The following is a 72,089-nucleotide window of genomic DNA, read 5'->3' on the forward strand; positions in this document are numbered from 1 at the left end:
TCTAATTAAAAATTGATTATTTAACATCTAATTAAGAATTGATTATTTAATTAAAAATTGATTATTTAACATCTAATTAAAAATTGATTATTTAATTAAAAATTGATTATTTAATTAAAAATTGATTATTTAATTAAAAATTGATTATTTAACATCTAATTAAAAATTTATTATTTAATTAAAAAAATGATTATTTAACATCTAATTAAAAATTGATTATTTAACATCTAATTAAGAATTGATTATTTAACATCTAATTAAAAATTTATTATTTAACATCTAATTAAAAACAAAAGAAAACAAGATATCAACGGTACATAGTCTGTCAGTTTACATTCAATCGGAATCGAAACAGGCGCATCAAAAGAAGCCCATCAAAAGATTTTACTCCTGGCTTTCAGGTGGCGTGGAGTTGTTTATATATTGAATATTGCAAATTTTTTTTCAATTAATCATAACTTTGAAAATACTGAACGGAATTGAACTATTTTGGACGGATAATCCATTTAGGGATTTAACTTTCACAATATTGTATTCAAAATTCCTCAAATGACGATTAGACAAGAACAAGAGTGTGATAAATTTTAATAATTTTCTAAAATAGAAGACAAAAACAATCATTGTAGTTTAATCTTTATTACAGAAAGAAAATTGGTCTTAAAGATGATTTTAGCGCCATTGGTATCTTTTGCAATATCGTGAAAGTTGCAATCTGATTAAAATGCAGATCTATATTTCGTTTTGGTTTTTTATACTTTCGATGGCCTCCACTACCTGACGATCTGACCGGTTGTAATGGAACATGGCGTCAGGAGGTCATACGAGCTTATAACGTCAGACATTTGATTAACTAATCAGCGATGGTGTTTCTATTGGGGTACCCTAATGTTCCATGGACCGTATGCCAAGAACTCGTCGTAACCGACCGATTCATTGGCTAATTCCTCACATCAACCAGAACTTGGGTTATATAACAACTCGTCTAGATCCTAGTGTAGTAAAGACTACTAAAACGAAATTTAGAACTATAAAAAAACGAAACGAAATAGGATCTGTGTTTTATTCAGGTTGTGAAAGTTGATTCTCTAAGAGGAATATCGTTCCGAAATGGATCAATTCCGTTAGCATTTACATAGATATGATAGATTGAAAATCCCATCTATCTATGTTGCTTGCTACATAGGATCTGTGTTTTATTCAGGTTGTGAAAGTTGATTCTCTAAGAGGAATATCGTTCCGAAATGGATCAATTCCGTTAGCATTTACATAGATATGATAGATTGAAAATCCCATCTATCTATGTTGCTTGCTACATAGAAAATTTGTCGCCATTTTTATTTGCCATCAACAACATCGATGTCTCTGTTTTAATCCGATTGAATCCAAGCTATGAGATTATCAAGCGTTGTTATTTTGTTTTCTTAGTCAAATGTTAAAAATCAATATAAGTGCATATTAAAGTGGATTACGCCATGGAAAATTTGATGACGCATAGACGCTTTTAGTCACGGCCAGTTGCAAACGTACTTTTGGCAATCTACTCATTTTTGTTGGCAATGTTTTACTTTATGTAAGTGTTCAACTGACCTTTTAGCTATTCTTGGAGCGATCCAGACTATGGATCTATTAACTTAGGAAGTGATTATAAAACACATGGATCTATTAACTTAGGAAGTGATTATAAAACACATTAACATCCAGAAAGAAATCTGGGGTATCTATTTGGGTAAAAGAGCTAAGGATGGGCGTCGCCTGGGGGACATGGTGAACGCTGATTCAGAATTAGGAACAAGATTCAGTGATGGCACAAAATCCAATATAAATATATAGTTGGCGGAGGGAGTAAGGGCTCCTAAATTGTGTGCTTTATGGAACATTCGGATTGCAGCATTTCTGAATCGCTGTTTGACACTGCTTGAGAGTGTTGAAAACTATTTTCCAGTTGAAAGGGAGCTTAAAACTTCGGAGAGAGGTGGTTGAGAGACCCATAATCCAAGGCACGTTATTCCGTCTTGTAACCTGCTTCACCCTTTTGGGTTGTATCTACTCTGCTTAATTTAAAAATGATAGAAAAACGAGAGAGAGTGTGTTCTACCCAGTTTTAGTAATAACTCCACGAAAAAGAGTCGTTTCCATAGTTTAAGTTTATTTTGAGCACAAGTTGCATCACAGCAAGAAAACAAAGAATTAGATTTCTTCACAAGAATAACAATTATTTAGGTAGACTGCTTCATAACAATAATAACCAATAGTTAGACTACTTCACAGCAATAATAGCAAATAGTTAGACTGCTTCATAACAATAATAACAAAAAGAGAGAGGGTTTAACGTCCACTAGACACAAACTAGATCATTTCGGGACTACGTAACAATAATAACAAATAGACTACTTCACAGCCAAGATAATTAGTTAGTTAGACGGCTTCGTGAATAATTAATGATATATAATGATATCTTTAATGATATATAATAATGGACTATATAAACCTAGTATAACTTATATAAACTTATTAATTATTCGTGGCTATATGCATGTATTATGATTTATACTAAGTAAAGGTTACAGGCTTGTGTTACAATAAAGTCAATATTATTATAATGTATGCATCCGTTCGCTTATTAAATTACAATAAAATCAATATTATAATGGGTGTGGCATTTCGCTTATTAAACTAGCATTATGCAAGAGCAAAATCTGCTTATTACAAGTCTTTCTTTAGGCCTGAAATGTTATCTAAATTATCAATTAGACATTAATTAACTTATCCAGACCATAATAAACTCTCGATGCAAAGGTTAGCCTTCGATGTTGGCTGGATTAGATTCCTATATGCCGCTAACGGCTATTGATAATTAGATCAATAAAAGCGGATAATCGAGACTATGCTGTTTATATTAATGATTTTAGTAATGATGACCGAGACTATGCAAAAGTTTCATCCGCTTCTTTCTCGGCTCATAGTGGATCAATTTGACTGAAATTTTCAGCAAATTACTTTTACACTATCTAGTTTTTAACTATAATAGCGAGAACTGCCATCTCTTTATCTTATCTCCCATAATGTATCTTTAAATTACAATAAACTCAATAATAATGGGTGTGGTCATTTGCTCATTAAATTACAATAAACTCAATAATAATGGGTGTGGTCATTCGCTCATTAAATTACAATAAACTCAAGTCTAGCTCGAGACCATTACACAACTTAAAATACCGATGCTATTCCGCGAATGAATTTCAATGTAAATACCACGCGAATTCAATATTTCATCCAATCTTATTAAAATACAGATCTATATTTCGTTTCGTTCTTTTATACTTTCGATGGCCTACACTGAAGACAAGTAAAACGAAATTTTGAACTATAAAAACGAAACGAAATAGGATCCGTGTTTTAAAGCGGAAATTGCAAATTTTCTAAGAAAGTCAAAACGTAATTATTTCTATGTCTTTTGCTCAATAGGTTGTCAACTCACAATTATACGATCATAGGTGTCATTCTCACACTTAAGATTCATTTACATAGTAAAAAAAAATAACACAATTACCTCCCTTGTTTTCTATTCTCCACCATGGAGTAGCGATATTCAAACGTTTGACAATGAAGAGGAAAATTATATTTTTGCCAATTTCTCAGCTGGAAATAGTGAATTATGGGATTAATAGGATTATTCTTTCACAAGGTAGGACTGTTTATGGATACCATCTATTTTCAGGCTTTATTTTCATAAATTTTAAAAATATAACTTAAAAATTTGCAATTTCCGCTTTAACCAGATTGTATTTCATCTAGAGTATAAAATTAATTCGAATAGCACGAGATGACGTCAGATGTGTATTTCAAACTAATTTACAAACGAACGCTCTAATCAAAACCATATGTCATAAACTGTGTATTTATATCACCCAATAATACATTCTACAGTAGATATCGCGTGTGTGATAAATTTCATAACCCACTGCGATATCTCCTTAAAAGGAACTACTTTTTCTTTATTTTCAAAGAACAGTTCATCTTTTTATTAAAAGTATAACTGCTTTGTTATCAAAAATGAACTATTTTTTTTTAATTGACCTTGATGGAAACACTGGGTCAATATAAAGGACTTTGCAATGGTTGACTTTCTGTCAAAAAAAATGATGTATCACTACGTCGTAATGTAATCAGGTTCAGTAAAAGTGAAATCTTTAGCAAAGAATTATATCTATCTATTTGTGCATGTAAGAAAGGATTGGATGATAAATAAAATCCCCTACTCGTATTTTTTGATATCAACAAATATCAACACTCGTCGATAAAGTAAAAACTAAAACTCGCAATCAATCAAATCACGACAACAGAGCAGTCAGCTCACATGCATTCATTGCAATCATGTCTGCAACCAGATCTGTGAACTACCCAACCTTAGAAAATGTTGGGTTTTTTTTTTACTTTATCGACTTGTGTTGATATTTTTTGATATCAAAAAAAGACTCGTAGGAGATTTTCTATGTACACGGCAAGTGAGTGTGCGATTTAATCCAATGGAGTAAGGGGGACAATTGTAGTACGTATTCCAAGCGATTGCGGGAAACCGTGGGATTTAAGCAAGTTCCAATTGCGACAATAATAAACTGGACCTGGACCCGCTGAGTCGTGTTCCCGACGATGCTTGAGGCCGAAAGACGGCGATGGTGCTTTTTTATATTTATATAGACTCACGTCTACCGGAGGATAATAGCAATTGGAGAAGACGGGTTTATTATCACTTTTCACAGATTCGCGTTTTTTAATCGGCCTCCTATTTTTACTTTTCTTAATATCACGTTTTTCAGTTGATATCCGATCTTCTTCAATTGTTATCCGATCATCTACAGTTGATATCTCATCTTCAGACATTTTACTTTTCTCATTTTCAACTGTTATCCCACGTATTTCAGACATTTCATCTACAAATATATTAATATTTTCTGATTATTTTACATAGCGGGCACAGTGTTTCAGTGGGTAAGAGAGAGAGAAATGGAGTTTGACGTCCACTCAACACAAACTAGGTCATTTCGGGACTAACATATGGTTTAATTTTATTTCAATAATATTCGGTTGCGCGTAGGGGTCTTTAGCAGTGGGAGGAAACCGGAGGATCCGGAGAAAATCCGCGAGGTTGGATAGGCGACCCTACTCCTTGTCACGTACAACCGGGGATTCGAAACCACGCCAGTTGACTCAATGACAGGCCTTATGATACAGCGCACACGTGCTTACCATTCGGCCATCCACCCCTTCCTCCCTCCCCCGCCCAGTGGGTAAGATGCTGGCTCACTAACCAGAAGGTACCGGGTTCGATCCCGGGATTTTTCAGCATTGTTTTCCCTTGTAAGCGGTTCAGTACAGTGGGTCTAGCAAGGAACACTGTCTAGTAGTTTGGATGGGATAAAAAAACTGTTGGTGAATAATAGTAGGATGTTACATCCCATTTGATTTTTGTCTTTAACATGAAGTGTAGGGTTTATTTATTGTTCATCTGCATTTGGAACGTCCTATCTAAAAACAAGGAGAGCAAGAGGGTGAAAGAAGGGAAGAGAGAGAGGGGGGGCGGCAGAGAGGGGAAGGGGGGGGGTAACGTCCACTCAACAAAAACTAACTCATGTCAGGACTAACAAAGGACAATTCTATTTCAATATTTCGGTTGCGGGTAAGAGTAACAGCATCGGGAGAGTTTGTCAGGTACAAGTGGGGAATCGATACCACCCACACCATTTGACTCAAGAGCAGACCTTAGAATCTAAAGTGCACAGGGCCTATTTTAAGGTTTTATTGACGAAGCACGGTTTCCGGAGATGGAAGTTTTTTGATTGGGTTTCCCCCCTTTGGGTTCCAACAAAATTTCCAAAACGTGACTCGCGATTTTCCACACAGAACTTGGTAGCTCAATTTAGCTTCTTCCATCACCGTTATTAGCTCTAATGTGTTGGAATAAACCTTCTGAAATCGTGACCAATTAGTTGTGACAAAACAAAGGCTCACCAGAAGTACCACGCTTACACTTCTATAACAAAACAAGCGGTTGGCATACACGATACGCCGAGATTCTGTAAGATATGGATAGGGAACAGGGAAAATCGATAGGGCTCAACCTCTCATTGTCCCAATGTCTCACATCGAATATGAAACTGTAGCCTATATCGCGTGCACAAGGTTTTTGGCAAAGTTTGGTAACTCGATGGGGTTTGTCGCCTCATGACCCCAAATACTTCACATCAAATGTGAAAAAATAAAACACGGTTAAAACGCAAGCCCCTGTCGCTGCCACAAGGTTTTCGAGGGGGCTTAACTCAGGAACAGAAGGTCGCGGAATGCTGATTATCGACATGATTCTTGCTCCCGTGTTCTCAATTCATCACAATATAAAGCTCACAAATTTTGTTACACTCAGTGTGTGTATGTAAGGAAATAATCCAAGCAGATGCACCAAAATCGAATTCAACCAAGATCTTTTGATCCTCAACATCTAAAACGGTCAAAATTGAGGCCTAAATTAAAATTTGCATATTTGACATTTGTATTTATAGCTGCGTATCGGTATCATTGACAGTCCAAAGAAACGCCCAAAAGCAGACGAACCTTTACTGTAACATGCAGCTGACTACTTGCGTCAACAACAGCTTTATTTTTCGACATTTACATACAATCCACGAAATTGAATCGAAACCAAACGCATTGATTGATGATCACAATGATTGTTAATGACACACTTGCTAAATTTCCTCATGCAATCTTTTCAGATTCACAAGGATACATAACATACCATGAATTCATCTTTTCAAAGCATGAATTTTAGATTCTCCAAGCACGGATTTTTCATTTCGAGGCACGTCCGTGTCTGTAGGCACGTTAAAATAGGCCCTGAAAGTGCATACGTTAGACCATAGGGCCACCTACCACCTACCACTGTGTACAAACCTATTAGAATACTTCTGATAATTTGAAATTCCTCGGATTTAATAATTACTGTGGCTATATGGAAACAGGTTTGAATTAGTTTTTGGTATACAATTCGTATTCCTGAACATATAGAGAATCTCCTAGTCGATAATGTAAAACAGACGAGTGTCTAACGCGCATAAATAAATGAATATAACTCTTTGGTATAGATTAAATTTTACTGAACCTGACTACATTTAGGCGTAGTGTTACATCATATTTTGACAGCAAGTCACCCGTTGCAAAGTCCTATATATTGACCTGGTGTTTCTTTGATTGAATAAACAAACTAATCAATGTCACCGCCTTATGAGGAGTAGGGGGGGGGGGGCCGAATGGTTAGCACGCGCGCGCTGTATCACGAGGCCTGTCATTGAGTCAACTGGCGTGGTTTCGAATCCCCGGTTGTACGTGACAAGGAGTAGGGTTGCCTGTCCAACTTTGTGGGTTTTCTCCGGGTCCTCCAGTTTCCTCCCACTGCTAAAGACCCCTACGCGCAAGCGAATTATTGAAATAAAATTAAACCATATGTTAGTCCCGAAATGACCTAGTCTGTGTCGAGTGGACGTTAAACCCCATTCCTCTCTCTCTCGTATGAGGAGTAGTGTTTATGGCAATCGAGAACTTTTCTCCAACAATATTATTGGATCCAAAGAGTAGTTCCTTTTTAATTGACCAATCAAATTCATGTAAACGATATCTCTTACGGATTATGATCCACTGTAGAATGTGTTATTGGGTGATAAATATCATGACTCTTAAACTGTTCTTTATGAGACCCGGCGTGGTTCCCCTTGTCAGTGATGAAGGACGGAGGGTCTAGCAAGGACAGCTGTCTAGTCGTTCGGATGGGACGAAAACCGAGGTCCCGTGTACACATTGGCATGGAGGTAAGAGATCCCTTAGCAGTTGGAACTCGATGGAAGAGTAGGCCGTAGCGGGACTGTCCGGGCTCAGTTTCCCTCATTGCACACTGGATGGGTCGATAAACCGGAGTCCCATGTACACATTGGCGTGTACGTTAAAGATAACTTGGAAGTTGGAATTCGGTATAAGAGTAGGTCGTAGCGCCACTGTCCACGCAAAATTCCCCTCATAGCCCACTGTATGGCGTATGCCCGTCTTCATTAGACCAGTCAGAGCAGAACAGTAGGACGTTAAACCCCATTTCATTTCTCAACTGGCGTGGTTTCGAATCCCCAGTTGTACGTGACAAGGAGTAGGGTCGCCTGTCCATCCTCGTGGGTTTTCTACGGGTCCTCCGGTTTTCTACCACTGCTAAAGACCCCTACGCGCAAGCGAATTATTGAAATAAAATTAAATCATATGTTAGTCCCGAAATGACCTAGTTTGTGTCGAGTGGGCGGTAAACCCCATCTCTCTCTCTCTCTCTCTCTCTCTCTCTCTCTCCCCATTTCATTCCTTTTTTTTTATGGGACGTTGTAGACACACACAGTTCATTTCGTTTAAGCCGTCTTGAAAAAAATTACTACTTACGTGATATATTTATCAATATAGCCTGATATATTTATTACACGACTGGTGTGTCGCTATTACGTCTTTTCTTTGGACTGCTTCACTATTAAAAGATCAGATATCACATGTCAAACGACTATCTGTCTAGGTTGTTTTGTTTACCTTAGCAACGGGTATAACAGAAACAAAGCCAGCAGTTAATGCACACGAGAGAGAGAGAGAGAGAGGGGGGAGGCGGGCGGAGGAAGGAGAGGGGGTGTTTAACGTTCAATTTACACAAACTTGTATTTATATTCGGTCCATTGGCCCAATTAACATTTGTCATATGGATATTTATATCGTCATTCCTTTAAGTTTTCAACTGGCGTGGTTTCGAATCCCCGGTTGTACGTGACAAGGAGTAGGGTTGCCTGTCCAACCTCGTGGGTTTTCTCCGAGTCCTCCGGTTTCCTCCCACTGCTAAAGACCCCTACGCGCAAGCGAATTATTGAAATAAATATAAACCATATGTTAGTCCCGAAATGACCTAGTCTGTGTCGAGTGGACGTTAAACCCCATTTCTCTCTCTCTCTCTCTTCTTTAAGTTTTACTTTAAAGCGACAGAGTCTTCAAAATACTATTTATTTCATTAGTCTTCCCTGCTGTATTGGCGATAAACAGATAGATCTTTGCAGGGAGACAAGATGGCTAAGTGGGTGACACACTGGCTCGCTATCCTGGAGGCCGCGGGTTCGCTCACGAGTTTTTCTCCTTCATCCCTTCTAGTGTTTTAGACAATAACCATGTTAAAATATTGTGATTTATTTACTTATAGTTATATCGTTTATTTTCAGTCTGTGATATAATTGTCTTTTAATGTTTGATTTTTAATTTTATATTGTTTGACACATTTGAATGTATGTATCTGAAAAAAAAAACACTGGCTTGCTAGTCTGGAGGCCGCGGGTTCGCTCTGGGTGTTGGCCGAGAAAGTTCATCGAGATTTTCTGACGTGATTTCCCCTTGTCAGCTGTCTAGTCGTTCGGATGGGACGTAAAATCGAGATCCCGTGTACACATTGGAGTGTACGTAAAAGATCCTTTGGCAGTTGGAATTCGATATGAGTAGGCCGTAGTGCCGCTGTCCGGGCAAAATTTCCCTCATAGCACACTGTATGGCGTATGCCCGACTTAATTATCCCAGTTGGGGCAGAACAGTAGGACGTTAAACCCCATTTCATTTCGCAAAACTTGACCTTAAATATACATTATGGGAGATTAGATAAAAAGCTGTCAGTTGTCACTATAATAGACTAGATAATGTAATGTTAATTTGCTGAAAATTTCAGTCAAATTGATCCACTGCGAACCGAGAATTTAGCGATTGAATTTTCGGCCTAGTCGCTATCATCCTTACTAAAGTCGGTACGATAAAAACATAGTCTCCATTATCCATTTCATGATTAAATCATGAAAGTTGGGCAGCAAACCGGATCATAATCCAATAAACATCACAGACAAGCCATGCCACCAAGAGTTGATTATGGTCTGAATAAGTTAATTAATGTCTAATTAATAATTTAGATAACATTTCAAACCTAAAGAAAGACCTGAAATAGGCAGATTTAGCTCATGCATAATGTATATAATGTTTAACTGTTATTATCTCCCTTGCCATGTGTTTATCGGAATTTGTGGTGACTGTGTTTTATGTATCTGTGGTACATATGAAACGAAATGGGGTTTAACGTCCTCCCATTTTTACGCCCATCAGGATAATGAAGGGGAAAGCACGTCGGAAAATCCTGACGAACTTTCTCGGCCAATCAGTGGTGGCGCCGGGGGGGGGGGGGCAAGGTTGTAGAGCATTTCCGACAGTCTATTTTTCAAAATTTTCATGGCGAGGTCCCCAATGGACTCGCTACTTTGGCGCTCGCAAGGGGAATTCATTGAGGTTCGCAAGTCCGTTCGTTTGACATTTTGTTCTCTAGTCGGATAAACTAGTGATCAGGCGACGGACGGTATCTTGTTAGACCTATTTATCTCGACGATCGGTGCCTGACAGAATACTGTAAGACAGCATTTCCGGCAGTCTATTTTTCAAAATTTTCTGGGGGAGGACTCCCTACTTTGACGCTATTGAGTGGGCTTCGTCGTGATTCGCAAGTCAGTTCTTTTGACACTTTACCTCATGGATCAGCGCCTGAAATACTGCCAGGCTGCATTTCCGGCAACCTGTTTTTCAAAATTTTCTGGGGGAGGCCCCTACTCCTAGTTGAAGCGCGTGCCTTTGCTCCCTTAACCTTGGACTTTGCCCCAGCTTTGCTCCTCCAATCACCGACGGCTGGCGCCGCCACTGCGGCCAATGCAAAGACCGAACACGCGACCTCCGGGCTAGCGAGCCAACGTCTTACCCACTTAGCCACCGTGGCTCCTATATATTCAAAATACCTTCTGGGATTGACTGACAAATCCTCCAATAATAGCCCCCACCCACTTCCTCCGTATAACTATTGCAAATTGCAATATTGTGAGAGCTAAATTTTTAAAAGGAATGTCAGTACAATAGTATTTACAAATATATTATGCATTGAGAATTTCTCAACATTCGGCATCCGGGGATCACGTGGCTAAGTGGGTAAGACGCTGGCTCGCTAGCCTGGAGGTCGGGTGTTCGATCCCTGCATTGGCCGAGAAAGTTCATCCAGATTTTCCGGCGTGGTTCTCCCTTGTCAGTGATGCAGGACGGAGGGGCTGACAAGGAAAGCTGTCTAGTCGTTCGGATGGGACGAAAAACCGAAGTCCCGTGTACAGCTTGGCGTGCACGTAAAAGATCCCTTGGCAGTTCGAGTTCGATATAGGCCGTAGTGCCGCTGTCCGGGCAAAATTTCCCTCATAGCACACTGTATGGTGTATGCCCGTCTTCATTAGCCCAGTTCGGAGCTAGGACGATAAACCCGATTTCATTTTATTTCATTTACACTCGGCATCCTGTACATATTATATAAATAAACCAGCGACTTTTGAGACTTGGATTCTGCTTTCATGTGTCAAAATGGCACAATAACTATCAATAACATCTGCCATTATGTATTACGTGTAGAGGTTTGCGTAACCATAACGAGAAAGGGAGAGAAATGGGGTTTAACGTCCACTCGACAAACTAGGTTATTTCGGGACTAACATATTGTTCAATTTTATTTCAATAATTCGCTTGCGCGAAGGGGTCTTTGGCGGTGGGAGGAAACCGGAGGACCCTGAGAAAACTCACGAGGTTGGACAGACGACCCTACTCTTTGTCACGTACAACCGGGGAATCGAAACCACGCCAGTTGACTCAATGACAGACCGTATGATACAGCGCACACGTGCTAACCATTCGGCCATCCAACCCCCGAACTAGTTAGTACAGATTAAAGCTGAGGCGCCATAGGGCGCCAGACTCAGACCCGATTTTCTTTTTGAAAATCTCAAAGAATAAACCTGAAAGAAAAAACAGAATCCGGGGAGAGAATTTGATATGAACACCCTGAGACAGGGCCCACAAGTCCACTGGAGGGGGGGGGGGGTCCAATGTAAGGGGCCCCAAGGAAAGGGGCACGTTTGTTTTATGGGGGTCTATTTATGTTGGAGCACTTACTATTATCTATGCGGTAGCATTCTTTCTCCACTCTAGTGCTAATTACGTTCCACCGGGGAGTCGCGGTGACTCGGTTAGTAAGACATCGGCTCCCTAACCTGGATGTCCCGTGTTCGATGTCGTTGTTGACCGAAAAAGACCATCGGAATTTTGTGTTGCGGGACGTATCAGCCAAGCACTTGAACCGTATGAATTAAGTTCACGGAAACTACTTGAAATCCTAACGACGCCGCTTTCTCGTTAACAAGGGGGTACTATACATATGAAATATATGAGATCCGGCTTATTCGAATATCAAGTTAGTATAAATAACAAGGAGAAACTATACATATGAAATATATGAGATACGGCTTATTCGAATATCAAGTTAGTATAAATAACAAGGAGAAACTATACATATGAAATATATGAGATACGGCTTATTCGAATATCAAGTTAGTATAAATAACAAGGAGAAACTATACATATGAAATATATGAGATACGGCTTATTCGAATATCAAGTTAGTATAAATAACAAGGAGAAACTATACATATGAAATATATGAGATGCGGCTTATTCGAATATCAAGTTAGTATAAATAACAAGGAGAAACTATACATATGAAATATATGAGATACGGCTTATTCGAATATCAAGTTAGTATAAATAACAAGGAGAAACTATATATATGAAATATATGAGATACGGCTTATTCGAATATCAAGTTAGTATAAATAACAAGGAGGAACTATACGTATGACAGACTGTATGGCGTATGCCCGTCTTCATTTTCCCAGTCGAAGCAGAACCAGTTCATTTTTCCAATGCGTTCCACTATCAGATTTTACAGGTAATATTTTCAAAATGGTTATTAAAATCTAACCATTTGCTGTAAGTGATTTTTTTCTAACAAATTTCTCCAACTACTTTGCAATTGAAGAGCCCCGCGGAAGAACGATCTAAGTCACTTTTTCAACGAACCCCAGCTAATGGCGCCATCTGGTAGCAAATTGTATAAGCTTTCTGTGGAACAATCAATTTCAGGTAAAAACGATCGGATTCACATCGAACCAAGGCTCTTCTGAAATGGCCTCCCGGACAAATACGTCCATCGTACCCTTTATTTGACCTTAATTTGGCTAAGCAGTTGAAGTCAGTTGTTGTACTGGTAATTATGATTCGTATTAAACATCATTTTGAAGTTGTAATTAAACCCACTCGTTTTTCTGTTCGCATCAAGCATTCTCGTCCAAAAGTCCGTTTTGCCTTTTATGCGAAAAGACAAAAATGTGACATAGATCGTTCTTCCGCTGGACTCTTCAATGGAATAAACTTTTCACTTAGTCAATTTTGTTTCCGTAGAGTGGATGATTAACCATCGCAGAAACACTTGCCAGTTAGAATCCTCTATCATTATTGAAACTACTTTTTTGGAGCACAAAATGTTTATAAATCCGTGTCAGTAATGGGTTCAGGAAAGCCGTGATAATGAAATGTATGGTTTGAATAAGCTTCCTATATTCTTTTTAAAATGTGAGTTTCATCTCTGCTTGGCCACACGGAAATGTCAGATGTTTTAGTAGTATCAAGATGTACATTCATATATTCACAAATGAATTAAACAAAACAGACTTTTCAATATCAGCTGAAAAGATTTATAACAAGGAAAATATTACATAAAGGAAATAAGCTATACCCGTCTTTAGAATCTCAATCTGATTAAAACACAGATCCTATTTCGTTTCTTTTTTTATAGTTCAAAATTTCGTTTTAATTGTCTTTACTACTCTCGGATCTGGAAGAATTGTTATCATTGATGTATTCTGGATGGCGTGAGGGTTTAGATAATGAAACGGTATGTTACAGCGAGCTTTTGGCGTGTGGCGCACGGAACTGTGGGTAATCCACTAGAAACACCAATGCTGATTGGTTAATCAAATGTCTGACGACCTCTGACGCGACCTATCGCTACAACCGGTCAGATCTTCATGTTGTGTAGGCCATCGAAAGTATAAAAAAAAACGAAACAAAATATAGATCTTTATTTTATTCAGATTGTCATTATCTCGGTTGACGCAGACACGCAGATGGTTTTCTTGTCTGGTTTCTCCTTGTATGTGACAAGGAGTAGGGTCGCCTGTCAAACCTCGTGGGTTTTCTCCGGGTTCTCCGGTTTCCTCCAACTGCTAAAGACCCCTACGCGCAAGCGAATTATTGAAATTAAATTGAACCACATGTTAGTTAGAAATGACCTAGTTTGTGTCGAGTGGAAGTTTAACCCATCTCTCTCTCTCTCTCTCTCTCTCTCTCTCTCTCTCTCCTTGTAGTGGTACAGGACCCGTTGTCAGTTGGAATTCATGAACAGTACGCGGAAAAGCTGCTCGACATTATGTATATCCCTCTTTCTTATCTCGATTTTGGCGCAATATAGGCCCGGTTGGAGCTGACGTGCCATAAAACCATATTTCATTTCATTTCTTATCTCGATTGGCGCAGACACGCGGAGTAGGTATAAACAATACAAAAGGAATAAACAATACAAAAGGAATAAACAATACAAAAGGAATAAACAATACAAAAGTTCTCAATATGGTGTATTCCCACGAAGGCGCAGTTACAGAACGTGACCAAAATTGATCCTTCCCACGAAGGCGCAGATATCTACTTGTCGGCTTTCGTTTGAAGAGAGGCATGTTGCTATTAGGACCCAATTAACGGTGTTAAAGATTTTATGAATTTATGTTCACTCTGAACCAACAACACTCTGGAAGGATAGCATGCAAGAATCAAGAAGCTAGTTGGAAAATCCCATCCGAATGTTTTTGAAATGATCACATTTCTACAACAAGAACAAAATATTAACCACCAAGGAAGAGATATAAATATGCTCAAATCCAAACCCAGCTCCAGGAATTAAAAGGAAGACATGAGGAAGAGGAATTGACTTTACTCGAGTATTTAGACAGGGTGTCTTTTTTGGCGAAATTAAATTAATTGTTGTTATAGTGTAGTTATGTTTTCATTTCTTATGCCAAAAATGATGCTATAATTTTGGTTAATTAGTTACTTTGGGGATTATGAATGTTTAAATTCTTATCATAACAATCTATAACACCATTGTTACGATTTTAATCCCTAAGAGCTGGATTCCCACGAAGTCGTCGAAAACGACCTCGTTTAATCCGTTACGGTCAATAACTGTGCCTTCGTGAGAATAAACCCTCAATATCAGCTGATTCCGGACGATATCAACCATAAAGGAAACATACAAACATTCTTACCAAATATGGGTACATGCTCTTGGGCCTTCGGGCAATGGTCGTACGGTCATTTAAATTTTAAAATTATTACAAATTGCAGAGACATATAGTATGATTATGTTAAACATGAACACAATTGGATCTACAGGCAATAAAAATGTTATGGCGCATGGTGATCAAATCTGTAACAAGCTGCGACAGTAATAAACAATGTAGATCAATGAAGCTATATTTTCGAATCTCAATATTCCAATTGTCTAAAGTATATCTATCTATCTATATAGATGAAATTAAAGATGTAGGGGGTGGGTGTGTGTGGGTGTGTGTGCGTGCGTGTGTGTGTGTATGTTCGTCCATCACGCCTCCTCGCCACGATCCACCTCCCACATTAGGCCGTGTAATTTGGGCCACGGGCGAATTTGGCCCCCGGACGAAGCTGGGTATCCAGCTAGTACACAATATAACTAGGGAGCCACGGTGGCTCACTGAGTAAGACGTTGGCTCACTAACCCTGGAGTCTCGGGTTCGCTCCCGGCGTTGGCCGTTTCTACCTTGATAGTGTTGCACATAGGCGTACGAGCTGGGGGTGCTGGCCGCCTCCCCCCCCCGCATTTTGGGCACCAAATTCTGGGAAAATTTGGGCACACAATTGTACTTTGTAAAAGTTGTATAAAAAAAATATTGTGTTCTTGAATGTGTCCAATTTAACAACGAATTTGTTATTATTATGTAACATACTAAGAACCTAACTACATTTTTTGGGCACCAACCACCACCGCCCCGCCCCCAGTCAAAAATTTCCCCGTACGCCTATGGTGTTGCAGGACAGTGTCTAAAAACCGACGTCCAATATACACATTGGTGTTGACGATACGTTACATCCAATTCCGGTTTCGTTTGTTGAAGACATAAAGTGTTCGCCGTTGTGGCACCCTCGCAAAACTTAGGCTATCAACATACATATATTAAAACGTATTAAATAGCCCTGGCCCCGAGTTCACAAAGCATTCTCAGACTTAAGTTTAGAATTTACTCAAAATTGTTCGTCTTGTTTTTAACTAAAATATAGCCCTTTCTGTATCAAATACAACAAGAAACTGTATGTGCAAAGTTTTGTGTTTCTGGATCAACGATATTTCTCATAAACAGTGATTAAAAGTTGATTAAAAGTTGATTAAATTCGTAACTTAAACATACATTATGCAAGTGCTTAATCTGCCTATTTGCAGGTCTTTAGTTCTGAAATGTTATATAAACTATTAAATATACATAATGCAAGAGGCAAATATGTCTATTGCAGGTCTTTCTTTAGGCCTGAAATGTTATCTAAATTATTAATTAGACATTAATTAACCTATCCAGACCATAATCAACACTAGATGGCATGGGTAGCCTGCGATCTTTAGTGGATTATGAGCCGATTTACTGCATAACTTTCCTTCACGATTTAACGATTAAATGGATAATAGATACTATGCTGTTTATCGTACTGACTTTAGTAATGATGATCGAGGATAGGCGGAAATTTCAATCGCTTAGTTCTCTGTTCATAGTGGATCAATTTGAATGAAATTTTCAGCAAATTGCCTTTACATTAAAGTAGCTAAGTCTGTAACTCAATATCATCAAAAATCTTCGACATTGAAAACACAAATTATTTGTCAATTCAAATCAACATTGTTCTTGTGATTTTACAGGGAAAATATGGGTTTCTGATATCCAATATTCAAGACAAAATAAACATTTTACCATTGGTACACGAATCGTGTACCATAATGCCTTTCAGCGCCATTTGGAACAAGGGACTCAAAAAACGCGGCTAGACATATTTCACAAGTCATGTCAAATGGTGACGCTATATTCTTATCTGGAGACTATGCGTAATACATATCATCGGTGTAGACTGGAATAACCAGACGCTAAAGATTGCCATTCTATTGACACTTCTGGCGTATTTCACCGAACATAACTGATTAGAAATTACAGTAAAAACAGAAACGGTTGAATTTAAATCAGTTCATATACATTTACATTATATTATTATATGCGTTGAGACCCATTTGTGTCAATTTCTAGGTCCCAAATATTAGCGATTTAGCTCCTTTAACAAAACAAGACCATAATCAACTCTCCGTGGCATTTAAAAATTTAATTTAAAAATGGAAAAGCGAGGCTAAGTCTCGAATATACCTGTGCCCTGGTTACCATACTGCACACATCTTGTCAAAACTACAAACAGTGATAACTATTGGCTCAGAATGAAGTAATTTGAATGAAATTTTCAATATTTTCATTTTACATTATCTATTTTTGAGCTATTATAGCAAGAATTGTCAGCTCTGTATCTAAATTTTACATAATGTATCTTTAAGTCTGAGAATGCTTTGCGAACTCGGAGCTTGGTTTTGTCCTGATTTGAGAGAGAGAGAGAGAGAGAGAGAGAGAGAGAGAGAGATGGGGTTAAACGTCCACTCGACACAAACTAGGTCATTTCGGAACTAACACATGGTTCAATTTTATTTACATAAATCGCTTGCGCGTAGGGGTCTTTTGCAGTGGGAGGAAACCGGAGGACCCAGAGAAAACCCACGAGGTTGGACAGGCGACCCTACTCCTTGCCACGTACAACCGGGGATTTGTCCTGATTTGACGAGGATACCTGGTGTCAGTGCCGTATAACCGAGATCTCTAGGAATTTAGACGTAATGACCCGTTGCTAATCTCACTTGTAATTTGAAGTTCAGTACAAAACAATTCCGAGGCATTACAGTTTATAATTGTTCGATCAAGGTTAATAATAAAAAATTTAAAAAAAATAAAGTCGGATTTAAGAAGTCAATTGTTCGATCAAAGTTATAAAGTTTATAATATTAAACAAAATGAAAGTAGGATTTAAGAAGTCAATTGTTCGATCAAGGTTATAAAGTTTATTAATACATGTATGTTAAAAAAATGAAAGTATGATTTAAGAAGTCAATTGTTCGATCACGGCTATAAAGTTTATTAATATTAAACAAAATGAAAGTAGGGTTTAAGACGTCAATTTAAAAACACGCCTTAGCGTATTATAGTTGAGCATCAGGTATATATGTAATCGTATACTTGTTGTCATGACAACATAATTAATGCGGTGTACAAAGCAAATTGAAATATTCAATAGCTATCTTATTACGTATTTTAAACATAATTTACATGTACTTTTGTCCTCTATGTACAAACACTTCAATTCAAGTTCTAATACCTAACTTCATTCTACGCAAAGAGAACTTTTTCCGCCATATTCAAAATTTAGTATATTATTTTGTAACTCGGTTCTGTTCCATTTCACATCTGTCATACCCATAAAGGCTAAATAAACCTTTCCCATTTTTGTAAAGGGAAGCAGAACACATACCTCTCAAATTTCTATAAGTATACTTAGTGTTTCGAAACAGAGAGAGAGAAATCGGGTTTAATGTCCACTCGACACAAACTAAGTCATTTCAGGACAAACATACACTGTAAAACTTTTTCCGTAAAATTTACGGACAAATGGCTGGCAGCTAGGTTGCCAACCAATGTACGTAAAAATTACGACACACCGTAAATATATTTTTACGAACATGTCGTAAAAATTACGTCCAAAGATTGGCAACCTAGCTGCCAGCCATTTGTTCGTAAATTTTACGGAAAATGTTTTACAGCTGTAAAAAACTTATGGTATGATAAGCATCAAAAAGACATTTACTTAAGATTTAAAACAGAATTTAATTATTCAAAACAATATAAGATACAATTAATTCCTCAAAAATGCTTTTACATGATAGTTTAAGATATAATAAAAGACCTGAAAATACTGGAAATTGGAGATTACTGTCAGTAAGTAAAGCTAACAACTGCCTTAAAAAAAAAAAAACTATCAACCACAAATTCATATTTTTAACACATTTGATCAAGAGCAGATTTGATATTACAATATGGAGAATGTTTAGAGATCTAACATATTCTTTGGCTGTCAAGCAGTTTGGTAGTATATTTCAACAAAAACAAAGCTCCTTTCATAATTCTTCATTAATAATAATGAACATTTGTACATGGAATAGTGACGACTTTAAAAAAAAAAAAGAGAATTTGTTGCCCTATTAACAAGGGAAATAACTCTCCAAAATATTTATCAAGTTCTCACAAGACAAGCAAACAAAAATTCCCAGCAATTAAAAAATGTATGTGAAAATTTCCATGGATGTATCAAATAATGGGTAGCAACAAAATATAAATTTAACAATAATGAAATTATCCATTCAAATTCTTGTACATGTAACATTTACATTATAATATTCAAATGAATTTTTTTTATAGTAGAACAACAACATTCTGAATCTATTCTACAAATATATAATCAGTGTGTTACAATAGAATTATCCTCAAATCTTTTTCTAAAATCTTAACCACGGTGTTGTAATATTTACCTCAAATCTATTATTTAAAACATCAACAACATGAAAGTAAATTATAACAGTAAAACATGATCTAATGAAATCATTCAATTTTTTGGAATTAATGAATTTGCATTCTAAATGTTTAAATGAACAATTTAAAATCTAACAATTATTGAACCCCAAAAGTATCATGACTTTAAAACAAGAACAGCATCAATGCAGAATTCCTATTATTCCACCTTAAATGTACAGCTTGTTTCAATGATTAGCTTAATCTCTGTTTGAAAATGTATATCATTAAATTTTGCACAATAACTCTGCCTAAGAATGTACATTCCTTAGTGAGAATGGCATAAATTGATTCAGTCTCGTAGATAAAAATTTAGATGGAACTCGACTACTGACAAAGTTAATGAACCAGTCCCAAAATGAAATGTGTAGATGAGAGTTACACAATTTTAATGTTTATGCAACACGGCCGCATATTTAGAGACAAAATGAACTGAGGATAATTTTACAAATGTACCAAATTGTTGATGGACAAATTAAATGACCAAAAGATTTTTCCATTAAAGTAAACGGACATCTTATCAAAAGTACAATAAGAAGATCAAGTTTAATTAAGAAGATTCATTAAAAAGATTTCTTGCAGTGCGTTTAAAGTCTCATTTACAAAGTATCACTCATAAAAGGGTTGTGGCTCGGTCCCTTATCACCTATTTTATACACACTATGTGCTGGTGTATAAAAACTAACCATAAACTCAATAGGCCTATCCCTAAAGTTTGCATGCATGAACATTATTGCATCATAGGTTGCAACGATACATATCACAGTATTTCTTCTTGGACGTGTTTCCAGCTCCCTAGCCACTGCTTTTCCATCTGACGTTTTTGATTCAAAATGTTCCTATATCCGTGATTTGTGGTTCGCCGGAGGGGAATGTACTTTCAGCGGGACACATGTTTCATTGCCGAAAGCCATCTTTTCTCCTTCTTGTCACATGAACTACAGGGGAGTATTCTGCATCGCATGAAAATGGACAGTTAAAATATCTGTACCACATTAACCAAACCGTGGTCCAGAATTTAAAGCACCTTGAACCAAAATGTGGCATCTATACCGTCGTATACCTTCTCACAGTACCGGTATATTGTTGCTATTGTTGTAACTGTACTTCATCCATTTAAAGTTTGACAGTTTAGTGATTAGTTATATCACTTTTTGGCACACTCGAGTCTTCCTCTTTTTCATGATTTCTGTGCGTTATCTGGGTTAATTTCAAAAATGCACCTGCAAAACAAATATTCTCAATCAGGTTGTTTCTTATGACATCCATTTCAAAAGAACACATTTTAATTAAGGAAAAGGGAGCTAAATGTGCGAGAAAATGAAGTTTCATGTCCACAAACAGGAGACTAAAGAGAGAGAGAGAGAAATGGGGTTTAACGTCCACTCGACACAAACTAGGTCATTTCAGGACTAACATATGGTTTTAATTTTATTTCAATAATACGCTTGCGCGTAGGGGTCTTTAGCAGTGGGAGGAAACCGGAGGACCAGGAGAAAAACCCACGAGGTTGGACAGGCGACCCTACTCCTTGCCACGTACAACCGGGGATTCGAAACCACGCCAGTTGACTCAATGACAGACTTTATGGTACAGCGCGCACGTGCTAACCATTCAGCCATCCAACCCCCCAGGAGACTAAACATATCACAAATACTATCAGTGTATACTGGAATAACCAGGCTGCCATTCAATTTGGACATATTTCGCCGAGCATAACTGATTACAAATTACACTAAAAACAGAAACGACTGAATGTAAATCAGTTTATAGACATTCATAATAGATTATTATCGTTGCGACCCATTGTGTTCATTTCTCGGGGCCAAAGAATACAGATTTAGCTCCTTTAAGTTAGGTTGAACTTTTCTGATCATGATTCATATTGGTAGTAGCTGTAACTAACGTAACACCAATTGCTTTCCGGGTTAAAACCCATGCTTTCTTCTATCGTTACCGCATCTTGGGTTTCTGATCAGATTTTTGGACTAACCAGTGGCGACTCTGCACCTATGACAGGTAAATCTAAAAGCAGACTAAAATAGGATTCACCTGTTGCTAATAAGACCTACCCCAAGGTTCAAGCTGGGAGAGAGAAATGGGATTTAACATCCACACACAACACGAACTAGGTCATTTTTGGACTAATAAACAGAATTTTATTTCAATAATCGCTTTAACCGTAGGTCTTTTATAAACAGTGGGAGGAAAACGAACGACCCAGAAAAAATGAACACGGTTAGTCAGGCAATCTTACTCCTTTCAACGCCACTTGACTCAAAGACATAGGCTTCATTCTGACCTAACTAAGGCCCATGTTAGACCATGGATTTTATATAAGCTCCATGGTTAGACCATTCGTCCAACCACCCCTCAAATTTCAAGGTCCAAGCAGAGGGCAGGAAGTGTTGGTTTTCATTAACAATGCGCTCAACTCCCAAAATTATTATCTTCAGTAAGTTCAATCTTATAATTTTTCTTTACCGGTAGGGCCTACCTTTGAAAAAAATTTACTAACCCAGAGAAAGGCTGGGTAGCCCACTCTATAGATGACAGGAATGGCACTCAAGGATGCAATAAGCTGTGCCTAAAAAAATTAGTAAAATAAAAAATTAAAGATCATTATCCAGACAATGCATTGACAATTCAATAAATTCTTAATAATGGTTTTCAGTGGTAGGCCTAGCCTACAGACCTGAGACTATGAACTTAATGAAGCCCAGAAATGTTAGCCCTTCATAGTTCATATATTTTTTTCTATATCAATGTTATTATTATGTCATCCGAGTAGCCTCAACTAGAACTGAAGCCTCCAAAAACAATGCGAAAAAATATTAGGCCTAGCACTAACACCAGAGTGTATTTTTACTCTGTGCTAACACTAACACTGTGACAGTGTATGTGAGTATCATGTATTATGTATGTCCATTTGTCTAGAAGTAGAAGAGTCTATTCCTACTATTTCATAAATCAGTTACCGTACATTTTTACGAATGCTAAGAATCAATCTATGTCAAACAAAGATGTGTCCCTACTGTATACTTACCTAAAACTGCAATGTTTGGTATTGACTGTAGTGTTCAACTATTGTGCTCGATGTTGAGGGATTCCTCTTTGCCGCTAACTAACGGTCTTCGCAGTAATGGCGCCCAGGAAGACCGATGACGTCACTTTAATTTAAACACCCGTATGTCATATTTACGGACGAAATTCTGTATTTCTTAAATATTAACAGACTCGTGTCTGTTATCAGGATAACAGACCTGCGCTGTAGGCGTTTTACAGAAACAAGTCTGTAAAAATTACAGAAAAGGCTTACAGTGTATGGTTGAGTTTTATTTCAATAATACCTCTTAAATTTATATAAGTATACTTAGTGTTTCGACACAGAGAGAAATCGGGTTTAATGTCCACTCGACACAAACTAGGACATTTCAGAACTAACATATGGTTGAGTTTTATTTCAATAATACCTCTTAAATTTGTATAAGTATACTTAGTGGTTCGACTAAAATCGGCAACGGGATTCGTGTCTGTTCCCAATCGGAGCTAATTGTAGGAAGACAGCGTAAGTTTAGTATGGCGTAGTTTGTTTTTTTTTTCTATTACAAAATATTGACTTATTTTAATTCTATTTCTAATACGTATCATTGAACAAAAAATATATTGACTTTGATTGATCTTAAACGAGCAGTTTAATCAAAGACATTTTAAAAGGGGGTTGATATATAAATAAACACTTTATATAATTGAATAGAAAATGAAACAAATACTCTACGGCTGTCCCGTATACCCCCATATATACCAATATAAGACAATTAATTCTTTTGTTTGATTTTATTTATCTAAAGACTAAATGGCTTTTAGCACTTGTATTTACCTATCTCAGGTTGCCTCCCATAATTTAATACTTAAACCCTGCTATGGTACCGTATATTTTTAATGTCATTAATATAAATAACTAATGGTTATTTCATGTACGTGCATAACGGTCTTTTGTGCAATTTTTGAATGATCATGGCTGTTCGTGTGATTCATGAACGGGGATGGGGAGTGGCATATATTTTATAATAATGTTAGACTATACATTTAGGGATTTACATGAACACGATTATCCATGATTTGGATTTTGTTGGCAGATTTGGATCAAACATTCCTGGATAATGGGGTTTCTTCCTTTGTCGGTGTTGCAGGCCTCACAAGGAAAATCGTCTAATTGTTGTGATAGAACGAAAACCCCGAGGTCAAACACTGTACACTATGGCGTACACTTAAAAGACCCCTAGACAGTAAAAATTTGATGAAGAGTAGGCGGAAACTTTGTTGTCACGGCAGCATGTTCCTCAACCCGATTGGCGCGGAAAATTAGGACGCTCAACTCAATTTTATTCTCATTTCCTATAGCCATTCCGGTTGGACGAAAATCGCAGGTCTGGTGTACACGTTGGCGTGCACGTAAAAGAACCTTTGAAAGTTGGAATTTAAAATAAAAGTCCGCCAAAACACAGAATACACTGAAAAAAACTTGTGTTAAAAGAACACAAACTTGTGTTGTTTTCAACACAAGTAAGGTGTCTCTATTTAACAACACAAACGTGTGCAAAACTTGTGTTAAATGTTGAAACAACACAAAACTTGTGTTAAAATTTATCAAACAACACAAACTTGTGTTGAAACTTGTGTGAAAATCTACACACTGTACAACACTGTACACTATGGCGTACACTTAAAAGACCCCTAGACAGTAAAAATTTGATGAAGAGTAGGCGGAAACTTTGTTGTCACGGCAGCATGTTCCTCAACCCGATTGGCGCGGAAAATTAGGACACTCAACTCAATTTTATTCTCATTTCCTATAGCCATTCCGGTTGGACGAAAATCGCAGGTCTGGTGTACACGTTGGCGTGCACGTAAAAGAACCTTTGAAAGTTGGAATTTAAAATAAAAGTCCGCCAAAACACATAATACACTGAAAAAAAACTTGTGTTGAAAGAACACAAACTTGTGTTGTTTTCAACACAAGTAAGGTGTCTCTATTTAACAACACAAACTTGTGTTGAAACAACACAAAACTTGTGTTGAAACAACACAAAACTTGTGTTAAATGTTGAAACAACACAAAACTTGTGTTAAAATTTATCAAACAACACAAAACTTGTGTTAAAATTTATCAAACAACACAAACTTGTGTTGAAACTTGTGTGAAAATCTACACAATACTTGTGTTGAAATTTTTGAAACTTGTGTTGAAATTTTTGAAACTTGTGTTGAAATTTTTGAAACTTGTGTTGAAATTTTTGAAACTTGTGTTGAAATTTTTGAAACTTGTGTTGAAATTTTTGAAACTTGTGTTGAAATTTTTGAAACTTGTGTTGAAATTTTTGAAACTTGTGTTGAAATTTTTGAAACTTGTGTTGAACTTGTGTTGAAATTTCTGAAACTTGTGTGGTTTCATACAAACTTGTGTATAACCATCCACAAAAACTTGTGTTGTGTTTTTCCCCAATTTATATACAGTATAGCAACCTTTTTATGCAGGACCCATCTCTTTGCTCTGTTAGACCTGTAAAGTTTGATAAAAGAAGGAAACAAAATTTGTTTTTGTTTTTGTAAGATTATTATTTATTCATAAAATCATAGGAAAAAGTAAATTAATACATCAAAACTAAATAGATATTTGAAATGTTAACAGAAAAACAGAGAATTCTAATACTAATTATATTGTGTTATATATAATGACCCCCCCCACACACACACACACACACACACACACACACACACACACCCCACTTTACCCATCACAAAATATAACATAGCTATTTAAATTGTTCTTAACCCCACACACTTTACCTATCACAAAATATAAAATATGTAATTGTCAGGCGACGATGATTGGTGTTAAATAGTGATGATGACCATGATGATGACCATGATGATGACCATGAAGATGATTTATTTATATATTTATTTATATACTAGAAGAATGCCCGGCTTCGCTCGGGGGTCATAACTCCGAAACCGGAAGTGGTAGACTAACGCCACCTGGCCTATGTTACTCCCCGGTCCGAGCTACCCCTATACCCCAAATTTCAGACTCGGAAATGACAACGTGAATGATGAATCAGTCGAACGACAGAGTGAATGACAGGAGTTTTCCAGTCGAATAATAAAGATAATGGCAACTCTGGTCATAGCATATCTGTTTATAATATATTTCATATAAATGTTTATACACGTATAAACGTGTAATGTTGAATATATAAATTTGGAAATTTTTTGATCTCTTGAACTGTATTATTTAAAATACACGATTAACGTATTAAATTGTAAATAATGAATCAAACCAAGACATGTATTAAATGTTTTAAATGTTTTATTGAATTGGAATAGAAACTGAAAACAGATTAACACCCTGTGTGAGATATTTCATTCAAATATTGTGAAAGGGTTGGTAATAAAATTAAAATTGTCATTGTGTCATTTTAATAACATTGAATCGTCCTATTCTGTTACGTAGTCGTCTCAACATATTGTTGTCATGGGTTACTTCTGCTAAACAACTCAATAGAAACGAGTAAAGTATTATAAACGAAATTATGTCTAAAGAGGTCTTCATGACATGTATTGACTGTAAGACACAAAGCGTACAGGATCTAAGTGTGATGTTAAAGGTCAACACGCAAATATTGAAATTGGGTATGTTCGTGGATTGACTTATAGAATGCTGTTAATATTTCCATTTAAATAAATACAAAAAGCAATTCGAAAAATAAACTATAAGTAAAGGAACCATCTCAGTGAATAAAGCTATTAATATGCCGTTAACCCGTTAAACTGTTTATATTTCTTTAACTTTTGGCATACCTAAATTCGGGCTATTATTTATGGTAGAAAGATATAATAAAATGACCTAAAGCTTTAAAACATATTTTTAAATATGTTGAGGCACCCTAAATTGAATTTGAAGCACCAGGGATAAATAAATAAAAATAGCTATAATGCATGATTTTATTGTAACTAGTGAACTGATAAATATTGTACAATTTATCTAAAGAGTACATTTATGAAAACGTGGTACTTTTCTGATATCTAGTTAAATTAACACTTACCCAGATCTTGGCATAAGCATGACTTAAAATGATCACGGCTAAAACACTTCCGTGCGAATCAAGAATTCTTTATGTAAGAATAGAGCTTTATAAGACCGTAAATGCACCACACATTATGTCTCCATAAGATGGTAGCTATAATCTTTCAATCCAATCCCCTAATTAAGTATACCCCCACCCAATCATAAAAAAATAATAACATAGCAAAACGGTGTTTAATTCTGATCATCTAAATTATCAAATGATATTCGCCGAAGTAGTAACTGAGATGGGCGTGTTTTAAGATATACATAATGTATCTTACTATTTTTCGCTTATATAATTTGATTTTCAAATACAAACCATTAATACTTATCTTAGCATTAAAACAATCAACCATTTGTGGTTGTATTGAAATCTGTAAAAGACGCAATCTTTTTGAATATATTTTTAAAAAATAATAAATGGAAAAAAACATATTATTAACGCTTTTTCAACAAGCAATTGTTATACTCTTAGTGATTTGTAGAGCGTCAAATCACAATGTTATTGTACTGTTTTAAATTGTAGATTTTATTCATTCATGTAAAACATTTATTACAATTTTATAATAAAATGTATAAAACACTGAGTTCGAGATTCAAATCACAAATCCATCCAAGCTAGGATACTGCAAATCCGAATATTTTTGTTTATAAAATATTTACTTTCCATTCAATAAATATTCCAGTCATCTAGTTTTGGATTTGGGGAAATTCATTCTCCTTTTCCCATATATACAGATTGCCGTATTATTTAATAATCAAACCAAACAGCATGTAATCAAAGAACGCTTGTATCCGCCATATGTAATATTGGCACGTGACATTGTTATGTTTTGTTTCGCTCGGGAAGCGTTTATTATACATAATAGAACTCCAGTGTAGTAAGCCATAACTATGAACAATATCATGTCCCAAATAAATAATCTAATTTGTAGATCTGCAATTGGTCACATGATGGTCCGAACATTATTTGTATGGCTCTATTTGTTGACAGCAAATACCGCTAATAATTGTCTTGGATAAAATACCTCGTTTAGTAAACGAGGCAATTTTACCCAGCCTCGTTCTGAACAAAATACCTCGTTCCAAAATCAGGGCAATTTAAAAAAAAACACGTTTTGGAACTCCAGAGAAACGAGGTATTTTTTTTACCTCGTTACAACGAGGCAAAATCGGGGCAAAAATTTTGACACGTTTTTGCCTCGTTTGGACAGAAATGCCGAACGAGGCATTCTGAGGTTTATAGTGATACACCACTACGGGTTCTTCGTCGCAGAAGACACTAACGTCGGCATCGTCTGAGATGGAGGACTCCATAACCGGAACTGGCACATCGTATCGGGTTTCGGCTGTAAACGATTCTTCTACTTCCATAGGTTCAGTTGTTGGGACCTCCATAACTTCTTCTTGTTGTTCGTCCATATCTTCCGTCTGCTTATTAGATTTAAGGTTGTTTTTTTAAACATAAATTAGATTACAATTCAACTATCACAAAAGTGTAAAAAGATTTTTTTCTAGTCTGTGCCCGCGTTTATGTCTACTCTTGGCAAAATCGTTATAATATAAAAAAATCATGAAACAAGAATCAAAATGGCCGCCAATCGGGTCTCCAACGCCAATCCAACCTCCCAAGATATAATTTCAAAACAGATTCTTACCTGCTGGTTCAAGTCGAACCGTTTCTGCTTTAATCATAATGTGATTCTGTAATGTAAGTATTTGAACAACATCGTAGCGCCGAACAACTAATGTTAATTAAGCATGATTTCAGAAAAATTGAACAGATTTGATAATAACATGCCGAAATTTTTTTCCTGACCGCGCCATATTATAAACATGAACTTCCGGTTTAAATTGTTGGAGTTTTTTTTAAGGAAACGAAATACTAATATTATACAGAGAAACAATATCGATGCTAAATTACATACATGGTATTATTTTTTTTATATAAATATTCACAAACCTGCGGTCTTGTATTCTATGTGACCATTAGCTTACATTTGTCAAACATATCACTGCTCCAAAATCATTTCAGCACGTTGTTAAATGTTAAATTAATTGTGTGAAATCACTTCATTTAATGTCCGCTTCCACCGAGATGATATCGCAGACAAAATGTAGCCTATAGTACGTTGATTTTATCAACCAATCACATTCAATAACAGTTTTACTTATTTTCTTGTCAACGCATTTGGAGTCAATTGTTAAAATCACACCGGGCATGAGCGCTAAACAGGCCTTTGATCTACCAGGTTATTGGGCCCAACTTTATTTTAACTACAGACATCTTAACACCAATTAGCATTCAAGTCTGTCTGGCTATATTGTCTGAGTAAAAAATACCTTTCTCTTACTTGTGGACCCCCGGATTAAGACTTTGTATGGAGTTCAAATTTAAAAAAAAAAATATCTGTTGACGGTACACATTACTTGTGTTAATTATGTGGAAAAAACACAAGATTTGTGTTAATGCATTAAAAAGAACACAAGTTTGTGTTAATGCAATGCAAAACAACACATAACTTGTGTAGAATAAATTTCACACAAGTACTTGTGTTGAGATCCAACACAAGTTTTTTTCAGTGTATGGCGTATCCTCGTCTTCTTGAGCCAGGAGCCGAGTCAGTGTATTCTAATATTCCCTATAGCCATTCGGGTGGGATGAAAACCGCAAGTCTGGTGTACACGTTGGCCTGCACGTAAAAGAACCTTTGAAAGTTGGAACACCATCTATAGCACAACACATGGTTTATGTTCGTCTTCTTGAGTCAGGAGCCGAGTCGGTGTAGAAACTAGGACGCTAAATCTCATTTCGTTAGCCAGGTTGATGCAGAGAATGAGGACGTTGAGACCCATTTTGTTTTATTCTCCGTTATCTGGTCAGGGAGTTGGGTGGCCGAATGGGTAGCACGTGTGCACTGTATCATAAGGTCTGTCATCGAGTCAGCTGGCGTGCTTTCAATTCCCCGGTTGTACGTGACAAGAAGTAGGATCGCCTGTCCAACTTCGTGGGTTTTCTTCTTGTTCTCCGGATTTCTCCCACTTCTACGCGCAAGCGAATTATTGAAATAAAATAGAACCATGTTAGTCCCGAAACGACCTAGTTTGTGTCGAGTGGACGTTAAACCTCTCTCTCTCTCTCTCTGTGTTATCTGGTCAACTTCAGTGTGTACAGTAAGTGACAGGTATTTACAGTATTAACTCAACAGTCATTTGTTCGAGATTTTTCTACCGGGTAACGTTGGAATTAGTGTTGATAAGGAAGAGATGGCTGATGTTTTAAAATCAATCGATCAGGATTAGAGAGATTATCGATTAGACGATTAGTTTGAAGTATTGAGTAGAATACCAAAATGTCTACTTTACTCCTGTATTAATTTGAAGGGGACGATCGAAAAGCCTTTTTTTGTATTATTAATGTTTAAAGTCCGCTTCCACTGATGGTGATATCGCAGACAATTTGTATTATTTTGTTATGCTTAGCTCACGCGCAGGAGTCTTTTCTGTGGGAGGAAACTGGAGTACTCAGAGTAAACCCACGAGGTTGAGAAGGCGCCCTTATCTCCAAGCCACATACGCTCACATCGGCAATCTAAACCACGACCGGAAGACAGATGTGACCGGTCAGCTAGGGCAACCCCAACAACGAGAAGACTTAAATAGTAAATGTAGGAGGACCGCACCACACACAATTAAACCTATAAGACAAATCCGGGGACAAACCATGCATATTCTAAACAGACATTGCAAGCAATAAACAACACATCGAATCAAGGGAAGTAAATTCAGTAGCCTTACTTTGGGAATTAGAGCGTAACCATGCTGATAAAGTATATAGTTCCACGCCACCACCACGGCGAACATACTTCTACGTCCCTTTTCTTTGATACTAATATGCCCCCTTTTTGTGTGGCAGTTGAGTAGGGATGGGGTGTATCCGCTCCGTCACAGCAGCTTTGAATGGGCTGTAAAAACGAACAAGTATTAAATAATGCACAAGCTTAAAACATCGATTGAGACGTGCTCGATTATATGTTCTCGAGCGCTCGACTTATCATTATTTTTCACCAATATATTATATATAGGTCCCGTTTACACATTCGCGTGCACGTAAAAGATCCCTTGACAGTTGGAATTCGATATAAAAGTAGGCCGTAGTGCACAATGTATGGCGTATGTATGGTCCTGCATTAGCCCAGTTCGGAGCAGAACAGTAGGACAGTAAACCCCATTTTATTTCATTTCAGCAGTGATTCATCAAATATTGGGGGTGGGGACGTATGGTTAGCACGTGCGCGCTGTATAATACGGCCTGTCATTGAGTCAACTGGCGTGGTTTTGATTCCTGGGTTGTACCTGATAAGGAGTAGGGTTGCCAGTCCAATCTCATAGGTTTTCTCCGGGTCTTCCGGTTTCCCCCCACTGCTAAATACCCCTAGGCGCAAGCGAATTATTGAAATGAAATTAAACTTTGTGTTAGTCTCGAAATGACCTAGTTTGTGTCGAGCGGACGTTAAACTCTCTCTCTCTCTCTCTCTCTCTCTCTCTCATCAAATACTATTCTCATGACCCATACTCGCTTCGCTTTGATCACATAAGGGAACTAATTTGATAGTCAACAAAGATAATATACAATGTCGAGACATAATCAAATAAAATCGGCTTTGAACGCGTAATAGATAAAACCTATATGCAGCATATGAGGACACGAATATAACACGCCTATATATATATATATATATATATATAGCTCTAGATGCATGCGTAATGAAAGCGTATCCGATAAAACCTATAATGGTGCTATATGCAGCATATGGGGACACGAATATAACACGCATATATACTCTTCAAGAAAGTAGAGGTTATTCAGAAACAATACAAAACTGCGGAAATGCACTGCTGTTTTTATTAGAGGTAACCAGTGTATGTTAATAACAGGCCAATTGCCTACACATGAACATAAACAGTTCATATGGGCGAATTCTCTGGCGACACCATTTCAATCGCAAAGAGATACACTATCAAAAGTGAAAATGGACGTTTTTGATTTTTGTCTTAATAATGAGTAATTGCTCCACCAATCCTCAGACATTCAGCAGTTCGTCGTGGCATGCTCCCACCCCACCCCCTCGCCCTGTATCAAAGAAGATCACACATTATAAAAGGGATGTGGGTTATGTTTATAATGGGATATCTTATATTTATTTGTATGTATACTTATATTGATATCTAGTGTCTCATAGACCACTATGGTCGGGCAATGTTCTTTTGAATTAAGTTTGTAACAGAATAATGTTACGTAAATGTACCTTGTGTGACACATTAAAGATACATTATGTAAAATTTAGATAAAGAGCTGGTCGTTCTTGTTACAATAGTTCCAATATAGATAATGCAAAATGAATATATTGAAAATTTCATTCAAATTACTTTATTCTGAGTGGAGTTATCAAAATAAAACCAAACTCACGACCTACAATAGACAGATTTAGCTCTTACATAATGCATCTTTAATAATAAACCCAAGACCTCGGATGAATGAGTCACCTTGCACAGCTGTAAAGTAATACTATTGTTTTAACTGTGCGCCGAAGGGGGGGGGATGGCTGAATGGTTAGCATGCGCGCGCTGTATCATAAAGTCTGTCATTGAGTCGCCCCGGTTGTACGTGACAAGGAGTAGGGTCGCCTGTCCAACATCGTGGGTTTTCTCCGGGTCCTCCGGTTTCCTTACTACTGCTAAAGACCCCTATGCGCAAGCGAATTATTGAAATAAAATTAAACCATATGTTAGTCCCGAAATGACCTAGTTTGTGTCGAGTGGACGTTAAACCCCATTTCGCTCTCTCTCTCTCTCTCTCTCTCTCTCTCTCTCTCTCTCTGTGCGCCGAAGATTAATCTTTTGTATGATGATGATATTCCTAGTTAACGATAATGTCTGCTCTGATCAAATTATAGTGTTGCGTTTTTATATTATTTTATTTTGCATGGTTACTATGAATACACTTGATGACAGATCATGTGACACAGCAAAAGGAAATAAATTCACCCGCAGACGTCAACGGTTATCAGACAGACAGCAACACAGAGCTCGAGCCGTGCAGACGTGAAACAAATTTGTTCTCCAGTATTAATTCTAGTTATCGCTTAAAATAACTCATCACGATGAAGATTGTCGCTGCCTTGGTTTTATGTTCCGTATTTGTGGCATGTCACAGTACCAGCAGCACTTCCACTGATGGCGCACCATCATCGACTGTAACGGGATCACCTGCTGGTCCAAACACTGGGGTATGTTCAGATTTTGGTTATTTATCTAGAACTTATCCTTTGTCTCAATCCTTTGTTTATTTTTTGAGTGAAAAATTATTCAATTAAATTAAACTGGATGGGGCGATTTTCGCCATTCAGTGATATGTAATGATACAAAATTAAATTGAACTTTGCTTATATGCGAGAGAGAGTGTGTGTTTAATAGGACGCCGGTGCCAACAGTGCACTATTGCGCCACACCGCCCTTGGGTATCTACGGGGCATCAAGTCAAAGAGCGAAATTAAAATTTTAATGGTTTTTTTTTTGGTTTTTTTTAAAATTTGAAATTATCTATGTCAACTTTTGCGCACAAACTTTCCTACTTTATTCGAATAAATAACTTATTTCATCTTTTTGTACAGAAACTTCGGATTTATGCCTAGTGACACCCGCCTGTTTACCGAGAGAGAGAGTGGGGGCGAGGGAGAGGGGCGTTAATCTTTAATCTTTCTAAATGAAAATTTAAGTGTATGGGGTTTGTTCGTTCGGATCACTTTATTTTAACCTTATTCAAGGAGGGGTAGCTCTTCTTCTTACTGGTGGGCGGGGGATGGGGCACAAATTGTTAAAGTGTGTGCGTTGAAATAAGAAGGTCTGTCATTGAGTCAAGTGGCATAGTTTCGATTCCCCGGGGGGTAGAGTTAACTGCCCTCACCTCGTTGATTTTCTCCAGGTCGACCGGTTTCCTCCCACTGCTGAAGACCCCAACGCACAAGCGAATTATTAAACTTAAACTGAACAATGTGTTAGACCCGAAATGACATCGCTTGTGTCGAGTGGATGTTAAACCCTCCCGCTCTCTGAATTCTGAAATCTGACAAAACAGGAATTAATTGACCAATTGATTAACTTAGTTAAAATGTATTTGGGAATAATTTGTAATGGTATGGGAATATAGGCGCCGCAATTTCCAATTTCTACAAAAGTGTGTGCACAAATTGGTGTGCACACAAAAGTAACCCTTGACAGCTAGAAATTACTGTATTGTTGAGGGTGGGGTCGATTACCCAAAACACCGAGCTGTGTAATAAAGCAGTTGTATATTTTTTGTGACCCTTTCGGAGTCATCACTAAATTTAGAAATGATATAATAAGTTATGACGTATTTAATTGAGAATGATTTATGATGTCAATAAATGGGCGATGTCAGAACGTAATAAAGTACTTATACATAGTCATTTGTGTTTTACCAAGAATTTTATACGATAGATTTAAAGTTGTAAATTTTACGTCCTAAATTATTATTTCATTATATCAATAATGTCACGCACGTGACATAGTATCAACTGTATTTTAGAGATACAACACCGAATGTTCGTATTTTCCTTCTAGGGTACAACCAGGTGTTTGATTGCCCATTTTCCTGCCACGGTTCGCTTATCTGCATTGAACATTATTTGGATTTAAAATGTTTGTATTGTTCTACCTGTGTCGGCAACTTAATACGTTATATTCATATAATGAATCAACAGGAATAGGAAATTTTAAATAATTTTTTTTCAGAGATTTAATTCAATGCAATTTTTTTTATATGGACACTCATATTTTAGGCCAGCTAATTTCTTATTGATGCGTCACATCCGGAATATACAGTCTTAACAAAGGCAATATATGTTGAGCTTCATTAGCCTCGTCGGTGCAGAAGAGTAGAACGTTAAACACAGGGGCGTGTGAAGGAAAAAGAGCCGGGGGGGGAGGGGGTCCCTGTTCCAACGTGACAGACCGCGGAGCCTCAAACAGGGATATGGGGTTCTCTCCCCACCCCACCCCCACCCGCCTAGAAACTTTTGAAAGTTTGAAGTCGACTTCCTTCCATGTGCAGAAAAATAAGCCGGTGGGGGATGGGGGGGCGGTTCCGACGTGACTGACCGCGGAGTCTGAAACGGGGATATGGGGTTCTTCTTCCAGAAAATGTTGAAAGTTTGAAGTCGATTTCCTTGCATCCGAGGTCATTTCTGAAGGGAAGTTTGGTCTTTTAAATGTACAGGCTCTCTCCGCGGCTCTCGCCTCAGTCCCTCTTGTATAGACTCCACATGAGCAGGTTGGGAGGAGGGGGGCTGACCCCTCTGGACACCCCCAAATACACTCGCCTTAAACCTCATCTCATTTCCTCCGTTATCTGGTAGATGGTACATACCGTGGATATATTGGACATCATACCTCTGTACCGGATTAACATTTTATACTGCGATCACGAAGGTCATCTCGTGATGTGAAATAAATACTCTTATAGTAATTACACATCATTTGCATACTGACACAGTCATCCTTAGACAAGCAGGTTAAAATAAGATAAAATAATGATTCATGCTCATAAAGCCACACCCCTATTTGACTAATATTCAAGATACAGTCATAAAGGAAAGGAAATGAAACAAATTGAGTTTAGGAGCCCTACTTCTATACTTGACACAAACTATTTTATATTATTTCCTTTTTCGTTTGAATATATTTTGCGGGTATTATTAATGGCAGGAAAATAAAGAGGATTTACTTTCAGAATAAGCGCTACGCTTCGCTCGGCGTTTTATTACCGTCGCCAAATACATCACATGGTTGGTGTGTGTGATGTTTGCATATCACGCAGCATGATATATATTTTTGTAGTTTAAAGATGCTTTCCAACAATATACTGTGTGATTTGATGATATATTTGGACTAAAAACATATTCAAACTAATTTATCCATCAATAGTTTGCTTCAAATCCCTCTCGAGATGGTTTGATAAAAAAATAAAATAATGTTAAACAGCCTTGTTTGTCAGGTGACTTGATTGAGGAAGAATCCATCCACGGCTTGTAATTGTAATTACCACAAAAATCGAAATTGAAGTCGAAGTGAATTCTTGGATTATTCTCTGCCATCTTCCTCCTCTGTCGTTTAATCGCAGAGTCTGTTGTATGTCAAGGCCTTTCGAGCAACACAGACCAAGCACCCATTACGTCACTCAAGCAGAGCACACGTGGACAGTAACATTTTGGGTCCAGTGGTCGCCTCATTGTGTGTTTTTAAGGGAAGCCAGTATTTGTATTTCTAGTAATCTCTAAATTGTTTCAATGGCATTAAGTAATTGAACTGGAGTATACAGGTCACAATTATATGGAATACAAACAATTACTGCGTATTACTGAGCGACGTTTCGACTAGGCTTCTCTTGATAATGACTAGAGAAGCCTAGTCGAAACGTCGCTCAGGTATAAGCAGTAATTGTATTCCATAGAATTGTGACCTGTATAGTAATCTCTACTGTCCATATATACCAAATATGCCGTATAGGCTCACTCCGCTGTAATCCTAAACATGTATGCACCTAAATGAGCAGTCCTACTGTCTCAAGGCTTCTGATTTCATCAACGGTCCCCCCACCCCCTCCCCCACCCCCACGCCGCCCCTCGTCCGGACGTTAAACTTGGCATTATCTCCACCTTAAACCCCCGCTGTTTAAATCCCTGAACATGAACCAGCTATTAATATTTTCGGTTTGGATTGGATTATAATACAGCATTTATCTGTAAATTGGAAGGAATAATCATTTAAAATTAAGAACAACGCTTCGCTCGGCGTGCTATTTCAATTCGATTGGAAACATTTTTGCCCCGGCTACATTTTCTGTGTGAAATGTCATCTTTGCAGCAATTCTTTTTATAATTTTGAGTGAAAGACTAATTGGATGTTTAAATGTTCGTTGTCATGTTTTTGACATGAAATTGGTGTCGTGTTACTGTTTTACATGGTGTTTATAATACTCAATTATTACATACCTGGACAATAGCTTATTGTTTTTTTGTAAGCAATATACACCTTAACTTACCTGTTCTAACAGGTGGCCGTCGGCGCCGTATGAGTCACTAGAATTCCCGTGTCAATTATTGCTATATTTTACTGATAACGATAAACTTTGCTTTTTAAATAAAATGGTATGTGAAGGTTGTCTGCGATATCATTTAGGTGTAAGCGGAAGTTAAATAAACCTTTTGCACACACAAATGTGAGGGGATGGGTTTTTTCAAGAGATAAGACCCCTTTTCCATTATACAAGTTTTCGCGGGGTCTCCGGCGAAAAAGTTGGTCTTCTGCAGATGTAATGGCATTGTTCCATGTAACGGCGAAAACACACGCGGAAACGCCGTGAGAACGCGTGCATGGAAAACGGACTTTTCTCAACACTCAAACATATTTCGGGATTAACATCGTTCGTCCTTTAGAGAGGGTTAACGTCAATTATAATCATGGCGGGGGTGGGGGGAGGTGTTCCAAAGAAAACCGGTCGAGAGCGAAGAGAGAGCAATGCGGATTAACGTTCTATCTAATCAAACTAGGTCTTACGCGTAGGAGTGTTTAGCAGTGGGAGGAAACCGGGGGGGGGGGGGGCGGAGAAAACCCACGAGGTGGGAGAGGCGACCCTACTCCTTGTTACATTCAAGCAGGGAATCGAAAGCACGCCACTTGATTCATTGATAGACCTTATGTTCAAACGTGCACGTGTTAACCATTCGGCCACCTAACCCCCTGAAAATCAGTCGTAGTGAATTTCAAAAAGAGCAGTGTGGGGTAGGAATGGGAGGACGGAAAAAGATAATTCGCAGCCCCAATCCCCGTAGCTAAAGAGGGGCATCTTTATTCAATAATTAGCTTGCACGGCACGTAGGGGTCTTTAGCGGTGGAATGAAACCGGAGGATCGGGAGAAAACCCACGAGGTTACCCAGGTCAATATTCTCTCTGTAACGTTCATGCCTGTGATCGAAACCACAACTCGAGATTCAATGACAGACCGTCTACTTGGTCTGCCACTGGATGACAACGATAGAAAATTGCTAATTACGTGTTCCATGATTAAGATTAGATAATCTAGGCTACCATTAAACAGATTTATTAACAACTCATTTGACAAACAATATTACGTCTAGCTAACTTTTTATTTAAAATCTAGACAAAGAAATGTGCTCAATTCATGACATGCCTTTGCGTCCTTGGACGTATATTTTCAGATAAAAAGTTTTACATGTCTGTCCTTGTTTGTTGCATAAAGTAGGTTATCTTGCGATAACAGGTAGGCTATTTTTCTACCTGGAATTAGGCACCAAGCTCTATTCATCTTGCTGTTCTTCTAGCATGTTCTTGTTCTCAAGTCGTTGGGGGTTGGATGGCCGAATGGTTAGCACGCGCGCGCTGTATCATACGGTCTGTCATTGAGTCAACTGGCGGGGTTTCGATTCCCCAGTTGTACGTGACAAGGAGTAGGGTCGCCTGTCCAACCTCGTGGGTTTTCTCCTGGTCCTCCGGTTTCCTCCCACTGCTAAAGACCCCTACGCGCAAGCGAATTATTGAAATAAAATTGAACCATGTGTTAGTCCTGAAATGACCTAGTTTGTGTCGAGTAGACTTTAAACCCCATCTCTCTCTCTCTCTGCCTCTCTCTCTCTCTCTCTCTCTCTCTCTCTCTCGCTTACCAAAATAAACGCGTTTGACAGTAAGTGGCATTATCGAAAGACAGACAATGGGCATAATTCAAGAATGTTGCAATCATCAGAGTTTAAACTATTGGAATTTCTACATCAATATTCACAGTCAATAATTAGTTAATTAAAAACCGATACATGACGACATATTAATATGGCGTGCATGGATTTATTGCCGTTTTAGCCGTGTAGTATCATACAAATTTCAGACCTTACTTGACTGCTTAATTTATAATTAATGCGGTGATTTTTGCGTCAAGAATTTGTTAACTATGGAAGCCTATAGCTACCATTCATAATTTCTACTTTTCGCCTCTTCAGAACGCGAAAGTCGAAAAGTAGAAGTTACGACAAAATGTGAGGCGACAACACGCTATACAAGTCAAAATCAACTCGAAAATAGGGAATTAAGAAATAACACACCGCGATAATAACGACCTTCGTTTTTTCCTAATTTCTTATTTTCGACTTGCATTTTGGCTTGTATACCGTCTTGTCGATTTTTAAATCGTGATATGAATATTACGTATATGTCCGTTCTTGTTGGGTATTTAGTCACAATCGGAGATTGTATATAGGCGTATTCATATACCACAGTGCCAATCCTGCATAGTACAATATATTAAACTCAAATTAAGCTGAAACGACTTAAATGAAATTAGACCCCAGTTCGATCTTCTATACATTGAATAATAACCGTATTGCCTTTCACTATATAATTTTAAATTTCATCAAATTTGTTTGATACGATAAGCTGAATAACACAAAGTCTAGATAACATAACATATTAATCTAATGGTTGTATAAAAGGGTAACCTTATACGTGATAATCCCGGATTGCAGTAATTCAATACGGCTATGTGTAAACTCAAAGTACACAATATCTGTAATTTAATCGATACACTTGATTTGATATATTTTGTTTATTTCTCACAATACTCAAAGTACACAATATCTGTAATTTAATCGATACACTTGATTTGATATATTTTGTTTATTTTTCACAATGTCTGTGTAGTTTGTCTTGTCCGCGGGTTTTGTTCCTATCGGTTTTGTTTTAAGTGTAGTGTGGTTCCCCTACCCTACAATCTTATTAAAATACAGATCTATATTTCGTTTCGTTTTTTATACTTTCGATGGCCTACACTACATAAAGATCTGACCGGTTGTAGTGAGAGGTCGCGTTAGGGTTATACGAGCAGCCTTTGACCCTAGTGTAGTAAAGACAAGTAAAACGAAATTTTGAACTATAAAAACGAAACGAAATAGGATCTGTGTTTTAACCAGATTGCCTACACTAGTGAACCCACACTTTACGGTCAGACCGTTACCCAGAGAATGCAAGAGCTAAATCTGCCTATGGCAGGCCTTTCTTTAGGCTTTAAATGTTATCTAAATTATTAATTAGACATTAATTAACTTATGAAGAGCATAATCAACCCCGATGCCATCGCTAGCCGGCGATAATTAGTGGATTTGAATACGTTTTGTGATGGATGATTTAACGTAAAAATGGATAATCGAAACTTTGTTTATTATTGCTAGTATTTCGGTTCAGAGTTCAGCAATTTGACTGATATTTTCAGCATATTCTGTTCGCATTATCTTTTTTTTTTTTGACTATTATAGCGAGAACTGTCAATTCTTTATCTAATCTTACCTAATGCCCCTTTAACGCCGGGGATGTGGGCTTTGAATTGTTCTTTTCTTCCCTCCATTCCTGCCCTACGCTGCGCTTACTTCTCAACCATGAATCGCATTTCTGGCAACTTTCTTAGGAAAGTTAGGGCCCGGGGAAAATCCACGAGGTTGGACATGCGAGCCCACTTATTGTAATATACAACCGAGGAATCTATATCACCCCAGTTGACTCAACGACAGACTTTATGATCTAAAGGGCACGCGTTACCCCGCACCCCGCCCCAATCTACTAGGTTTATTACCTTGTTCAAGTCTGAATTAACAAGAAATATGTCAAATCAACTATCTTAATCCACCAGTATAATCTATTTATATTAGCACTTTTATTATTATTGTCTGTTATCACTATTGGGTGGACACCGATTGTAATAGACCTCTACACAAATAAACCTCATGGAATCTATAAATATCATACATTCATACGTCAACACATGTCGATTATCTATAGTTTCTTATGGGCATAAAATGGGCGGGGCAGTAGTGGCGACTCCAGGATTATCCAGCAGGGGGTATCGGTGGAGTGCGAGGGATTGTATAGTGGCAACTCTAGGATTATCCAGTATAGGGAGGCAGGGGGCGTTGGGCTTTCCTAAGAAAATATTCATCGACCCATGGACAAAATGCCATTTTCTGGGATATTTCGGTGGAAGCGGACGCGACATACAACTCAAAATTTTAATTTGACACTGAAATATTGTGATTATGAAGCGAGAAGGGGACCAACCCCCGCTCCCCTACCTATTACCGGACCCCTCCTTAATTATACCTATCAGTGGAACGTCCACAAGTTGCTGTCCAATATTTATTCATTCATCCATTTATTTATTTATTTATTTCAGTCATCAAGCGCTGGTCCCGTTGTGACAGGATCAACAACACCAAGTTCTAGCAGCTCCGTTATATCCAACATTTTCCTCTTTGGTTTAATGTCAGCTTTCGTTGCTCTCAAAAATTCGTTATAACTGACATTCGAGATAAAAAGGTAAATATATGTTTATGTCATACAGAGAGAGAGAGAGAGAGAGAGAGAGAGAGGGGGGTGGTAAAGTCCACACTACTCATACTGGGTCATTTCATATCATCTAGTACGAGCACGTGAGTGCACATAACCCATAATCATTATTTTTTTTTTATAATCCGCATTCTTTTACATTTAGTTCAATAAACAAAGATCTAATTTCGTTATTGACAAGGACGTAACCGTACATCCTCCTTCAACGACATATTGTGAGGTGTTTTACTTTGAGGATGTTCTTTGATTTCATATTCAATAGTTAATTTTAAAGAAATTCAAATCCGTCAAATTGTATTTGCTGAGTTAACCTCTTAAGTAAATTGAATGGGGTATCGAATGTTGTTTTTAAAGAAGGAGGGGGAATGGGTTTAACGTCCTACTTTTCTGCACCAAGCGGACTAAGAAAGACTGGCATAGGCCATGTACTGAGCTATGGGTGACATTGTTTCTCGGACATGGGCATCTTACCGCGTACTCTTCGTATTCCAACTGGCAATTGTTTACGCGCACGCTAACCTTTATACGTGACCTCGGCTTTTCGTCCCATCTGAACGAAAGGAAGAGTTTTACCAAGCGAAAGCAGGACCTGTCTTGACCAACATCTGAAGCGAACCCGGGACTTTTTAGTTAGCGAAAAGGCGCCTTACTCAAAATACAAAACAAGAAAAGTTATCGGTCATTCTAGTATTCGTCCCACTTCAGGGGCCTCGCAAGCCTATGTGGCGCCCAGGGCAAAAGCTTCTCAGTGCGCCCCCCCCCCCTTCAGCCATTCATTTGATTGAAAAACCTTATAAAATATCTTGGAAAATCATAATTCTACCCTCTCTATTTGCTGGAATATGAACTGGTTTACACAGGTATAGGAGAAGCGAAGGCCGGTGATCTGCTGAATATTCAATGGGGATTTCTGCTATGCACTTAGATAGTTTGCCGCCCCCGAGAGGTGCTATCCCTGGAAATATGCCCCCCCTTGGCCCCCGCCCCCGAGAGGTTCCATCCCTGGGAATATGCCCCCCCAGCCCCCCCCCCCCCCCTCATCTAGGTGAGGCCACTGTCCTTCTTTATCGAATAGAAGACGATAACATTGATCCGGGTGTGTTTATTCAACTTAAGGATTTGACACTAATTTATTCTAATCTTATATGTGATCAGAGAACAGAAGATTAGATTGTTGGCTTAAACGGAATTTAATATCATAAGTTCACGTAAGTTCAGGTTAATTCCTGTTATGCGAGAGGAGGGTTTTTCCCGTTTAAAAACTTGAAATATATTTCTAGAAAAACTTCACCAAGTGGGTGGCCACCGGGGTTGCGCGCGAAGAAAACAGGAAAGCCATGGCGGATGAAAGAAGGACATACGCCATACAGTGTGCGATGGGGGAAATTTTGCCCGGACAGCGGCGCTACGGACTACTCTTATATCCAACTGCCAAGGGATATTTTACGTGCACACCACTGACAAAGGGAAACCACGCCGGAAAATCCCGATGAACTTTCTCGGCCAACACCGGGATCGAACCCGCGACCACCAGGCTAGCGAGCCAGCGGCTTACTCACTTAGCCACCGTAGTTCCCTTCCTGCATAGTACACTGCATGACGTTTGCCCGTCTTCATTAGTGCAGAAAATTTTGACATTAGACCACATTTCATTTGTTTTTTAATCTCATTATTGAACGGTCGTTTCGTGTGTCATCGATCAAATACCGGATGTGACAATGTCAGTATTATACATGATTACGTGATTAGACCAGACATCACTGCCCATTATATCACCATTTCATACAACCCATTTGTTTATTGAAAACCCAGCATCATCGTAGACCAGTATCCTATTTGATACCGTACTTAATGAACGTACACACGTTATGCATTAAGAATATAACTTGTAGCTCTTATTAGACAACGAAAAGGTTCCAATATGACTTTTAGCTAATGAAGAAAAGTCTTCTTCATGGGCAATCTCAGTTGGGTGTGTGTGTGGGGGGGGGGGGGGTGCTGAGGCTATTTGCCCGAAAATTTTCTTTACCACCCGAATTTTCAGAATGAATCAATCATTAACTAAAACGAATTTTCCACAAAGCTGTGATGGTTGTTTATTTTTAATGATCTACGCATAATGTTCCCCATACTCTGATGTTTTTGCCCGAAAAGTAGAAACACATTGCCCGAAAAACAGACGGTCCACCGAATCTGGTGGTGGTGGTGGGGTGAGAGAGGGGGAAGGGGCTGATGAACGTGTATTAGTTCAAAAGTTGTCACATATCTTCTGCCAATTTTAACCCATAAAAATGTTCTAACACAACTTTTAGCTCGTATTGGCCAATTTTAACGGGCTTCTTATTTTTGAGATAATCCAAACCGGGAACCGCGTCAAAACGCTACAACGGATTATAAATACCTCGGAAACAAGGAAAGGTTTTCTAGTTCACGAGATTTTGATTGTATCGAAATAATGCAATCGGCTTATAATAAGAATATTTCCGCATGGATATTTTACGGTAATGAGAAGACACATCCATAAAACCATTTCAAATACAACAGTTTACGGGTTTGTATATGGAAGACCAAACAGCTCTTTATTCAGTGTTATTAGTCCTTATTAAGAATTAAGAACACTGAATAAGGAGCTGGTTGGTCTTCCATATTTGTATACGTTCTAGTGATTGATTGATTTGATTTATAATGCATTCGGAAGAATTGGTTACTATGACAATAAACAATAAATAGAAGACTAAAATCTCTTGCAATTATCAAAATAATCTCAAGTAGAACATCAGTGGTTGATTGAGTGTTGGAAACATTTTTACTGATTAGTGTTGTTCTCATGGGGGAATGTTCTTTTTCAAGAGAGAGAGAGAAATGGGGTTTAACGTCCACTCGACACAAACTAGGTCATTTCGGGACTAACATATGGTTTAATTTTATTTCATTAATTCGCTTGCGCGTAGGGGTCTTTAGCAGTGGGAGGAAACCGGAGGACCCGGAGAAAACCCACGAGGTTGGACAGACGACCCTACTCCTTGTCACGTACAACCGGGGATTCGAAACCACGCCAGTTGCCTCAATGACAGACGGTATGATACAGTACGCACGTGCTAACCATTCGGCCAACCATCACCCCCACCCCCCGTTCTTTTTCAAACAGTAATTAAATGAAATGGGATTTAACGTCCTACTTTTCTGCACCAACCGGGCTAGTGATGACACGTATACACCATGCAGTGTGCTATTGGGGAAACTTTCCGTCTTCATCGAATTCCAAGATTCAAGGGTTCCTTTACGTGCACGCAAACGTATACTTGGGACTAGACGCCGACAGCTAAATAAATAACCAAAGTTAAGGCAATCAAGCGTTAATATTCTATGTATTTTTACATATTAAAAATCATATGAAGCCACGGGTGATTGTAAAAAAATCCGATATTATCTGCTTGCTGCTGGCTAATTTACGTTAACAACATAATGGATATTAGATGACGTAACACAAACAATCCTTCTGACAAATCACAGTATAAAAAAACATTGATGTCACGTTTGATAAATCATCTGTTCAGTAAGCCCTCTGGTCACGGCTAAATCTATTTGTTAAGGCTAGTTCCATTTTTGTCAAGGTCGCTGAGATGTAAATAAGGTTAGGGCACATGATTGTTGGCGAGATCGTAGGTTAGGTTTAAGAATTTTGGGCTGGGTCCAGGGTTAGAGTTAGGGTTGGGATTAGCGCTAGCCCTGTTTACATCTCGTGACCTATGACAAAAAATTGAGCTGGCCTTATCATTTAGCACTAACCCTCTGGTCACAGCAAGCTGGATTGCCCTTATTCTTTTATTACCCGAAAACGGAAATAAGGTTAGGGCACGTGATTGTTGGCGAGTTCGTAGGTTAGGTTTAAGAATTTGGGACTGGGTCCAGGGTTATGGTTAGGGTTGGGATTAGCGCTAGCCCTGTTTATATCTCGTGACCCATGATGAAAAGTTGAACTGGCCTTATCAATTAGCACTAACCCTCTGGTCACAGCAAGCTGGATTGCCCTTTTTCTTTTATTACCCGAAAACGGAAAGTGAACATCGCTGACCCAATAACCAGGGTCTCGGGTTAGATTCCAGTGTTGGCCCAGAATTTCCCCTGGGAGTTTCCAATGCTGCATACCGTAGCATAGTCCTGGGCACATCTTGATTAGCCCGGTTGGTGCAGAAAAGTGGAACGATAACTCTATTTCACAATACGTAATAGAACCCTTGTCCGTTGGAAATTGAAATAACAGTTCGTCGTAGTGCCGCTGTCTGGGCCTAGTATCCCATGACTATAGCTAGGCGGCTGGACTTGTCCCGCAGACTGAAAGAACAGGAACCCCAATACTAACCTACACTAGCTCACATACTAACTGTATGGTCACATGTATCAGACTTTTGTGTGTTGGGGAAAACCCGCCAGCATATCTCTAAACCAAAACTAAACTAGCGCATTAACTAACAGCATGAAACGTTTTGCAAAATGTTCCGCATGTCCACAATGCCGGACATTTTCAGTAGTGGGGAAGCTCCGTTCAATATCCCGAAGTGCCCCACGTCAAACCTAAGCTAGATTAGCCCATTCACTAATTACCGCATGGAACTTGCATGACCACATGCATCATCAATTACCCATACCAGGCATTTTCAGTGGTGGGATGGGCTCCTGCTCTATTACTGGACCACCACGGCGCCAAGCCCACCGCATGGACCATGTCCGACTGCATTGGCTCTGTTGGTGTAGACAAATAAGACGTTAATAACCCCATTTCATTTGTAAATAGGACTTGAAATTGGCAAATGGACTTTTGAAAAGTAATACTTATACTTTAAAGGTACATTATGTACCAGAGCCAAATCTGCCTATTACAGGTCTCTTTTTATTGTTGGCTTCAAGTGTTATATAAACTACTTTAGTATTATTGAAACGAACCCATAATCAACTCTCTGGCTCACCGGATGGGTGAGATTTGAATAGATTAAAACACCCACGAGATCTAAAAATGTAATGATAAAATGGATAATCGAGGCTTAGCTACGATAATAGACCATCTGCGCTACATTTTCAAACAGTCATAACTTCGCTCAGAATGATGTAATTTGAATATTCATCTATCATTATCTATTTGTTAACTATTATCAAGCAAGAACTGTCAGCTATTTATCTACAGCTTGCATAATGCATCTTTTAAGTAAGGTGCCCCTCAACGGGCGACGAATTAGATTTATTGAACAGGCTGTTTGTGTTGTTGGGCGTATAAATTTAAAATTGAATTAAAAGGATGTTTACATAATTTCCCTTATAACACACTATACAGCGTATGCCCTTCTTCATTAGCCCAGTCGACGGAGAACAGTAGGACGTTAAACCCCATTTTATTTCATTTTATAATGCTCCAGTCGTTATCTGGAAACAGGTTGGCAATGTTAGGGGGAATTTTGCCGGATAGTGGCGCTCCGTTTCCTAATTGGCAGGTTGCGATCCTCGGATGAGACGAAAAACAAGTAATGAAATAAAATAGGGTTTTTAAACAACGTTCTATTTCTCTGCACCCATCAGGCTAAAAAAGACGGATTGTGTGCTATAAGGGGATTTCGTTCTGGCAGCGTTACGACCTAGTTAAATCTCCCCCATAACCCCCGACCTCGAAAGCAATGAAACTATCGCCATTGGATTTCGAGACAGAATTATCAGAACGGTCGTTGTTTGATCATCACCATGTACTCCCCACCACCCCATCATCATATTCCAAACGTAAGCAAGAGCGAAAAACGTGCGATAGTCTCAAATTGGCCTATAGATAGTGTCATTGAGAAATTCAACGCTTGGTTTCGTTACTTCTTTTATTTCTCCGGTTTCCTCCCACTGCTAAAGTCCCTATGCGCAAGCGAATTATTGAAATAAAATTAAACCATATGTTAGTCCCGAAGTGACCTAGTTTGTGTCGAGTGGACGTTAAACCCCATTTCTCTCTCTCTCTCTCTCTTTTATTTCTGATTTTTCAAATATATTTTGAAAATCATTTTTATTTATTTTATTTGCTAACTATATTTTAAAAATCAATTTGATATCTTTTTCAGATCCTCCTTAGATATCCACAACTCTGATTTTTCCTTTCAACTTGAGAATTTTTCGGTCTTGATAAAATTTAAAGTATCCTGGGAATGCATCCTGACCATTAAAGAATTAAAGAAATACTGAAGAACTGGATAGAAACCAATTGAACGAGAATCATTTATTTAAAATCTGTGTGTAACCCTAGTAACTGTCCATGTATACGCATAATATTTAATAAAATTAACCATATATGAGTGTTATGAATAGCTATTTTACAAAACAAAAGCCCAAAACATTTGGGCCAAACTTTGATATATCAATGTTAAGAGATTTTCAAATTCATTGATCTTTTGTGGAATTCGTTTTTTTAAAGATTTAAATATTTTAGTTTTCTCTTAGGATATTAGCTTTACATTAAAGTCTAATAATAAACTTTTATTTATATATATGTGCTTTTCATTACACAAAACGCAGTATTTTTCATCTTAAAGTCGCTAATCAATATTCGCATTTTTAGGACAATATCTGAATGTTCACGATTTATTGAATTGTATTTGTTTGAAACTATTTAAAGATTTGGTATTTTCGATTCATGTAGGAAAATTACCTTTACATTAAGTCTTATACTACAAGATACTTTTTAAGAGTTTGCGAAACTTTTATATTCTTGCTTTTCATTACACACGCTGCGGTATTTTAAACTCAATGCCACTGATCTTCATTTGCACAGTTCAGATATAATACGTTGCGACTTACTCCAACCTACAATGACTGTTGCATTATTGAATTATTGTGCCTAGAAACAACAAGTATGCATATATTTTTTTTAAAAAACGCTCAATTTCAAAATCCAGCCATTCTTGATCCATTAAAAAAATGTAAATTATTTTATAAAAAACAAATTTTCAAGAGGCGCAACTTTCTTGTTTTTACTCGCTTTTATTATTCCCAGTGTTGAAATCAATGAGGGATTTTATTTTTCGAAATTTCTCTAAAATGGCTTATTATGACGAAGCAAACACTTTAGGAGTTTGTTTTTGAGGCTTTTATGATGAAACAAATTCATAGTTTCTCGAATTATTCTTCTATTCGGAAATTTGAAATTGTTCTGAAAAGATTTCAATGCGCGATATAAAATTTGCTGAGCAGAAATAGATAAAGTTTGTGTCTTATGAAAAGGGAAGATTACTGTTTGGGTTTTTGATTAAGTATATTTCTTTCAAATAAAAGAGGAATAATGAGTTTGATAAGTTTATTTTGTCTACATATTTGAAACATATTTATTTCTTTATGTTTGAATTACAATATAATAAACTATAATATTTCTTATATCTTGGTGTTCTTCTGGATTATCCGACGTAGTGTCCCTTCTCACTATAGCGCAGGACAGAGGGTATGGCAAGGGACAATGTATAGTCGTTCGGGTGGGACCAAAAACAGCGGTTTCGTCTACACATTGGCGTACACGTAAAAGGGCAGTTGGAATTTGAGATAAGAGTAGGTCATAGCGCTAGACAACAGTTCCCCCATAGCACACTCTAAGGCGCGTATGGCCGGCTTCATTAGCCCAGTCGGAGCAGACCAGTAGGACGTTAAACTCCATTTCATTTATATAATGGTTAGTTTTTTTCTCTCTCTTTTTTTAATTCAGAATCTGTGATTGCCCGGGTAGCGGAAAGTCATAAACCGCGTGAAAGTCAGATGGGGGCCTTCGCTGATACTAATGCTAGAGATGCATTCAGTAGCTCTGGCCCAGAGTTCACAAAGCATTCTCAGACTTGAATTAAGAATTTGCTTAACTTTCAATCACTGTTTATGAGAAATATCTTTAATCCAGAAACACAAAACTTGGCACATAGCTTTCTTATTGATGTATTTAATACATTAAAACAATAAAAGTTTTTTAAAGGGCTATATTTTAGTTAAAATAAGGTGGACAATTTTGAGTAAATTCTTAACTTATTTTTGAGAATGTTTTGTTAACATGGGGCCAGGTGACGAAGTCTACATTCAATAACCTTTGGATCAACGTTGGGTCTTACACCGACCTCCCCCACCCCCCCGCCCGCATACCACAGCTGTACATTTTATGATATCCTCGGATCGATCGCAGTGAAGAATAAGTGCCAGGTCTAGGAAACGAATTTAGCTGGATTCACCTTTTCCGCAACCCACTCACACTCAGTGATCATTTTTCTCTTCGGATTTAGGCCATTATATTTTGAAGTGGTTAAGAAGATGACTTTTATTTATTATTAAAAGAAATACACCCTTTTTTCTTCCAATTGGACAGACCCATCCAGTCCCTTACAACTTCCAACCTTATTCAGGGAGCCTTGGTGGCTCAGTGAGTAAGGCGTTGGCTCGCTGTTCTTGCTGTTCGATCGTTGCGTATCCGGCGTGGTTCCGCTTGACAAGAGACAATGAATTGTCATTACTATGAGAAGGAAAACTGAGGTCCCTTGTACACATTGGCGTGCACTTAAAAGAATCCTTAACATTTTATATTCGAAATAAGAGTAGGACGTAGTGCCGTTGTCTGGGTAAAATGTCACTCACAGCGCACTGTATGGCGCCTGACGTCTCCATTAGCCCAGTCGGTGCAGAAAAGTAGGACCTTAAACCCCATTTCCTTTCTTTGCATTGCCACCAGCTGTGCACCGTTCATATTTGATAGAAGTCTGACCACCAATAAGAACGTTTCGGCACTTTGAAATCTTAACGTAATGAATACAATCCCCTACAGTTCTTTGTCTTTGTGTCTAGTACATGACATATAATTTACGAGGAGTGTTTAAGTTAGTCTCCATAAGAAGAACTGCAACAAACAGACCGAGCCTTTGACACGGTTACAATGCTTTCATTATAGTCCGGTGACTCAAAGGGGAGTATCGCCATCCGAGAGTTTCCGAATTCTTGACTGGCAAATAGGGATTGCTGACGATATTTTTTAATATTAACTTATGCCCTACGGACTGTGTAACACCCATGTTAATTTTCAAATGACAATGACCGATATCTTGCGCGACGTGAATTGGTTGAATTCGAAATATCGATAGTGTCATGTGGAACACTGTGTTCCAAAAGGTCACATCGGCAAGAATTACGTAAAAGTGTTCTAAATGTAAATTTGCATATAGTAAAGAAAACATTTAGGGCATATCTTCTCAGCAAGGTGCACCGAGGTGAATTAAGATTGAATAAAATACGGTTCGTCGAAATAAGTGAGGCTGTGTGGATAAGCATGACATATTATTTATTTAGAATGATCTGAAAATCGCCTCACTACACATATTCGACAATTAGTATGATGAAAAGATTATTGACGACCATAATAATTCTAGCTTTGTCAGTGCCTTAGCATAAATGTTTGGAATTTCTAAAATAATATACATATTCAACAATTTGTATTAGTAAAGGCGGATTAATGACAACCCACCATTCAGGCTTGCATGCAATTGTTGCTAAGTTAGTTGATTAGTGTACACAAAGACGGGAGGTTGGATGGCTGAATGGTTAGCACGTGCGTGATGTATCAGAAAGTCGGTCATTGAGTCAACTGGCGTGGGTTCGAAACCCCGGTTGTACGTGACAAGGAGTAGGGTCGCCTGTCCAACTTCGTGGGTTTCCCCTGGTCCTCCGGTTTCCTCCCACTAATTATTGAAATAAAATTGAACCATATGTTAGTCTCGAAATGACCTAGTTTGTGTCGAGTGGACGTTAAACCCCAATTCAAGATTTTACAGCCATTTAATGAACTCAACTTTATCCCTATGGCCCAAAATCGACTCTAGGCCTATATATCATTTTTACAGAATATCGCCATTGTTGGATGATTCTGTAAGTATGTGGTACACTGTATGACTGCATGGGGACTCCCTGATATTTCCATCTTGTGTTATCACCAATTTTAATATATTTCCTACTGACATTGTCGCGGGGAATTCCCTTTTGTTCACTCTTTAGAGGTTTAGGAACTCCAGAACTAAGGTCGTTAATTCAATTCCCAACAAGACCTCCCAGTCACACGTGAAAAAAATAACTTACCATTTGACAAGATAACAAATGCATAAAGGGAAGCAACTCTTGTTTTGTGTCTTACTGGAAAAGCAATCCGACGGTTGAATATGAATGGATAAAATGGGTTAATGAAGACAGGAATGCATCATGCACGGCAACAAATACATGGATGGAACTCGTTAGTTTTGTCCCATCAAAATGACTTGATGCTTTTCGAAATTTCTTCTCAAATATACATGTCATTACCACATAGCAAATTATACATATTGGCTTTCCACATCAGAAATCCACCATGTTGCAATATTTTTCCCCCATTGTACATATTGACATGCACATAAAAAACTCTGTACAGTTGGAATCTGAAATAAGATTAGGCCTGGTGTTCTCACGAACTGGGTGTAATGTGGCTATTTGTAGGTCCATTTTGTATATGTGGCTATTTATCTTGTGTGACTAGTCGCATATATATTTTTTTTTTAAATCTGTATAATTGACATCTAAGATGCTTTCTAAAAGCCCTCAAAAGAAGTCACATAAAAAGTTGTCCGAAATTGTCCTTTGTCCGTATACCCCAAGGACGTCCGTGTAATAATAATTGAAATTCTGTGTGGAAAATTTCATGAGTATGATTCAACGTGGGCGTAAACAGAATCAAAGTACATGGGTTGGTAACATAGTGTTGTGTTAATTTAACAAAAAACATGTAAATACGTGTAAAACTTTATGTTAAATTCAGTTTGATATTTTCAAATAATCAATAGGTTTATGTAGCAATATTGATTGCATTTGGCTTAGGTGTCTGGTCAAGGTTCTATTTTCTTTCTAGTTATCAAATCACTGGAACTAACCTTTTCATATACAAACCAATAATAACCCAACTTAGCATCGTATTTGACAGTGCGTATCAAAATAATCTTTTATTTGTGGTTATAATTAAACATGCATTATGCAAGAGCAAAATCTGCTTATTACAAGTCTGTCTTTAGGCCAGAAATGTTATCTAAATTATCAATTAGACATTAATTAACTTATCCAGACCATAATAAACTCTCGATGTCAAGGCTAGCCTTCGATGTAGGCTGGATTAGATTCCTATATGCCGCTAACGGCCAAAGATAATTAAATCAGAAAAAGTGGACAATCGAGACTATGCTGTTTATATTATTGATTTTAGTAATGTTAACCGAGACTATGCAAAAATTTCACCGGCTTCTCTCTCGGCTCATAGTGGATCAATTTGACTGAAATTTTCAGCAAATTACCTTTACACTATCTAGTTTTTAACTATTATAGCGAGAACTGCCATCTCTTTATCTTATCTCCCATAATGTATCTTTAAATACATGACAGTGTGTATCAAAATAATCATTTATTTGTGGCTATATTCAAATTTGTAAAAGACGTATTCTTGAATATATTTTAAAAAATAATAACTTAAATAAAACAGAAGAAACTAGCCCAGTAGGTTTTGCGATTTGGACACATTAGAATTTGCTGCATTGGGAAAAAAACTTTCATTAGCGACACTTGTTCAACAAGCAATTGTTATACTTTTAATGATTTGTAGGGCGCCCAATCCCAATATTATTGTACCGTTTTGACTAGCATATGCCACTGAAGTTATGGAAAATGCGATGGCTGATATATTTATAGTTCACAAGCAGTATCATAATAAAGACACGTGACGATAAGAAAATGAAATGAAATGGGGTTTAACGTTCTACTGTTCTGCTCCGAACTGGGCTAATGAAGACGGGCACACGCCATACAGTGTTATATGGGGGAAATTTTGCCCGGGGAGCTGCACTACAGTCTACTCTTATATAGAATTGCAACTGTCAAGGCATCTTTTACGTGCACGCCAATATGTACACGATACTTCGGTTTTTCTTTCCATCACTGACAAGGCCGAACAACGCCGGAAAATCTGAATGAACTTTCTCAGCCAATGCAGGGATCGAACACCCGACCTCCAAGCTAGCGAGCCAGCGTCTTACCCACATAGCTAACGTGACCCCGCTAATATACATAGGACCGATATGTAACTTAATACCCTATAAATGTTTACCATAATGTACCATAATCGAATTGTCTACTGTAATCAAAGAACGCCTTTATTCACCATATGGAATATTGTCACGTGACATTGTTATGTTTTGTTTCGTTTGGAGAGAGAGAGAGAGAAAGAGAGAGAGAGATGGGGTTTAACGTCCACACGACACAAACATATGGTTCAACTTATCATACTAACCATTCGGACATGCACCCCTGCTTGGGAAGCGCTTTAATATACACGATACAACTCCAGTATAGTAAACCATAGTATAAAAATGAACCATATCAATAAACCAATAAATAATCTAATTTGTAGATCTGCAATTTGTCACGTGATGGTTTGAACATTATTTGCGTCGCTCTATTTGTTGGTAGCAAATACCGCTAATAATTATCTTGAAGAAAAAACTACGTTTAGTAAACGAGTTATTTTTACCCAGTCTCGTTCTGGACAAAATACCCCGTTCCAAAAACATGGCAATTTAATAATAACCTACGTTTTGAAACCCTAGACAAACGTTTTTGCCACGTTTGGACACAAATGCCGAACGAGGCATTCTGAAGTTTATAGCGTTTTATCATTCTTCTCCAAGAAATAATAAGACGTAGGGTCAGAACCAGTATTCTTAATTAATAATTTATAACAATATTTAGAAGTAATATCTTTTGACTTAACAACTAATACATCATTAATTTAAAAACAATTTCATCTTTGATATTACAAGTATTATCATAAGAATGATTTTAATAATATGCCTCCATTTCTCTTGAATTGAGGATTTTATTAACTCATAATTCTTTAAAACTTTATCATTATCGAAATCATCCTTAGTACCTTGAATAACATCTATAACAGAAGCGCGGCACTCTAGACCACTAGGACATCCCACCCGCCTTTCTGCCTGTTCCATCTGTTCTTTTATGTACACATGGCCATTAAACAGTGTTTGGTCCAACTACTGTAAACCAAATCAAAAATGGACCTCATTCACAAAATCTTGAACTAAAATATTTTAAGAATGAAGCCTTTTTATACGTCCACATTCACATAATGCCGTCGCCACTGTCTTTGTGTGTGTGTATGGGTGTGCGTGTGTATTTTTATAGAGTGTATTGTCAGTACGTGAAGTTAAGGAACACCAACCTTGTTAGGACATTTCGAATTGTTGGGACTTGCACAATTATTTTGGGACAGGTGCCTGTAAACTTCTTTAAAATCCTCACAGAAAGGGCTATTCAAATGTGTTCACTGGTACAAACCCGATCCTAAACGAAGGTCTGAAAGTAACTGCTATCTTTAAGGGAGAGCCATTGTGTCATACCAATAGACGCTTATGTGGAACGCGTTTGTTTAGATCGCCCTTCCCCTAGCTCTATCTTCCATCTCTTTATTCCAGTTTATCTCCCCGATAACTCTATTCCCCTCTATCTCGTCTTCCCAATCCCTATACACCCCGCACCTAGTTCCGAAATCTCTACTAGCTCTCTCTCCCCCCTTGTTAAGTGTCAAGACTCTCTTCCCCTCTCATTCCATCTCTCTCTCTCCCTCTCATTATCTCTCCCTCTCTATATATATACATAAATAAATAAAACAAAATACGTCCAGATAAAAAAATTCTCCATGCTCGTTCTTTGTATGCTACTGTGTGAGATAGACTGGGGTAGAACGCTTCGTCGACACCAGAAGGTTAGTTCCAGCGATTTGGTACCTAAAAGGAGAATTCGAATCTGGACCAGACACCATAGGCGTACGGGGAAATTTTTGACTGGGTGGGGGGGTGGTGCTTGGTGCCCCAAAAATGTAGTTAGGTTCTTAGTATGTTACATAATAATAATAATATCTCTTTTGCGATGAATAAGTTCTTAATTTCTAAATCATCAATAAAAGAGACCTAAATTTTATTTACTTGTAATATACACAACTGTAACTCGTGGCTTACTGTACTCCAAACTATAGAGAGTACGAGTCTTAAGATTTCTATTTAATTGCCTAACTATAGACACTCTGAATTTAAATTCGCTGTTAAATTGGACACATTCAGGAAAACAATATTTTTTTTATACAACTTTTACAAAGTACAATTATGTGCCAAAATTTTCCCAGCATTTGGTGCCCATAGCCGAATTCAGTCGATATTGCTCCATAAATTTATTGATTACTTGAAAATATCAAACTGAATTTAACATTAAGTTTTACATGTTTTTACACGTTTTCTGTTAAATAAACATAAAAATATGTTACCAACCCATGTAGTTTGATTCTGATTACGTCTATACGTTGAAACATATGGTGGAAAATTCCATACACAATTTCAATTATTATTTCAGAATTCAATTTTTGAATTAGGACGATAAACACCAATTACTGTTTTTATTTCAAGATATAAAGAAATTACCTTCTATAAAACATTTACACGACACAAGTTTTTCTAAAATTAAGTTCCGTATTGTAGATGAGATATTTCAGATCATATCCTGCAATAACTCCCTCACTCTATATTGGGGTAGTTACTCTTCAATACCCCCAATTCATTCCAGTCCGTCCACTGTTAAAGACCTCTTCGTGCAAGTAAATTATTGATATAAAATTGAACCATATGTTAGTTCCGATATTTTAGCAATATTTTATTCAGATTTGAGTCTGAATAGGGATTGGGGAACAGACATAGCCTATATTAAACCCCTCCCCTTGTCAGATATAGATACATTTATTTACATTTTAGAAATAAATAATCAATGTACAAGTGAAGATATGATTACAGTGATTATGTTATAGCTGTCCCTGGAATGGATTTACATTTTAGAAATAGGCAAGTAATGTACAAGTGAAAATGTAGTTACAGTAAGTGAGTTATTGAACCGTCTGGTGATTTCGAAAAACGAGTGGACAATTTTAAAAATATTCAGTGAGTTTTCTATGTCGTTAATTCCGTGCAATAAGACAGTAGTGTTTCGATGAACAGTCGACTTTTTTCACTGTGAACAAAGGCAATTATCTCTGATGAAATGTCTGTGGGGTTTTTTATTATTATTTAGCATAGTTCAAAACTCAGAAAGACAAATGAAAGACTCTATGAAATTCTTACATGCGCTTACATGAAAATAGTAAACAAAATGATATGAAGTTCTTTAGAAATTTTTTGTCTACCGATTGTCTAGTGAGCACATACAAGAGAGAGAGAAATGGGGTTTACCGTCCACTCGACACAAACTAGGGATCTTTAGCAGTGGGAGGAATCCGGAGGACCCGGAGAAAACCCACGAGGTTGGACAGGCGACCCTACTCCTTGTCACGTACAATCGGTGATTCGAAACCACGACAGTTGACTCAATGACAGGCCTATGATACAGCGCGCGCGTGCTAACCATTCGACCATCCAACCCCCCGAGCACACACAAAGTGGACCCCCTAGTATTTACATTAGACATTACATTACATCGACATTACATTACATCGGCATCAGTGTAGTGTGGTGGCTTGACTACAGAAAAATATTTTTGGATTCCTCTCGTAATAATACATGTATAATAATAATATAACATCAAAATTTATAAAGCGCATAAAAAAAAAACTTTCCTTCTAATTTTTAATTATCTATGCGTGTCTTGAAATGAAATGAAATGAAATGGGGTTTAACGTCCTACTGTTCTGCTCCTAACCTGGGCTAATGAAGACGGGCATACGCCATACAGTGTGCTATGAGGGAAATTTTGCCCGGACAGCGGCACTACGGCCTACTCTTATATCGAATTCCAACTGTCAAGGGATCTTTTACGTGCACGCCAATGTGTACACGGGACCTCGGTTTTTCGTCCCATCCGAACGACTAGACAGCTTTCCTATGCGTGTCTTGGGATTATACATTGTTTGAATTACATAGCATAAAACAAACGAATATAATTTCACTAGCAAGCATGGTTTCTGTAGCATTTAAAGGGAATTTTAGTACCTGAAAAACAAAGATTTGTCTGTATTAAAATCAGATGCAGATGACAAAATTAATGATGAAGTGTTAAAATTAAACTCAAGAAGACATTTCTAATACTAATTATAGGCCTAATAGACCTAAATGTTCCTTAACAACGGGGGGGGGGGTACTGCGGGGTAGATGTCGCTAGGCCTACCACAATTTTTTTTTTTTTACAGAAATATCTACAATATTATCGCACGATAGCTTATGTTTAAATTACGATATTTGTTTACTTAGGAAACGGGAAGGATGGTTGAACCGAAAAGTACGTAGCGCCATCTGGGAGACTATAAAGGGACGAAACTGAGGAATATCTCCCAATACGAGTAATATTTATTGGTGATAGTTTATCTGTCTTTGTCCAAGGGCGTGGGGATCTAGAAGACTAATGTGCAGATCGGTCACATCTTGACTGGGGGCGACGATTGTGACAAAGTGATTTATATTTCTCACCAAATTGAACAGTATCATTTAGGTACATGGAACTTAATGAATTCCGCTAGTTTTAACAATATATGATTTTTGACTTTCACCTCTATATAAACTTCTGTTAAGCACGAGCTTATTAAACATGTAATTGATTCAGTATGTTCTTTACAAACTACGTGTGGTCTTTGCACACGCTCCGCTTTACATCAAAGGAATATGCATTGGTCAGTAGTCATGCCGTGACGAGATAAAAGAGACAATTGCATGTATGACCATGTGTGCAAGGGTATATATTGAGGATTTCGCTGACAGTTAGGAGAGAGGAGCCGGGCGGAGAGGAAAGGCTTGGACGAGTGTATGGACTCACCTGAGTTAAGCCGCTGCCTTGGCAGACGGGCGGAATGGTAGATTCAATATGGTTAGATGTATTCCTGTCGTAATAATAGTTCCAGTATAGTCTAGTTTTTGTAGTGTTGATGTATTTATGTAGACGTTTGATATTCTGTTCCCGTTGTAAATAAACCATATATTTACGAAACGGGGACGCTTACTTGGTCACTGAAATGCCATTTACTGGACTGTGGGGTCTAGGGAAATGAAATGAACTGGGCTAATGAAGACGGGCAAGCGTCTAGGGAAAGGTTTTGCAGAATTCTGCAGAATTAAAATATGAGTAAAATACGTTATAATTTCTACTGGGATTAAATATGCAACAAGTTCAATAGATCACCTTAACATTTCATAATTTAAAGATATTTTAACGTATTTCTGAAACAAACTACGCTTCCGATAATTTCTTACCAACTGTTCGACTAATGTTATTCGTATGACAATCAATAATATAATTTAAGTTATCAAAATCTTCGTAACAAGCTCTCTCAATTTCTTAGACCAACATACTCATAACAGAGATTTTTTTTTAAACCTGACAAGTTGACTAGGTTATTTTATACTCTACCGTTGGAATTTAGGTGCACAGATTCACACACAATATTTAACCACCTAGCCACCGTTGCTCCCAATTTTTAAAAATGTCCTCAGGTTGCTCAGTGTCATAGTCACTGCCCCTAAGGTTCACATAAATTTAATAACAAAATCAATAACAATGTCATATAATATGGTGACATAAACTTTATGTCAACTTGAATAAAACTGCTTTCCGACGAACTATATAGGCAATACGATCTATGTTCTACCGGGACATGAGTAGTAGAGAGGGTACTTCGGAGCAATTTTGGAATTCCAGACATTCCAAAGGTCTGACGTCACACATTCCTAAGGTCTGACGTCAGAGCATTCCACAGGTGTTCTATTTATAGTTTGAATATGGTTATTGTTGACTGAACAATGAGGTTATGAATAATAAAAAAGGTATGCAGGTGTTGTATTCTTTGATCGTGTTTGACTTTTGTAACGAGGGTATGGGGTCCACGAATTGTTTATTGGAGGGTAGGGGGGAAGATATTTCGCTTTATAGGCAGGTGTGTAGAGGTTACATTGAGTTCACGCCAAGTGTAGCTATACCTGCATTAAGGGACAATGACCTCCGCCATTAAGCTTGACAGGTGATTTTGTCGATTTTGTTCTAAGCCAATAGTTTTAATCTACATATTTGTGACAGGGTGTAGTTAAATTTTGGTTTTAAGTTTCGAAAATCTAGGTATAAAAGGGGGTTGATTACACGTTCAAATGTAGAATTGTTTTATGAAGTTGAAAACAAGAGATTAACATCATGAGTATCGACTTGTATCGAAAGGATATTGGAAATGATTATTTGGTTGTAAAATGTATTTGGCAAGAAGATGTGTGTTATCACATCAGACTGTATGGTTACGGTTTTAAGAGTGATAGATATCCAACACCCAATGGTATCATGTTTTTCGAGCGGCAATGGCAGGCATTGATGAACACTGCCTCAGAGATAGATGAGTATTTACAAAAAAACATTGTAAAGAAATCAGTGCCTATTGGTAATGACGTGTACGTAACGATCGACAACAAATACCCTGGAGTCAACATTCGTAAATTTTGGTGGTGTGAAGAGGAACGAATGCCAAAACCTACCCGAAAGGGTGTTCATTTAAACGTGAAACAATGGGAGGCATTGAAAGTTAGCTTCAAAGAGTTGTGTGAAAATAATTTTACGGGTGAGGAACCACCCCTAGGTGTAGTAGGCTTAGCAAAGGCGGAGACTTGTGTATAATTTCTGTCCAACGTATTTTTTATTGGGCGGTCTGTGCGAACCAATAATATAACGAGTTGTATATATATATATAAATAGATGCCTAACTATTGAGTTATCATACGAAACAACATGGCTTCACCCAAGATATCAGATGTTTCAGTCGGTTTGACATTGAGTTTAGGGGACAATGATAATACAACCCCTGAAATATTACTGAAGGCTGGTTATTTAGGGTTGAAGCGTAAAATGGTTTTTAAGATGACATTAAAAGAATGGAGTCGGGTTGTTGATCGTTTCAAAAGATATTTATCCTGTACAAAACCTACCAAATTTGCCATCAACAGTGAGTTAAGCTGTGAACTGGGAACCGCCCGCCAAATGGTTCTGGAGAGAAAAAATGGTAGACAATTGGTGATACCCGAAAAAACCTTTTCCGACCTAACAGGCATGTCTCGAGTTACAAGATCGTTCAAGCGCGGTCGTTATCATGTGTATGGTTGTTCGCCTGCCAAGTCGGGTCTCGGGGTAAAGGATTGAAGTTTGTTAAAATCTGGACAGACGTGGCACAATACTCCAGAGGAATGTGTTTCTGCAGCAAACAATGAAGGATGGGACCAGCCTGATTGCTACAGCACGGAAGTACGCGTAGAAGGGGTCTACGCCGAAAATCAACTCATTTTCCACGAGGATCTTGTAGATGCGGAGGAACACGTTACACACCTCGTACCGTGCACCATGTGCTCAAAACCTATGCATGTCAATGACGATCATTACTGTCCTGCCGAAAATATACGTACGTTAGTTGTGCAAATATTGGGAGACATGATCAACACGGAGATTTCAAAAAGTGTAACCGGTCGCTGTGAAGGCTGTCTCAATGGTCGTGGAGGGCAGCTTGAACATACATGCCTGGGGATCGACTATTGGTTCGATGAAATCAACTTGTACTTCGAATCCTGTTTTCTAGAGTTGAATAAAGATCGTTTTTTACAGATAGCACGATTCGTCCCAGAGATTCGCGATCAGAGCGAAGAGTTGTTTCTACACGCAACGTTGTATTGGAAACCTCAAATCCTAGAATGTGTTCACACGTTGACTAAATAACTTTTTCTTTTTTTTTTTTATGATTATAATTTTCATTTTCTATATGTATTACATTTGTACTTTGATATAATAAAAGATTAAACATTTTTAAATGGAATTAGTTATTTTTACCCCGGCTAACGAAATGGATGTAAGGCTAAAGACCCCATTTACATGTATGATATCAGGGCCCACACAATCGGGTAAGAGTCAATTGGTCAGGCGCTTGATTCTAGAACTACCACAAGTTGTCGATCAACCCATAGATCGTATCGTGTGGTGTTACGGTGTTTGGCAACCTTTGTACGAAGAATTAGCGGGTATCGTAGAATTTGTCGAAGGGTTATCCGCTAGTCTAAACCCAAAGGAAAGAACACTATTGATCATTGATGATTTGATGGACGAGACAACGGACAAAGTATCAAAACTCTTTACCCGCGGAAGTCACCACGAAAATACTTCCGTCATTTATATTGTTCAAAATCTGTTTCATAAAGGTAAACATCACAGGACGATCAGTCTCAATGCCCATTACATGATTATATTTAAGAACCCTCGAGACATGTCTGCTATAACGCAATTAGCCAAGCAGATGTACCCTGGGAAAACTAATTTTGTTCGTGAAAGTTACGAGGACGCTACAAGGAAACCCTATTCGTATTTATTTCTCGATTTGAAGAGTACAACCCCAGACCTTTTGAGACTTCGGAGTAGTATTTTCCCTAGGGATAACCCCACGGTGTACGTACCAAAGGTATAAAAGCAATTGATTTTCGACTGTACCTACACACAGTTGTCCGAAAATAGATAATGTATGGTCTAGATCGTCACGCCAAGCTATTACAAGCACTCAAGCTGGCCAAACCAAGACAGCGAATACATATTATTAAAAACGCAAGTAAACCAGTCATTGACGCATTGTGTGAGTGTTGTTTTAACATCTTGAAAGGGAGAGTTCGACTCTCGGCATACCACAAGAAACGATTGTCGAAACACAAACGTAGTCTAAGACATTTAGCGGACCGTAAAGTCGCCCTGAAACAGAAGAAAAAAATCCTGCAGAGGGGTGGATTTCTTGGTAGCTTGCTAGCACCTCTGGTAGGGATTCTAGGGAGTGTGGTACCTAAAATATTCGGGTTGTAATGGAATTTACTAAAAAGATGGCTCTAGTACCCGAGAGTTTGCTGGAAAAGTTGCAAACACCTAAACCCCAGATATTACAGCCACCCTCTGTGAGAAAAGTTTCTGAATTAGACGTCGAAATACGCCGCATCCTCGAGGACCCCGAAATGGATGATTCGGAAAAGGTCGAAAAGTATGGACAACGGTTAAGGGAATTTATATTTCATAAAAATCGTGCCGTTGAACCACCTACTGTATATGTCAAACAACAAGGGTTAAGTACTGGTCTTACTACCAAACAACCGGTTATAAATAACAGAGATCCAATCAGTGAGGTACCGCAAGCGGAACCCTCAAGAGTTATTGAGGACCCTCCATTAAAATCGGACATCCTTGCTACAGTTCCGAAATCAATGAAAACTAAGGCAAATCTATTAATAGAAAAATTATATCAAGCCCTAAACGTCACATGGGACGGTAAAGGAATGGTCACAATAGAGGGTCAGTCCGTTCCCGGTTCAAATATAACGGACCTCGTCAATGATTTGCTACGAAAGCGTAAATATTTTAACCCCATAGGTTGGCAGGTTTTGGGGCGTGCATTGTCAAACAATAATTTACCTCAAGATTTGATAGGAAATGCAGATCGATATCATTACATAAACAATCCAGCTCTAATGGGGACGCCCATTCGTAAACAGCGTTCACGTTCACACTCCACGGGTCACCCAACCCAAACTCGACGTTGGGAGGGACATGCAGGATCTCACCCCTATATAAACGACACGCCAAAAGTCAGCCGTGACCTTGAATCTGCAACCTTACGTCGTAAAACACGCCGAAGACAGGCCTCCCCGGACTGGTTACCTTACAGAAACAAATGAGGGTCGGGGTGAACCGTTTGTTGACAAAGATTTATTATAACCCCGAACACCCAGCTTCGTATGGGGGTATTTACAAACTGTATCGATTTCTTAGACAGAACAACCACGCAGTCACACTTAAAGACGTTCGTACCTGGCTGTCTAAACAAAGTGCCTATACGAAGCACGTGACCCCCAGACGTCGATATAAACGTGACAGAATCATCGCATCAGGAATTGATCACATATGGCAAATCGATTTATCAGACCTTACCTCCTTGAAAAAACACAATAGAGGGCATACGTTCCTATTATGTGTCATAGATGTTTTAAGTAAATATGCTTGGGTGTATCCGATGAAAAGTAAAAATGCTCAAAGCGTTGTGCAAGCATTTACCCAAGTTTTGGAAAACTCACAAAGAAAACCCATTACTATACAAACGGACAAAGGTACGGAATTTGTGAACAAATCCTTTCAATCAATGCTCAAGAAACGGGGTATTGGGTTTTATGTAAGTCAAAATGACGACATTAAAGCATGCATCGTCGAACGTTTTCAAAGAACGCTCAAGGGACGGATGTTCCGTTATTTTACGAAAAACAACACGTATCGATACATTGATGTTTTACAAAAGATCGTCAACGGCTACAACAAAGCCAAACACCGCAGTATACAAATGGCCCCTGCTAACGTACACCCCGGTAATCAAGACCGTGTAATGGACATTCTTTACAAAAAACACACAAAGCCAAAAGAGAAATACGCATTTAACACTGGGGACTATGTCAGAATATCCGGGTCTAAACAACCGTTTAAAAAAGATTATTTGGGTTCCTACAGCGAAGAGATATTCCGAGTGTCTCGGAGATTGCGGCGTGATCGACCCCTGTATAAAATAAACGACCTACAAGGTGTTGAGATCAAAGGTACATTTTACCGTGAAGAACTGATTAAGGTTATACCTCCTAAACATTACGATATCGAACAAGTCGTTTCTAGAAAGACGGTACGCGGTTCAAAATATTTATTAGTTCGGTGGAAAGGGTACGGTAAAGCGTTTGACAGTTGGATAAAAGCATCCGACGTCCTACAAAAATGACAACGTTAAATCCACAAGTTTACAGCCGTGTCCGTACGTTTTTACAAGAGGCAAAGAGACCCAACTGCGACGGCGAGTTTTGCGAAGTCATTGTGTACGCATTCATAGTGCTCATCACGCTGACCATGATAACTGTTGAAATTTTAAATACGGTGATGCTAAACCAAGAGGTAGCGAATAATAATTCATCGCGGTTGTAATATTTTTTTTTTTACTTAAAAAGGGTCGGTATACAGGTGTATGTGGATCAGTCACGACGGAATTAGACAGCCATGGCAGAGCGGGACGACCAAATATTTCTAACTCTCCCATCTAATAATTCAGTTAAATATTTTCCTAGCAACAAGATCAGCAATTATACAACAAAATTGGCACGCCCACTCCACCTCGACGGGGCCTGGACATGCGGACTCGTCGAAATTCAATACCCTTGCAGTTGGAACAAAATATACCTCAAAGATTGTTGGTTGGCAAACCGTAGTAAAACGAAAATAGAGGGACCGCATCGCTTACGTTTTTCAATACCCGATGGTTACTACGATACTGGACACGACATAATCAATCATTTCAATAAATCGACGTTGGAGGTTGGGGCATCATTATCTATCGTGAAAGATCCCGAGGGTTATGTCTTATTACTCCTAGGAAGAGACGGTCAAAAAGTCCATTTGTCCAAGAATTTAGCCCGGATATTCGGGTTTATGAAAGAGAATGAATTTACAAGCAGTGTGAAAAGTGACACAAAAGTCGATTTAGATTCCAATTTTCACAATATTTATATTTACACTGATATTATCGAAAATCAGTTGGTCGGTGATACAAGCGCACCGTTGTTGCGAGCTATACAGGTGGATCTAGCTAAACCCTTTGGATCGGCTGTATATAAAACGTTTGACAACCCCTATTATATACCAGTCAACAAACATTACATAGACACGGTTGAACTCGGACTTTACACGGAACTAGGACAACCAGTACCATTTGAATTTGGACACGTTCTTTGTAAACTGCACTTGCGCAAGGTCGAATAATGACGTGTCTACAACCCTACAGGTGTGACGATGCAAAGATACGACGTTATTACCTCAGTCAAACGGGTGACGGATTTCCAATTTTTACGGGGTCACCGTATCAGAAAGGTTATGGTTTAGGATCGGTTTTCTCAAGTTTATTTCGAGTTGCTACGCCCCTCTTAAAGTCGGCAGCCAAAACTGTCGGGAAAAAAGCACTCACCACGGGAGCCCAGATTTTTGGAGACGTTCTTCACGGTAAAAATTTAAAAACCTCTGCTAAACAACACTTGTTACAAGCGAGTCGCGATCTGGGTACAAGAGCCCTCAAGAGCATCGCGGGTCCTATAAAGGGGGCTACTCGGCAAGGGGGTGCCAAACGTCTAAAACAAGCCCGGGGTAAGAAGCGAAAGCGACGTAAGCAGACCTCATCGGACATTTTTAGTTGAAATTCAGACTCCGTTACAGACCCCCCCCCCCCCAAAAAAAAATGATCGATCCACGTTCCTGTGAATGCCTAAGTAGCGGGCTCGATATCTTCAGTGCACCAAACACCAAAATAGATATTGAAAGTGGGAAATGGCACGAATATCATCCTATATCTAATCTAGACAGTGGCGCCCCAATCGAATTTTACATGTCGGGGGCAGGTGAAGAATATTTAGATCTAGCTCAGAGTTTCTTTACCGTACGAGCCAAAATTTTAAACTCAGATGGCACGAATATAGCAGATGCCGCTAACGTGGGCCCTGTGAATAATTTCTTACACAGTCTGTTTAGTCAAATCGATGTGTCGTTAAATGGCAAGAGAGTATCACAACCAGCGGCCGTCAATCCCTACCGATGTTATTTGGAGAATCTTTTGAGTTATGGGACGGATGCTCAAAAATCACATTTATTATCATGCCAGTGGCGTTTAGACACCCCCGGTGGCAGTAATAATGGTTTCAAGTTTCGAGCCAAATCCTTCAAAGGTAGTAAATCTGTGGATATGCTGGGGAAACTACACCTGGATTTGTTTAGTCAGAGTAAATACTTACTAAATGGAGTTGATATGAGACTTAGATTTGTACGTTCTAAAGATGCCTTTTGTCTCATGGCAGCCACGAATGATTTTAAAGTGGTGATCGAAAAAGCGTCGCTTTTTATACGTAGATTAAAGCTGAACCCTTCCGTCATAGTCGCACATGCCAGTGCCTTGATGAAACGAAATGCGATTTATCCTATTCGACGCGTAGATGTAAAAAGCTTTACTATACCTGCGGGGAATCGAAGTTTGGATAAGGATAATCTGTTCTTAGGGCAAACACCTCGACGAGTTCTCGTAGCTCTGGTGTCGAACCAGGCCTTTTCAGGAGTCGCCGATAAAAATCCTTATCGCCTGCAGAATTTTGACATAAATCATATATCGCTCCAGGTTAATGGGGAGGATGTCTTCGCTAAACCACTGAGTCCGAATTTCAGCGAAACCCTAGGTTACGGTTATACACGAGCTTTCAACACCTTATTTTCCGGGACGTCTAGTCTTTTCCAGGACAAAGGACCCACCATTACGATGAATGGTTATCGAAACGGCTACTGCATATTCTGTTTTGATTACACCCCAGAACTTTCTGACGACAATACTGTACATCTCAACAGAACGGGTAATGCAAAACTCGAAATACGATTCGGGACAGCCTTGGTATCTACTGTGAACGTGATTCTATACAGTGAGTTTGAAAACAAGATAGAAATAGACAGTGCTCGAAATGTTATAACAGACTTTTGAGATGAATACAAAACATATCACAGTCATGTTAAAAAGCGACCCCCAAATAGCCCCTCATTTTCGAGGTGTTTTTGCCCGTGACAAACTACCCAAGACGTTACAGCGTGGACTATATATTTACAATACCCATACATCCAATAAGAAGGGTGAACATTGGTTACTTCTTTATGTGGGTCACCATGAGGTTGAACACTTTGATTCCTTTGGCCTTAAACCCCGCCATAATGACGTTATGCAAAGGATTATGAAAACGGGGTTGCCACTCGTATACAGCCGGAAGCATCTACAGGACTTGTTCAGTGACGTATGTGGCCAATATTGTGTATTTTATCCCTATCATCGCTGTAGAGGTAAAAACATGAAAAGAATTATAAAAACATTTTCACGAAATCACCGTGAAAACGACAGACATGTCCGGCGTTTTATTGCTCTTAGATTTAAAATGTAAATGTCCATATCTGTATGACCTCATGTATGTTAAAATGTAACTCTAGATGTAGAATAGTTGAATAAAATGTTTTTTTTTAGAAAAAACAAAACAAGGTCTTATTTTTTTTATATTTTTTATATCACATATGCACAGGGTTATCAACAAATGGTGTTACAATATACGTAATTACAGTTACAATCATAATATATATATATATATATATATATATATATATATATATATATATATATATATATATATATATACAGACATACGTATCACTATTCGTTTTGCTTGACAAAACCATAAGCCTTTGTATCATAGGAATCCCTAATTTCTACACGTTTATCGTAATTGAATGATAAGGTTTTCGACTTCTCTTTCATAGAAACCACAAACACTTTACTGCGGTGGAAAGCTTTCGGGTATGTGACTTTGACCTTACGACAGTGATCGTGCACTAATTCGACAAACGTTTGAAACTCGATACGTTGGCAGACATCGTGGTTAAACGTAATACCTTTAGATTTAATGGTATAAAAGATTTCACGTGTTTTTTCGTTTTCAATTTTCAAAGCGTAGGATTTGGGGGCAGTGGCGACGTATTCAAGTATGCGACAGTCGGGCGACGTTTCGCTCGTAAATTCGCCTAAATAATTTCCGGTTGCAACAGGCGTGTCATTATCGGTCTCTGTAAAAATGATGGAATCAGTATCGAAATACAGAACCCGATGGTTCAATTTATCTAAATATTCGTACAGTTTCATACGGCCGTAGGCCGCAGTGAAAGCCCCTATAGGCACATTCACGTGTGGGGCATTAGCGACAAGATCTTGCCGCTCTGTATACTGAACTAGGACCATTTCTTCACTGAGAATTTCGATATTCCTGACAACTTTTGTACCGTCATAAAGATAATCGTAGAAGTCGGTTGGGTCGGGTGTGATAACAGATTGTATTCGCGTATCCGACCTTTCAGCGAATTTACCCCATAAACTATTTAATGCGGTCTTCGACACGTATCGTAGCCCCGGATTTTTAGATATTTTATTTGCATCGAGAGTAATGTTTTCGTGTTGTTTGTAAGCTTTAATATATGCCAAACGTTTTTGTTCGAGAACCTGCCAGTCGATATGGCAACACGTATCTAGATTATCACACAAGTTACACGAAGGATTAAGCTCATTTGGATACCCCGAACTCTCTTGTTTAATTTTGAGAAACATGTTGATATATTCACTGAACAGGTCTTTTTTGGGTAGCTGTGCAAATATATCGTCTTCCGGGATATCAGTATAGTCGGCACGGACGGTAGACACGTGAATATCGTAGTCTTTCGGATCAATCGGGGTGTCACCGCTGCAATATTGGCGTGTGTGTGGGAAATTCCATACCTCGAAGATTTTGAGTATGCGATAACCTTTTTTAATCGCTGCGATAACTTCAAATATAACCCAAGTACCTGTCAGTGACCTATCATCTGCATTGTGAGTACAATCCGTCTTGCTACGATTCAGAGCACATTTAGAACATAACGGAAATAACAGTTTGCCGTTGGACCTAAACGGAAGGACGGGTATGTATAACTCCCTTGGAGGGAGGATTTGACATTTAACAAACCCTACATAACTCTCCAAAGGTAAGAAGTCCCGTAGAATAATCAAGGGGTGTCCTACAGGATAAATCGCTGATTTATTGATAAAGGGGTAAAGTGACGTAAAATCCAGATATCGAATTCTTTCGTTTTCACGGGCCTTGTGATAAAATTTTAATAAGTTCGTCCTGCCACCATAAAAGGCGTCACGTACTTGCAAGGGGGCCGTCAAAGGTGGTGTTCTTGTTTCAAAGTCTAAATACGCCTGGGTATTTACGAGTTGTCGGTGTTCGCATTCCCATATACAACGAACGCGACGGTTGGGGGCCTTCAGCCGTTCCAAACGTGCCAAGTGCTCCTCGTACAACGTGGCCATAGTTTTGTTATTGTATGGTGATGTTCGCTCTCTGTTTTTTATACAGAGACAGCCGTGGAAAACGCAACCCAAGTATTCGATACACACTTCGGTATTATTTTCCATATACCACCCATCTACATACATATTGAAAATGACCTTTTCACCACCGTTACGGGCATGTTGTATATGATGGTTTTCAATGTATTCCAGATATTGCATGTAACGTATACTTGAATTTGAATACTGACGGGCGACTACATACTGACCCTGGGGTGCTATAGCAATCGTAAAGGGAGGTAAGAATTTTCGCCGGTGGACAAGGTTACACAAGGACGCAATCGTAATAGCCATTTGAAAGGGCGAGATTTTGGTCAGTTCTATGAAAAGACTACGAAACCGAGCGCATGCCAGCCTGAGGAGAATTACATCGCTTACACAATAGTTTGTCAATTCTGTTTTAGTGTCAAAATAATTGTTTTGTAACACGCGTTCATTATACCATTTAATAACCTTATCACGTTCCTGCGGAGACATAGTTGACGTTTCGTAAAAGCTTATCGGTGGCATTTCACCATTGTATTCCAAATTTTCAGGTTTAAGGAATGAATACGGAAATATACCCTTCGTAATCGGTAAATCAAATGTTTTGCTAAAATCTGTAAGTTTCATATGCATAAACGCCAGGCTGTCTAAAAAACGTATATTATTGTTTATAGTCATACAAAGGATTTTAGACCCGTTTGCGATGATTTGAGGTAGAATTCTAGTATGTATGACGAAATATCTCAATACAAATAGAGCATCGAAAGCCTGACTATTATGTGCTATGAACCTCGAGTGTCGGTGAGTTAGAACGGTAGTTTTTTTACCCTCGAGGTCGACATTTATTTCGGTCTGAACTATCCAACGACAAAACTCAGAGACGCAATATTTACCATAAAAAATCCATTCTCTCTGAGTGTTCTTTAAGTTACAACCGTCACAAGGTTCGTTAATGTCTTTCTCCAAACATAAAGGACACACGCGGTGTGCAACGCATAAAATCGCTACATGGATATTATTTTCATCCAAAATAGTCTCAAAGTCGTAAAAAACAAAATATCTGACGGTCTCAACTTCAACGTCCTCCGATAATCGTTTCATATAACACCTATGGTTAGGTTTACACAGCTGCTCACAATTACGACATTTGTGCACATCGCATGTGTGTTTATTCATTGCGTCATCTTCGTGTGTGTCTATTGTCGCATAACACTTTAAACATGCCCTATATTTCACACACGTCGTCACGGTGTATAGTGGGACATTTTGGTTATGTCTCTCCAAACATTTCAACCCTCTAAAATAACGGTGGCAAAATTCGCATTGTATTCGTGGTCGATCCCTAGGACAAGAATCTAACTGACGGAAACTGCGACATGTCGCTTTACACACATGTTTATTCTTATCAGAATATGGTTTTTCACACGCTGGACAATAGTATGCTTGATTAAATAAGCTGTTGATTTTCTTTATATAATAAAAATGTTTTTCCATTAAATACAGTCTTAAAACGGGTACATTGGGATCCGCAACACCTCTGAATATGACACAATTTGCACTCTGTGCGTCATAGATGACAATTTGATATTTAGCTTTTAAGTGTTCTTGGAATATGCACCATTCAGGACGACCTGTAGGCACTAACGGGTTAACCCCGTACTCTTGATACATTTCCATAGCCATAGCAATCTGTAACGGTTTTTTCTTGCGTTTGTTTGCTACACGTTTGTAATGTTTAGTTTCTTCGACTGTCGGTGAAATTTTCTTACGATAAGAAATTTCATTTATACCCAGGACGATAGATTGTCCGAAACAAGTTTGATAACCAAAGTTGGCAACTGGTGATATAAATGTTCGTTTTTTTGAACTCATAAAAGCCTCGTTCAAAAGAACCTTATTTGTAAAAGCACCACCCTCTTTAGAGGCTACATAGGTTACGGATATAGAAGTTTGATTGTCAATAACTAGTGTTTTTTTTGACTGCATTACTTTCGCAATCTCTTCCAAAATTAATTCCAAAGTTAGTTCTTCGTAAGGTCTAAACGCAATATATATGGGGTTGTCCAAATCAGGATGATTTAGTTGTATTCTTACCCTCTCGTTTGGCTGAACATTGAAATTTTCTCTGACGGTCTCTAATATCTGAGTGAATAGCCGCTCTAGCCAGTCAGGAGTGGTAACCGCCTCCGTGTTTATAATTTCGATTCTCATTAATTCGGAATGGATATTAAACTTTCTTGAAAAACGGCGCTCCACCGAAATCAGCCTTACTAAATCTTCGCCACCTCTCCCCACTTGACAAATCTTTAAAAAAAAAAAAAAAAATGGAGATTGGGTTTGGTATGGTATTTAAAAAAACAAATCCGGTGGTGTTAACAAATCAAAAATGTCGACGACTTCGTCGTCTTTTTCGTCACAAACCTTAGCCACTAAAGATTGGATATTAGAAGGCAATGTTATGTCACTCGTTAATAGTGCAATTAGCGGATCGATCTTTTCACTTTCTGTAGACGAATTAGGTTTCACATTATTTTGAATATCGTGTAAAGTTTTTTTGCTCACCTGCGACGTGTCAAAGTC

The 72,089-nt window shown here is 38.1% G+C and overlaps 3 long non-coding RNA genes across 3 annotated transcripts; 1 reads left to right on the top strand and 2 right to left on the bottom strand.

The window, feature by feature from the left end:
- Window positions 1-2,126: 2,126 nt before the first annotated feature.
- On the bottom strand, window positions 2,127-8,587 carry LOC126809900 (uncharacterized). The gene is made up of 2 exons (XR_007674980.1): window positions 8,464-8,587; window positions 2,127-4,931 (listed from the first exon to the last, which is right to left on the bottom strand). It is a non-coding gene; the product is annotated as an uncharacterized LOC126809900 (long non-coding RNA).
- A 4,290-nt stretch (window positions 8,588-12,877) lies between these two features.
- Window positions 12,878-48,805, top strand: LOC126809895 (uncharacterized). The gene is made up of 4 exons (XR_007674975.1): window positions 12,878-12,892; window positions 32,938-33,212; window positions 41,235-41,377; window positions 47,500-48,805. It is a non-coding gene; the product is annotated as an uncharacterized LOC126809895 (long non-coding RNA).
- On the bottom strand, window positions 19,025-23,081 carry LOC126809897 (uncharacterized). The gene is made up of 3 exons (XR_007674977.2): window positions 22,837-23,081; window positions 22,309-22,377; window positions 19,025-21,013 (listed from the first exon to the last, which is right to left on the bottom strand). It is a non-coding gene; the product is annotated as an uncharacterized LOC126809897 (long non-coding RNA).
- Window positions 48,806-72,089: the final 23,284 nt, after the last annotated feature.

The sequence above is a fragment of the Patella vulgata genome, chromosome 2, assembly GCF_932274485.2.
Source record: "Patella vulgata chromosome 2, xgPatVulg1.2, whole genome shotgun sequence".
In the NCBI taxonomy this organism is placed as follows: domain Eukaryota; kingdom Metazoa; phylum Mollusca; class Gastropoda; family Patellidae; genus Patella; species Patella vulgata.